The sequence below is a fragment of the Panthera uncia genome, chromosome E3 (genome assembly GCF_023721935.1).
Source record: "Panthera uncia isolate 11264 chromosome E3, Puncia_PCG_1.0, whole genome shotgun sequence".
Lineage (NCBI taxonomy): Eukaryota > Metazoa > Chordata > Mammalia > Carnivora > Felidae > Panthera > Panthera uncia.
This window is the reverse complement of record NC_064815.1, coordinates 17,298,111-17,366,392: the sequence shown is the minus strand read 5'-3', so window position 1 is coordinate 17,366,392 and position 68,282 is coordinate 17,298,111. Positions and strand designations below refer to the sequence as shown.

General features: G+C 49.4%; 5 protein-coding genes across 9 annotated transcripts in view; 3 read left to right on the top strand and 2 right to left on the bottom strand.

The window, feature by feature from the left end:
• SEPTIN1 (septin 1) overlaps window positions 1-2,768 on the top strand; it is a 4,195-nt gene extending 1,427 nt beyond the window's left edge. For both annotated transcript variants that reach the window (XM_049638630.1, XM_049638629.1), the window contains 8 exons: window positions 1-7; window positions 316-450; window positions 549-666; window positions 1,228-1,329; window positions 1,451-1,550; window positions 1,774-1,939; window positions 2,195-2,285; window positions 2,399-2,768. The exon at window positions 1-7 is cut by the window's left edge and continues 117 nt beyond it. In XM_049638630.1, coding sequence (XP_049494587.1) covers window positions 1-7; window positions 316-450; window positions 549-666; window positions 1,228-1,329; window positions 1,451-1,550; window positions 1,774-1,939; window positions 2,195-2,285; window positions 2,399-2,485 — 806 coding nt within the window. In that variant the 3' untranslated portion in view covers window positions 2,486-2,768. The remainder of the gene's footprint in view (window positions 8-315; window positions 451-548; window positions 667-1,227; window positions 1,330-1,450; window positions 1,551-1,773; window positions 1,940-2,194; window positions 2,286-2,398) is intronic.
• Window positions 2,769-2,827: 59 nt separating this feature from the next.
• On the bottom strand, window positions 2,828-5,138 carry MYL11 (myosin light chain 11). The gene is made up of 7 exons (XM_049638631.1): window positions 5,104-5,138; window positions 4,399-4,494; window positions 4,073-4,148; window positions 3,770-3,874; window positions 3,585-3,663; window positions 3,230-3,278; window positions 2,828-3,140 (listed from the first exon to the last, which is right to left on the bottom strand). Exons 1-7 carry the CDS (start codon window positions 5,104-5,106, stop codon window positions 3,036-3,038), a joined length of 513 nt encoding a protein of 170 aa, XP_049494588.1. The 5' UTR covers window positions 5,107-5,138; the 3' UTR covers window positions 2,828-3,035.
• A 3,595-nt stretch (window positions 5,139-8,733) lies between these two features.
• Window positions 8,734-19,712, top strand: TBC1D10B (TBC1 domain family member 10B). Its single transcript, XM_049638623.1, has 9 exons — window positions 8,734-10,042; window positions 13,249-13,348; window positions 13,644-13,751; window positions 13,843-13,949; window positions 16,888-17,002; window positions 17,128-17,193; window positions 17,413-17,602; window positions 17,947-18,101; window positions 18,189-19,712. The coding sequence occupies exons 1-9, from the start codon at window positions 9,114-9,116 to the stop codon at window positions 18,831-18,833; spliced, it is 2,415 nt and encodes an 804-aa protein (XP_049494580.1). The 5' UTR covers window positions 8,734-9,113; the 3' UTR covers window positions 18,834-19,712.
• Window positions 19,703-21,466, bottom strand: LOC125928071 (sesquipedalian-1-like). Of its 3 annotated transcripts, none has more exons than XM_049638626.1 (2): window positions 21,199-21,466; window positions 19,703-20,526 (listed from the first exon to the last, which is right to left on the bottom strand). In XM_049638626.1, the coding sequence occupies exon 2, from the start codon at window positions 20,500-20,502 to the stop codon at window positions 19,882-19,884; it is 621 nt and encodes a 206-aa protein (XP_049494583.1). In that variant the 5' UTR covers window positions 20,503-20,526; window positions 21,199-21,466; the 3' UTR covers window positions 19,703-19,881. The 3 variants fall into 3 exon arrangements, with proteins under 3 accessions (XP_049494583.1, XP_049494584.1, XP_049494585.1); XM_049638627.1 differs by having other exon boundaries at window positions 21,283-21,466; XM_049638628.1 differs by lacking the exon at window positions 21,199-21,466 and adding an exon at window positions 20,843-21,184.
• A 69-nt stretch (window positions 21,467-21,535) lies between these two features.
• CD2BP2 (CD2 cytoplasmic tail binding protein 2) lies at window positions 21,536-24,100 on the top strand. Of its 2 annotated transcripts, none has more exons than XM_049638624.1 (7): window positions 21,536-21,621; window positions 22,172-22,275; window positions 22,519-22,657; window positions 22,802-22,959; window positions 23,072-23,507; window positions 23,602-23,708; window positions 23,777-24,100. In XM_049638624.1, the coding sequence occupies exons 2-7, from the start codon at window positions 22,198-22,200 to the stop codon at window positions 23,888-23,890; spliced, it is 1,032 nt and encodes a 343-aa protein (XP_049494581.1). In that variant the 5' UTR covers window positions 21,536-21,621; window positions 22,172-22,197; the 3' UTR covers window positions 23,891-24,100. The 2 variants fall into 2 exon arrangements, with proteins under 2 accessions (XP_049494581.1, XP_049494582.1); XM_049638625.1 differs by having other exon boundaries at window positions 21,537-21,621; window positions 23,799-24,100.
• Window positions 24,101-68,282: the final 44,182 nt, after the last annotated feature.

Here is a 68,282-nt window from a genome sequence, read left to right as displayed (position 1 = left end):
CAGACTGGTGAGGAGCAGGGGAAGGAGCGGGGGCTAAGCTTCCCGGTATGGCTACTCTATGAAGACTAAGGGGTCAGTTACAGGGCTGGTCTGCTCTGCTCCTGCCATCCCCAAAAGGTGGGGTCTGTTTCTGGTGTCCATGCAGCCAAAGTGCCCAGTGTTTCCTGACACCCTGCCAATCTCCTCTGATGTCTTTAGTTGGAGCCAAAGAAACAAGTCCCCCTGCCCCCCCCCCCCAAGTCCTGGCTAGCCTTGGCCCCTTCCCTATGCTGTGGCCCCTCATCTCTGACTGTACTCTCTCCTCCCATACCCTAGCTGGCTGCCTGTAGTGCGCTTTATTGAGGAGCAATTTGAGCAGTATCTTAGGGATGAGAGTGGCCTGAACCGGAAGAACATTCAGGACTCCCGTGTCCACTGCTGCCTCTACTTCATCTCACCCTTTGGCCGAGGGTCTGGGGGGATACCCTGGGGGGCTGGGGTGTTTGGGGAGGGGTGGAGGAGGGTCTCAGTGGCTTAAGACTGAACCCTGACCAAATCCCTCGGTGCAGGCTCCGTCCCCTAGATGTGGCCTTTCTCCGGGCAGTGCACGAAAAGGTCAACATCATCCCAGTCATTGCCAAAGCAGATGCCCTGATGCCTAAGGAAACCCAGGCCCTCAAGCAGAGGGTAGGTCTGGTGACCTCTGACCTTTGGCCCTACATGAAACCCAAAGTCGCCATCAAACCTGAACTCAGCTTTGACTTCGTTGATCTTGGGCTAGCCTTTTGGAAGCATGATGTGTCAGGCTAGTCTGTAGGAGAAAATTCCTGAGGAAGATGGGGAGTAAGCTGACTGAAGGAGCTGTGTCTCTGGAGGCTCAGAATGGAACCCCTGGGCTGGATGCTTGGCTAAGGCCTGAGAGTGGCAGCAAAGATATGATCACTCTTGATAGCCCTCCAGCCCCAGGATAATGACCCCCACTCCAATGACTTAAGTAATCTCTACACTCAACATGGGGCTGAAACTCACAATCCCCGAGATCAAGAGTCACATGCTCCACGGACTGAGCCAGCCAGGCACCCCTTTGAGATTTTGGTTTGGGGTATCCTATATGTCCACCTCTCACCATCTCTGTCTTTCATGCCTTTCTCTCTGTCTCTGACCACCTGGGACCTGTATCTCACTGTCACCCACCAGGCAATGTCTGCTGCTCACAGCCTCTGTGTTTCTCTCTGTGTCTGCTCCCAGATCCGGGACCAGTTGAAGGAGGAGGAGATCAACATCTACCAGTTTCCCGATTGTGACTCTGATGAGGACGAAGACTTCAAGAGGCAGGATGCAGAGATGAAGGTGCAGAGGCAAAAGGAGGAAGGGGCAGAGAAGCAGGGGAGGAGGAGGTGTTGGTGGAAGCTGACAAAGAGGTTTCTGGCGAGGAGGGGCCAACGGTGATTCCCTGACTTCTGCCCTCCAGGAAAGCATCCCTTTCGCAGTCGTCGGTTCCTGCGAGGTAGTGAGGGACGGTGGGACCCGTCCAGTGAGGGGACGCCGCTACTCCTGGGGTACTGTGGAGGGTGAGTAAGGTGGGGCACGCGTTCTGAGGCCAACAGGGAGCCCAGAACGCCGCTGAGTTAACAGCACCCAACATATGAAGTTGGGACGATCTCCGGTCCCGGGGGTCTTAAGAATCAAAAGAGGGTCCTTGGACTGCAGACCCTCACCTAGAGTGGGGGCAGGACTCCGGGCAGACTAGACCCGGCCAAGAAGCTCCCTGACGCTCGTCGGTCCGCCCCTCAGTGGAGAACCCACATCACTGCGATTTCCTGAACCTGCGACGGATGCTGGTGCAGACACACCTACAGGACCTGAAGGAGGTGACCCACGATATTCTCTATGAGGGCTACCGGGCCAGCTGCCTACAAAGCCTGGCCCGGCCTGGGGCGCGTGATCGAGCCAGCCGCAGGTGAGAGCCCGAGCTCAGTCCTAGATGCTCCCAAGGCCCGGCCCTCACTACCCCGGACCCCGCCTTCACCATCCAGACCGATCCCCCAGAATCTTTCCCCACCCACTTTGCTGACGGCATTGGAAGGACAAGGCCCCGCCTCCTAGACCCCAACCTCGCCCCACGCCCTGCCTCGCGGCTGTGACCCACAACCAAGGGTCCCGTCCTTGATTCCCTGTCCTCCCCCCCCCCCCCCCCCCCCCCCCCGCCCTCTAGTAAGCTTTCCCGCCAGAGCGCTACAGAGATCCCGCTGCCCATGCTGCCTCTGGCCGAGACCGAGAAGTTGATCCGCGAGAAAGATGAAGAGGTGAGCAAGTACCTCGCTTCCCACCCCCCCTCCCCGACCAAGAACCCAAGTCCTCTGCGAAGTCCCTTTCTGGCCTCGCCCGGTCCCACCGCCTGCAATCTTGCCCCGCGTAGCTGCGCCGCATGCAGGAGATGCTGGAGAAGATGCAGGCCCAGATGCAGCAGAGCCAGACTCAGGGCGAGCAGTCGGACGCACTCTGAGGCCCCCGCCCCTGCCCTGCTTTACCTCGGCTCCGCCTTCAGTCCGTCTTTTGTCCAATCCCCGAGCCTCTGGCTGCCGGGCGCTTAATCCCAGAGCCCCAAACTGAGAAGTCCGCCCCGGCGCTGGGTTCTCGGGCTAACAGGTTCCCGCAAGGCCAGAGTTTGTAGCTCCGACTTTGGCCCCGCCCCGCCCCGCCCCGCGCTTCCCACCCCGCCCCCTGACTCCCATCTCCGCCCCTCTTCCCCCAAGTTGTGACTTCAATAAAAAGTTTCCCTGAAGCCACTCGCGTCTTCGCTTTCCCAGCGGGAATAAGTAGCGGGTGAAACCGCCCCACCCAGGCCTCCGGGCCACTCTTTACTCATTCATTTGTTGGGAGCTGCCTTGGTGCCAGGCAGTGTTTCAGCCGGGCATCCCACCTGAGCCCCTCTCCCACAAATGCACCGAAGGCGCCGCAGCTAAGAAACAAAGACCAGTTGAGTTTTATTAGGAGTCAGGGTGGGGGGTCGGACTGGCAGGAGGCATTGGCCAGCAGAGGCCTAAGAGGGTCCCCTACTCCTGGTCCTTGGCGTCGCCATGCGTGATGACGTAGCAGATGTTCTTGTAGTCTACGTTGCCTCCCACGTCGGGGGGGAACGCTGCCCACATGTTCTTGATCTGGGGAAAGATTCAGGGGCGTCTTCTACGGGTTGCGTACGCTCCCCTCACCCCTCCCTCTGCGTCTCCCGGGCCCCTCCCCAACTCACCTCTTCCTGGGAGAAGCGGTCGCACTGCGTGGTAAGCAGCTCCTCCAGGCTGGAGAGAGGTGACATATGGGGAGTTGAGACTGGGCTTCGTGGTTCCTTTCCACTCCCTCCCACCTCATCCTTGTTGTCATTCCTGGTATCATCTTCAAAACCGAAGTCACTGTAGATCCCTCACTGGTCTCCCAGTCTGGCCTCCCTGCTTTTGCTCTTCCCCTCCCGAATGTGCTATCAAAATGTACTCCTATTGCCCATTTCCACAGTTCTAATTTTTCCCTTATTCCCTCCCTTATACCTAACCCTTGGTAAGAATTTAAGGAGGCTTTCTGTGTGTGAGCAGCTGGAGAGGGTCACTTACAACTTCTTCTTGATGGTGCCCTTCCCCTCATGATCCAGGACCTTGAAGGCTCCAGTGATCACGTCCTCAGGATCAGCACCTGCAGGGTCAGAGGGCATGTGAAGCGGAAGGGTCCCTGAACGGTCTGTCCTTGAAAGGTCTGGGGAGGAGCGGTTGGGGGCTTAGACCCAAGACACTTCATTCACCTTTAAGCTTCTCTCCAAACATGGTCAGGAAGACGGTGAAGTTGATGGGACCACTGGCTTCCTTCATCATGGCATCTAGCTCCTCATTCTTCACATTGAGGCGCCCTGGAGCAGGGTGGGGGGAGCTGGAGTGGGGTCCTGGGGCCAAGGGTTGATCCTTCCCATAATTTCAGATCATCCCACCCACTTTTTGCCTGGGCAGGCTGAGGCCCAAGGTGGGGCTAGCAGGGCTGAAACCCAAGGCTTCCATATTCCCAGTACTTCCTCAGTCTTGAGTCTTTATGGGTGGGATAAGGGGCTCACCCATGGCTGCGAAGGTGTCCCGCAGATCTTCCTTGTCGATAATGCCATCACGGTTCTGGTCGATTACCGTGAAGGCCTGCGCAAGGTAGGGGCAGGGAGGGGTTAGGTCCCTTATGGCCGGGCTTCAGCATCCCTATCCCAGGCAGATCAGATTCTGGCCCCCAGCCAGCTGTCTTCTTACATGCCAAGCAGGGAGGGGAGCAAGGAATTCTAAACCCTTCCCCTCCCCCCCCCCCAAACAGGTGCACATTCCAGGGAGGGGTATGAGGGGGGAGGAACAGCAGGGGGTGCCTTTGGTCAGCCTTCAGTCTCCCTTCTCCTCTCACCTCCTTGAACTCTTGGATCTGAGTCTGGTCGAACATGGAGAAGACACTGGAGCTTCCGCCCTCTGCTGCCGCCCTTCTCCTGGCCTTCTTGGGTGCCTGGGGGGTGAGGGATGGGCAAAGGGGTCTATGGGCCAATCCCTACTCCTCTCTGGAGGCAGTGGATTAGATTCAGGGTTCTTTGGGTCATTTTTCTAAAGCAACTGTTCTGGCTCTAGGCTTCCCCTTCCTTATGACCTCTGCTGAGGGGACTTGCTTAAATCTGTATCCCTAAATTCCTGTCCTTCATCCTACCCAACAAGTGGGACTTCTCAACAAGTCCCCTTCTCTGTGCCCTGAGCCTGTCTCCTCTGAGTCCCAGACTTGTTGTGTGACCTAATCTACTCATTCACCCTGTCTGAACCTCTACTTCCTCATTTATAAAATGGGAGTTGGACTTCTTGCCTGGCTGGTCCCAGAGGGTTTGGGGAAGAGGGAGTGCAGAAAGGTGCAGAGGATGCTTTGAGAGGGACAGGTCTGTGAGTGGAGAGTCTGGGCAGATTATCCTTGGTTGGGTCCTTTAGGCCATCATTCTGTACGATCCCCATTAGTAATGCCAAGAAAGGGAGGATTCATCTTTTTTTCTCTTACTGGACTGGGAATCGGCTATGTTCGTTTCAAAAGTGAAGCTGCCCTGAGGTCTGAGGGGTCTGGGGGATTCTCACTCACCATGTCTTCGGTCTCCTGGGGGCAAGGCAGTGGCTCTGGCTGGAAAGGGGCAGAGTCAGCCTGGGGCAGTCCCTCTGGGGTTATATAGTCCTGCCCCAGGGAGCCCTCAACATTCCAAGGTAACCTTAGCCCTTTCGGTGCCCACCCCAGATACCAAAATAGCCCAGCTGAGGGCCTCTCCTTTCTTGGAGGGCCAAGCAGCAGCTGGAGCCCAGGGAGGGAGGAGGGAGTGGGTCTTGGGATGCATGTCTCACTGGGACCTGGGCAGAAAGGGATGTTCTTTTTCCCAAAAGCGGGCTGGAATGTGTCAGAGTTCAGAGAGGACCCGATCTGAGGGACAGTACTGGGGGAGAGATGAACCAGGCCCCTGTACCCCTGAGTGGGTGGGTCCAGATTTATTTATTTACTTTTGAAACATTCCTTATTTTGAAATTAATTTTTTATGGTTTTACTTATTTTTTTTAATATATATATTTTTTATTTTTAAGTAGTCTCTACACCCGATGTTGGGCTCAAATTTAACCCAGAGATCAAGAGTCGCATGCTCTACCAACTGAGCCAGCCAGGCACCCCTCCAGATTTAAACCCAGTAAAATTATTGAGCACTTACACTGTGCCAGGCACTGGGCTGTGCTTCATGGGTGCATTTTGGCAAGCACAATCCCTCAACTCCCATTGTGGAGTTCACGGTCAAGTGTATGTATGCCTGTGGGGTAGTGGCAGAGTTGAAAGGGAGACAGCTGTCTGGGAAAGCTGAAGAACAGGAAAGTCTTCTACCTCCCCTTCATGGTGGAGGGGAGGGTGTTTCAAGAAAAAAAAACAAAAACAAAAACGCCAAGCATAGAATGACCAGGGACTAGAGACTAGACAGAAAGCCTGCTCTGTGAGTTTGGGCTTCGTGCTTCAACTCCCTGGGTCTTGTTTCCACCCTCTATAAAATGGGTATTAATTCCCATCCCACAGAACTTGTGGACATGAACACCATTTGGGAACAGTTCAGTGAAATATAATCATTACAATGAATAGTTAGGCCCTGTCTTGGTGGACTTAGAATCTAGCTGTGGAGACAGGATAAACGCAGAGAATGATTCACAGCATTTGGTCAGGGGTACAGAAGTAGAGAACATAGCAGCCGTGTCTGGGGGTATGGGGATGACTTTTTGAAGGCCAGGAGAAGTGGGTCAGGTGGAAGTGGAGGGGCAGGTGTGCTAAGCAGAGAGCACAGACGGGCAAAGGCCTGGAGAAGTGAAAGATCAGGTTGCCAGAATGGTAATGGGGCTTGAGCAGAGGGTGCAAGGGGCTGGAGACCAGAGACTGGAGGGGCTTCAATGCCGGGCTGAGGGTTGAGAACTTGGGAGCCTTGGAAAGGTTTGAAACAGGAGAACATAATGGAATGTGAGTCTGTAATCATTTCTTTGGGTCCTATTATGAAAGTTGGAACCGAGCGGAGGGGAGTCAAAGACCCCAAGAGGACTGCTACTTGGTCGCCTCCGCCTGGGGGGCTGGGATGGCCAGTGGCCCCTTTCTCTATTCTGGGCAAGAACAAGTTTGGCTGACTGTATGACTTTGAGGTGCCCTCTCCTGGGGAAATAGTGGCTGAGGAAACCCCAGGAGGCCACAATTGGCGAGGACACCCATCTCCTCCTTCATCTGCTTCCTTTAGGACCCAGTGTCCTGAGGAAGATGCCTCCTTCGTCTCCCTCCTCCAGCCTCATGCCAATGCCCCTAAGACATTTTCTTTTCTGGGCACTGGGGCCCAGCCACCTGTTGTCTCTAAGAAGAGAGAAGGAGCCACCCTAAACTTAGCAGCTGCCCTCGGCCTCCTGCACTGGCCCCTCCCTACTTCAGTGGACAGCTGTCTCACCTTATAAGGTTACCATGGGGGTCTAGGCCCAGGGAGGAGCCTTATTCCTGGATTCTGGGAGGGGAGGAAAACTCCAAAGAGGGGAAAAGGGAAAGTGCTCAGGTAGCTTGGGCCAAATGAAAAGTGGGGAAGTTGAGGAGGAGATCAGGAGCTGTATATCTAATTCAGACACTGAATGAGAATACACAGGATCTGGGTCTGAGCTGGGAGTGAGTAGCCTAAGAGAACTCAGAAACCAAGGAGGACCTGGGCATTGGGAGCTAGGTCTGACTGAAATTTCAGGATGGTGGACTCTGTATGGAAATTTGGGCCCTCTAACCCTGAGGCTCGGAGGGATGTGGGTCAGAGAAAGGAGAGGCTTGTAAAGTCAGGGCTTTGTGTTTGTGGTCTAGGGTAGCAAGGGCGGGGGGGCTCAGGAGATTGGGGTCTGGTTTCTTAGAAAATGAGGAGTATAGAGAGGTGTGGCAGTGAGGGGAGAGGAGTTGATGGGATAGGTCCTGGATACCCAAAAGAATAAGAATACAGATATGGGAGTTCCTGTTACTGGGAATTCATAGTTTGGGTCTAGGATGCCTACTAGAATGCTGGGGGGCGGCACTCAGAGGATGAGGTCCAAGGAATTAGAGCCTGGATTCTGAGGAGGAGCTCAGATAGCTGGGGAGCTAGGAGAAGGACTTAAGGGCTTGGGAGGATCTAGAGAAATGGGTCGCTTAGAGGATTTGGAGGCTCTGGTTATAGTCGCCTGGGCTTTGGAGTATTGAAGTTGGTTGTGAGACCGAGATGAGAACTAGAGACGGAGTGGAGGTTGAGAGGACTTGATCAAGGCATTGGATCTGTGGTAGGGTCTCACAGACCACGAGAGTGAGGTGGCTCTGAAGCTGGATGGAGAAGGGGAGCCTAGGAGGCGCTTGACTGGCTCAGTTGGTAGAGCATGCGACTCTTGATCTCGGGGTCGTGAGTTGAAGCCGCACGTTGGGTGTGGAGCCTACTTAAAAAAGAGAGAGACAGACAGAATGGGAGCCCAGAAAGGACTCAAACAAAGCAGCGCCATGCTCTTATTGGCTAAGGGCTGCAGTAATGTCCCTGGCCCCCGCCCCCTCACAGTGCTATCCCCAACTGTCACCCCCCTTCTGCGCTTGTCTCCGGTTGTCACCGATATCCCTGGGCTGGCACCGCCTGCTGGCAGCACCCCTACACTTTGGATGCTTCCATTGGCTGAGACAGCCGTCTATCTTCCTCCCAATTGCTTAAGCGAGGGAATGCGTTTATTGGCTGACAATGCAAATTAACTGCAAATTTGGCCCGCCCCCCTCCAGCTGTCATTCTTTCGTGACCTTCTTGGGAGACTTTAAGAATTCCTCAGCCCTTCCTATTGACTGCGGATGCCGTCTGTCACTGCCCAAATAGACACCACTGTCTGTCAACTTGCCCTCCACCTACTCGCCCTTTTCATTGGCTCCCTTTTTAGTATTCCTATTGGCCAGGCTAGCCTCTTCTCGCACAGCACCCGCCTCCTTCCGCGGTCATTCACTCTTTAGCCATTTTTATTGGCCAGGGCGTTCAGCCTCGCGCTTTTCTATTAGTTACTTCTTTCGTCCCACCTCCTCCTGCCTTCACCCCCCTTCTCATTGGTCTTCCAGCCCTTCTTCTTCTCCATTTCCTCTTCCCAAATTACCCAGCCCCTTCCCACCTCCAGCCCCACCCACCCTTCCAACGATTGGCAGAAACCCAGTTCCCTCTCTCCTATTATTCGCCCAAACACTCTGACGAGGAGGGAGAAAAAAGGAGCGCGACGGCCCTGTCCGCGCGCAGGCGTGAAACGCCGAAATGCTGGCCGCTTAGCCGGCACTGAGGAGTGTGCGCAGGCGCGAGGTCGGCCGCTCGCCCGGAGCAGGAGGGAGGGGGCGGCGGCGAGAGAGCGCCAGGGGTGAGAGGGCGCGAGCGAGACCCCGGCGCCTGGCGCCCCAGGACCCTTGCCACGCCTCCGCGCGCCCGGCGGCGGCCCGCGCGCCGCCCTCCTCTGCGACGCGCGCCGGGCCGCGCCCTTCGCCTTCTCCTCTTCCTTGGCGGGCGGCGAGGAGCGGCCTGAGGGGCGGCGCCTTCTGCGTCCGCCCCGGCGGGGTGATGTGAGGGGTGGCCCGCGGCCATGGAGACGGGCCCGGCGCCCCTGGTGGCCCCGCCGCGCCGTCATGGCGCCCCCGCGGCCCCCTCGCCGCCGCCCCGCGGGTCCCGGGCCGGGCCCGTCGTGGTGGTGGCTCCGGGGCCGCCAGTGACCACGGCCACTTCGGCCCCCGTCACCCTGGTGGCCCCCGGGGAGGCGAAGCCCGCCTGGGTCCCGGGGCCCACCCAGACCTCGGCCCCGGCCTCGACCGTCACAGGCAGCACAGTGGTGGTGCTGACTCTGGAGGCCTCATCCGAAGCCCCGAGGGCGCAAGTTTCCGCTGACCCAGACCCCCTGGTGCCCGCGGCAGTGGCAGGAGCCGAGATGTCCATGGCTTTGGGCCCGGGGACAGATTCTCCGAAGACGGAGGAGGCTAGAGCCTCACCCGCCCCTGGACCAGGTACCCCCACCAGGACCCCTTCCAGAACAGTTCCTGGGGTTCTGACCGCCAAACCCCCGCTTGCCCCCAAGCCGGGAACCCCAGCTGCCTCAGGAGTGACCGCGCGGGTTGCAGCAGTGACAGCAGGACAGGTGACAAGTGGACATGAAGCTGCAGCAGCAACATCAGCATCAACTGCACAGGCTCCAGAGGACCCCTCAGGGTCTGGCACAGGCCCTTCAGGAACTTGTGAGGCTCTGGTAACTGTCGTGACGGTCACCCCAGCTCCGGAGCCTGCTGAAAACTCTCAGGACCTAGGCTCCACGTCCAGCCTGGGACCTGGCATCTCTGGGCCTCGAGGGCAGGCCCCGGACACTCTGAGCTACTTGGACTCTGTAAGCCTCATGTCTGGGACCTTGGAGTCCTTGGCAGATGATGTGAGCTCCATGGGCTCAGACTCGGAGATAAATGGGCTGGCCCTTCGCAAGACGGACAAGTATGGCTTCCTTGGGGGCAGCCAGTATTCGGGCAGTCTGTGAGTACCCAGTGGGCACCCCGTGGGGCTTCAGGGAAGCAGAGGTTGGGGAGGAGGAAATGATACACCTTGCCCAGATCCTGGCAGCTCAGCCTCCTCCAAGGCTCCAGGGGAGTGGCTCCAGCAGGAGTGAGCTACTTGGTGATCCCTGTCATGCCTAGAGCATCCTGAGGTTTTGGTGGCACTTGCATGTTAGAGTTTCAGGCCAGGTGTCAGGAGTTCTGGGTTTGAGCTTTGCTTTTAGTGTGTTGTGTGCCCTTGAGCTAGTGTTTTCCCTATTTCTGTGTCTCAGTTTCCATCTCTATATAGTGAAAGGTTGAATGAGGTGATACTTAAGGTCGTCCCAGCTCCTTGATGTGAAAAACTCCAGCTGTGGGTCAGATATTCTGGAGGGTTGGCTGGGCAGGGATTCTGGTAGAGATATTTGGTCCCTGAAAGGGAAGGAGTCTGGGAGGGATGCAGTCATCTTCCCTCCCCCATAGCCCTAGGTCTGATGGGATGATGAGCTGGGGGAGGCCTCGTCGGTAGAGGGGAGACCGTGAGGGTAAGGCTCCTCTGCGAAACAGAGAAGGGCAATCTTGTGTTTTTACTGAAGGAAGGGGTTGGGGGAGGCCTCTTCCCCATTTCCTCATCTCCCCAGCCGGGCTTACTCTTTCCTAGTTCCCTCCAGGGGCCTGAGTCACTCCTGATGTGGGGGTGTGATTGCCTCTGACTTCTTCCTTCCCTCTCTCTGGGAAGGATCCTGCCCATTGTTCATGTACCGCTTTAAGCTGTTGGTCAGTTCAACCTACAGCATCACCTGAGCACCCAGGTGCCAGGCCCTGTGCTAGGTACTAGGGATAAAATAGTTGTTTCAAGGCACTCGTTGTCAAAAGGGAGAAACAAATACTTAAACAATTGATGTCAATGTATTTTAGGTTTAGCCTAGAGATCTTCACAGGATTTTGTGAGTACTAGGGAAGGGACCTTTTGCCCACTCAGAATTCAACTGAGTCTGTTCCAAATCCTGAAGAATGCGTAGGATTTAGTCTAATCGTGTTATGTGTGTTGGGGTGGGGGGCACCTGCCTGGAGTTGGGGAAAACACTGTGGGAAGGTATTCTAGGTGTTTTATAATCCAACAAAAAACAGAAAACTTTTGATTGAGCACCAACATTCATGGTCCTAGGAAGGCAACTGAAGTTTGACCTTGGTGTTTTCCCATGCTGGAGGGATGCACTGTTGTACCCAATGTATAGGTGAAGAAACAGGATTAGAGCAGTTGAGTGAATTGCCCCACTCACACCTGGATCTGTGTGACCAGTGGCTTTCTCCTCAATATTATGCTGCCCTAAGGAACTTGGATTGAATTGGATTTCAGTGAGCCCCTCTTGTGTGCCAGGCACGTTGCTCGATTATGTTTCTCTGCTTTGTAATTTTGTCCCTCTAAAATCTATCTTCCATGCTGGAAGAACATACTTCTGAGGCCGGGCTGACTGGGGCACATGTTACCTTAAAAACTTATGGTAGCTCTCCCCTGGCCACAGGATAAAGTGCCATGTGCTTTATTCTGCAGATGGACTCCTTATTTTCTGCCTTTGCCAGTCTTTCTGGTCTTCTCTCCCACCACTTCTCATCATGCACTTAATACTGTGGTCCTGTTGAACTGATTGTAGTCTCTCCCCCTTCATACTCAGGCTGTTCCACCTGCCAGGAATGCCTTTCTCCTCCTTCTTGTCTTGGTATGTTCTACTCAGTCCCTCCTGGCTTATAATGAAGATGTCTCCTCCTCTAGGAAGCCTTTCCTGATATATCCACTGCCCCTACTCCAGTCAGTGCCTCTCCTGTGCATTTTTGTTATTGCATTTCCCACACCACATTGCAGTTATCTCCCCTGCAAGCTTGTGACCTTCTTGAGGGCAGGAAAGATATTACCTAATTCTTCCTGATCCTTAGTAGGGTTTGGAACCAACTTATGATAGAAATTAATGAGCAATGATGGGCGCCTGGGTAGCTCAGTTGGTTAAGCGTCTGACTTTGGCTCAGGTCATGATCTTGAGGTTCGTGAGTTTGAGCCCTGTGTCAGGCTCTCTGCTGACAGCTTGGAGCCTGGAGCCTGCTTCAGATTCTGTGTCTCCCTGTCTCTCTGCCCCTTCCCTGCTCACGCTCTGTCTCTCTCTCTCAAAAATACATAATAAATATTTTTAAAATATTAATGAGCAATGATTAAGTGGTTCTAAGACAAAAGAAACTAATAGTTAATGAGCCCATCCATTTGCCAGTCCTTTATATACAGTTTCTCAGTAGTTCTCTCATACCTTTGTGATGTAGATGGTGGCATCCCTTTTTGACAGATGAGGAAGAGATTCAGGTTATCACTTGCCAAGATTTCCCAATTTCTAATGGACAGAACTGGGATTTGAGCTCAGGTTGGTCTGGAAATTCAAGCGCTTTCTTCCATTCCACTCATTTCCTGGTACTGGCTCCTACAAGTAACTGTTTCAAGACTCCTGGGGTATCTTGAGTGTGAAGCTGTGACAGAACAATGGGCAAACAGTGCAAGGAAAACTTCATTTGCTTGAGAATCTCGGGTGACTTCAGGGAGGAGGTAGAGGGAATTGCAGGTGGCCCAGGGGATCTCAAGAGTCTGATAGGAGGAAACTCAGTTGCTTCTAAGGAGGCAGAGAAGTATATTTATATTTGTTCTGTATTCTGTTTTATGGATAACAATTGCTCTTACTGAGCACTTGCTATTATATAACCTCTCAAGTAGATCCTATTTTTTTCTCCACCTTACAAATGAGGAAATCGAGGCTTAGAGGAATTCTGTGACTTGCCCAAGGTCACACAGTGAGTAAGTGGTAAAGCTACAACTTGGACCCAGGTCTAATGCAAACTGTGGCTTTTAAATATTCTGTACCCTCTCCCCAAACTTGTATGTGCCATAAGCAGGATTTGAACACACCCAACATGTACAGAGATCCAACATGAGAACACCATCTCTGTACAGAGATTCCTTCCAAGGGAAGAAGTCCTTTCAGTGTGGTGAACTAGGCCCTTAGATGGCTAAGGTGGCCAGATATCCTGATATTTGGTAGCTCACAAAATGCTTTTACATCCAGTCTCTCATTTGAGCCTGGGGAGGTGGGTGGCTTGCTTCAGTTCCGCCAGCAATCCATGTTTTATACCACTGCTATTGACCCTTTCCACGCTTTCTTCATCCTGCAGAGAGAGCTCCATTCCTGTAGATGTGGCTCGGCAGCGGGAACTCAAATGGCTGGAGATGTTCAGTAACTGGGATAAGTGGCTGTCACGGCGTTTCCAGAAGGTTTGGAAGGCTGACTGGTGGGCAGGGCAATGGACAAGTTGGGAGGGGGTTAGGGAGAGCTCATATACTCCAGGGAAGCCATGATAGTATTTGTTCTCTAGGCCACATTGGGGATGGGTGGTTCTTGGGCCTGGGGGGAGGAGTAGTTTTAAAGATAGAAGGCCAGGCCAGGTCCAGTGGAGTCAAGCCAATGAGATGTGGGAGGGCTGTCCCAGGAAGCCTGAGGACTGCTGGGGAAAGCCTGGAGGCTATGCCAGCCCCTGAAGCTGTCACCCTGCCTGCCACTCTGCCTTAGGTGAAGCTGCGCTGCCGGAAGGGGATCCCCTCCTCCCTCAGAGCCAAGGCCTGGCAGTACCTGTCCAATAGCAAGGAACTCCTGGAGCAGAACCCTGGCAAGTTTGAGGTGTGTCCAGGGTATGGGGACATGTGATACTGTGTGAAGGGTATCATCAGTCCCCCTAGATCCTGAGATAATCCCTGATGTCCCACTGCAGGAGCTGGAACGGGCTCCTGGGGACCCCAAGTGGCTGGATGTGATTGAGAAGGACCTGCACCGCCAATTCCCTTTCCATGAGATGTTTGCCGCTCGAGGAGGGCATGGGTAAGATGGCCTGATCATGTGGGTCAGTCTGTAGAAGGCTCCAGGTGGATACAGGGCTGGGTTGAAAGCTGTTCTTGCCCTCCAGGGCTTCTAGGAAAGTGGTCCTTAATGTATTGAGTGTCAAGCCATATTGAGGGAACTGTCCTGGGAAGGAGATTCTGACTCGGGGCTGGGGGGTTGTTGGAGGGGAGATGGAGAGGCACAACAAGGACTTATTGAAGAGGTTGCATTTGAGTTGGGTTTTGAAGGTTAGATGGGAGCAGAGCCAGGGGCAGGTTTTTCCTGGCTGGGGGTTTATATAAGCTGTCTCTGGGATGTGGGGTTGAGTGGAGCTGAGGCTGGAAAAGCAGTTTCGGGTCAGATCACCAGAGGGCCTTAAAAATTGTTCTGAGGCACTTGTACTTTTGTTCTATATGCTAGACTTCCCCAAGATGTATATATATCACTCCTTAGTAATATGCCAGATGGTATTAGGTGACTCTCAGATGCACATTTTTCATCAGTTGGTTCATCTTTTCAGCAAATATTTAACTGAACACCTGCTATCTGCCAGGAACTGGTCTAGTCACAGATGATAGCAGTTAACAAGACAAAAACTCTTGCCCTTATGGGGCTTATTACATTTTAGTGAGGATAGAGAAGGAAAGTATGTTGTATGTGAAAGGGTGGTAAGTATTAAAGAGGAGTTTAAAGCAAGAAAGGGTAATAGAGAATGTGAATGGAGATGTGGTTATAATGATCTGACTTGTGTTTTAAAAGGATCATTCTGGCTGCTGTGCTGAGAATAGTATAAGGAGACAAGGACGGAAGCAGAGAGACTTGTTAGAAGACTATTTCCATAATCCAGGAGAGAGAGGATGATAGATATATCAGAATGGTAGCCGTGGAACTATGGGGAAAAGTGGTTGGGTTCTGTCTATATTTTGAAAGTAGAGCCAGAAGGATTTGCCAATAGATTAGATGTGGACTGTGTGAGAGACAGAGAGAGAGAGAGAGAGAGAGAGAGAGAGAGAGAGATTGGAATTAAGGCCGACTCTGAAGGTTTTGGGCCTGAGAAACTAGACAAATGGAGTTGTTCATATATTGGTGTGGATGAGAAAAGGAGGTTAGAGGGGTATGTTAAGAGCTCAGTTTAGGAATGTGAAGTTTGAAATGCTAATTGGACATCCAGATGGAGATGTCAAGAAAGTTGGATCTACGACCTGTATAAGTCTGGGATTTGGGGAGAAGTTTAAACTGGAGGTAAGCTGGAGATTGAGAGTTATTGGCCTCTAGATGGGACTAAATTTCACCTGTGGGATTGGACGAGCTCATCAAGGCAGCAAGTGTAGATACAAAAGGAAACTCAGAGATTGAGCCCTGCAGCTGTAACATTTCAAGAATGGGAAGATAAGAACGAACCAGCACAGGAAGGAGAAACTAGAGAGGTAGAAGGAGAACCAGGGCAGTGTGATTTCTGGAAGCAAATCGAAGAGGGGTTTTGGGACCAGTTGTATGGAATGCTGCTGATGGGTCAAGTAAAGTCAAGTCTGCAAATTGACCTCTGGACTCAGCACAGTAGAGGTCATTAGTGACCTTGATAAAGGCAGTTTGCACAGGGCAGTAGTATAGAGCCTGACTGGAGAATGGGAGGAAAGAGATTAAAGACAGCAAGTCTTTATTCTGAAGTTTTGCTGACTAGGTAAAGAAAGAAATGATGTAATATTTGGAGGGGAAGGGGGGTAGTCAAGAGACTTTTTTTGTAACATAGAGGAAATAACAGATACTGGTATGCCACTGGGAATGATCTAGTAGGGAGAGAAAAACTGATGATGCAGGAGAGGTGGGAGGCTTGCTGGAGTGATGGACTGTGTAGGTGAGAGGGGATGGGACGCAGTACCCAAGTGGAAAAGCTGTGTTTGGCCAGGACCACAGACAGTTCACCCACAGCAACAGGGAGAAAGCAGGGACACAGATGCAGGTAGATGGGTAAAAATAGCATGGGAGCTTGTGGGAGTTACATGTTTAATAGGTATTAGGTAAAATAACTAGTACATCAAACCTGTCATTTCATGGATGCTATTGCAAAGTGGAGAAAAAATATTAAGTAAATAGTACTGGGTAAAACACAGGTAAAACACAAGATCACACTTCAATGACTGAATTTGGGGATGTAAGAGGTTATTACTTTTTACTTTTTTCTGGGTAAGAAATGAAAGTCTGAGCTCCGGAATGGCTGTGGAGGTAGAGAGAAGGAACAGGCATGAATGAAACTCAACATGTAGTGTTGATAAGACTTGATTAGCCACGGGGAGTGATGTAGGGCTCTCTTTTCCAACGTGGGGCTAAGTGAATGGAATTCTCAGACACAGCGATGGGCACCCTCAAGAGGACAGGTCTAGGGCAGAGATTTTATTCTTTGGGATACAGAGACACGAGAAAGGTCTGAGGCACAGCTGGCTTCTCAGGCCTTCACCAAGAACCAGGGGCCAATGGACATGCTGGCAGAGAACTGATGAAATCCACTGAGGCAGATAGGGCAGGCCCTGCTCTGGGGTGATCAAAGAATTCAGACAGTGCTACGGGAGATCTGATGCTGTGGACAGTGGAAGCTTTCTGAAGAAGGTGACCTTGAAGGTCTATGGGGTGGTGGCAGATGAAGGATGGAGAGAGAGCACATCCTGTGCTGGGGAACGGGTACGGAGCACATAGGATGTGGAGGCAAGGGTGGAAGGCTGGAGCCTGGAATGCTTTGATGATGGTCTCGGTCATTGGCTTAACCTTGATAGCAGTGCTAGGAAGGTCGGTGGAGGTGCGTGGTGGTGAACCTCTGAGGTTAATCTGGAACTGGATCTAGGAGGGGTCTGGGCTGGGGCTGGTTGTGGGGGGCAGGCTTAGTTTGGGGCAGAGAGCCCCCAACTCCTGTGATTGCCCTCATGGTCTTTCCCAATACCCACAGGCAACAGGACCTGTATCGAATCCTGAAGGCTTACACTATCTACCGGCCCGATGAGGGCTACTGCCAGGCCCAGGCCCCAGTGGCCGCCGTGCTGCTCATGCACATGCCTGCTGAGGTCAGCATACGCTGGTCCTGGTTGGGGAGGGACTGGGAGGACCTTGGCCTACAGTGGTGATGGGGGAGCTCTCTGCTCCCTGTTTCTCAGGCCCCTCCCTCCTTCCTTGTTCTCGCTCTTCTCAGCAAGCTTTTTGGTGCCTGGTGCAGATCTGTGACAAGTACCTCCCCGGTTACTACAGTGCAGGGCTGGTGAGTGTCTGGGGGCTGGGTGCACCTAAGGTGGTGACTTTCTCCTGAGGCTGCAGGGAGGTCCTTGTCCTGCCTCCTCCCTCTCCCCCCCCCTCCCTTTTGTCCTTTTGTCCCTCTGCTCTGGGCCTCTCCCACTGAGGTGAGGATCCCCCCACTAGGGACAGTCCTACCCCACGGGAGCCACAGTAGGCCTCTTCTCATGGCTCATCCCACTTCCAGGAGGCCATTCAGCTGGATGGAGAAATCTTTTTTGCGCTGTTGCGCCGGGCCTCCCCGCTGGCACACCGGCACCTGCGGCGGCAACGCATTGACCCCGTGCTCTACATGACAGAATGGTTCATGTGCATCTTTGCCCGCACCCTGCCCTGGGCTTCAGTGCTGCGTGTCTGGGATATGTTCTTCTGTGAAGGTACTTCTGTAGCCGTTCAGGCCATGAGGGGGCCGGGGTTTCCATGGTGGCTGCCAGAGAGTGGCCTGCTGCCCGAAGTTACCTCTGGGACCTAGGCTTCCCTGTAAGCAGTCTGGGGGCTGGAGAAACTGGGGCCTAGTCTTGGCTCTGCTATCAGTCCAGAACCTACTGTTTCTCTCAGGAACTCGAAACCCATGGCAGCTCATTTCCCTTCGTGGGACCTCAGTTTCCTCATCTGTACGGTTGGCAGTAGACAGGGATGGGGCCTGTTGAGTCCCTTCTGACTGGGACACACTGAGGTCCTGGCCCTGATCACCCGCGCTCTCTTCTTTCTGACCTTGCAGGCGTCAAGATCATCTTCCGCGTGGCCCTGGTGCTGCTGCGTCACACGTTGGGCTCAGTGGAGAAGCTGCGCTCCTGCCAAGGCATGTATGAGACCATGGAGCAGCTGCGCAACCTGCCCCAGCAGTGCATGCAGGAGGACTTCCTGGTGCACGAGGTAGGCCGTGGCCTTAGCACACCCACACCTGCTTCAGCCCATCCCCATCCTCACCTTCACTCCGGTACCCGTTTCTTCTCCGTCTAGGTGACCAACCTCCCAGTGACAGAAGCACTGATTGAGCGAGAGAACACAGCCCAGCTCAAGAAGTGGCGAGAAACCCGGGGGGAGCTGCAGTATCGGCCCTCTCGGCGACTACATGGCTCCCGGGCCATCCATGAGGAGCGTCGGCGGCAGCAGCCACCCCTGGGCCCCTCCTCCAGCCTTCTTAGCCTCCCTGGCCTCAAGAGCCGAGGCTCCCGGGCAGCTGGAGGGGCCCCCTCCCCACCCCCTCCTGCCCGCAGGGCCAGTGCTGGGCCTGCCCCAGGACCTGTGGTCACCGCTGAGGGACTGCATCCATCCCTTCCTTCGCCTACCGGCAACAGCACCCCACTGGGTCCCACCAAGGAGACTCGGAGGCAGGAGAAGGAGCGGCAGAAACAGGAAAAGGAACGTGAGAAGGAGCGGCAGAAACAGGAGAAAGAACGGGAGAAGCAGGAGAAGGAGCGGCAGAAATGGGAAAAAGAGCAGGAGAAGGAGCAACAGAAGCAGGAGAAGGAACGGCAGAAGCAGGAAAAGAAGGCCCAAGGCAGGAAGCTCTCACTGCGTCGAAAGGCAGATGGACCCCCAGGCCCCCAGGATGGTGGGGACAGGTCCTCCGCATCTGAGGCCCGGCAGGATGCTTACTTCTGACCTCTGTCCCCGGGGCTGGACTGCATGGCCTCCCTTGTTTTCCCCTCAGTCAGGAGCAGGCCTGGCCTGGGGTGCTGCCCCGAGCTTCCTGGGCAGACTGTCCTTCTGGGGAAAGTGGTTTGATTTCCCATCTCCTTGCCAGCTGCTGATCCCTACACAGCTGGGAGAGTGACAGTGCATAGGGCAGCTGCCTTTCCTCGGGGCAGGTGTGATCAAGTCTGGAGCCCCTTCACCTCCAGTTAGGTCCTGCTGGGGTCTCTGGCACTCCTGCCCCGATTTCCTTTGGGGTTCTTTCCCAGGTGCAGTCCTGATTGGCCTTTTGTCACCTCAGGGGTGACTTGGCAATGGGAATCAGCAGTTTTCAGATTCTTACGCTCCAGTTGCTCCCCTTATCCATGAGTGGAGCTGGGTTCCTTTTTCCCTTCTTCAGCCCTGCTGGTCTCCCCCACTTCCTGGCTGGGGACCACGGCTCTCCTTGCTCTACTTCTGGACATCTCTGTTGTAATTATGTACAGAGCAGCTGGTCGGCCCAGGGTGGGGGTGCTTGCTCTGTCTTCTATCCTTTGGTTCTCCTTCCATAATGTTCTTGCACTCGTTTATTTAAGGGGACATGCACTGGCACAGGAAATGTTCCCCCTTTCCCCACCTACCATTCTCCTTGTTCTCTTTCACCCACCCTCCTCTGTGTTCTCAGGCCTCTCCTGCTTTGTCTTACCAGGGCCCCTGCCTTCCACCTTGTTTCCCCTCCAGCCCCTATCTGGGTAAGGGGTCTTCCCCTGAGCTCCAGGGGGTGGAACCCAATGTTTACATTCTCTTGTCTCTGCTCCCACCCTGTGCGGCGCTTCGAGGAATCAGAAAAGAACCTGCTGTTGTACCTGGGCCTGTCTCCTGCCTTGTTATTTGATAAAGGGAGTTAGAATAAGAACTAGGTGGGGTGGGGTGGGGAGGAAACAATGGAGCAGGCCAGGATCTGGGTGTCTGCTGAAGCACTCAGCTGGTCTTGGCAGGGAGGGACCTTTTGGCCTTTGGTCCATCTTTCAGTCACTCATCAACAACTGTTGAGCTCCTGCTCCCCCTTTGCCTGGGATCTGCTGCCTCTGTTGTCACTGGACTGGAGTCCTCTACGCACCACCTGCAGCACCCGGATCTCTTTCCCAAAGTGCTCGTGCAACTCCTGGAAGCTGGAGGGGGGACTGAGGGTGGCTAGGAAGCCACAGTCCTCTGGGGGTGAGCTGGGTTCTTGGCCAGCTGCCTGGCACAGCTCCCGGTACTGGGCTTCCAGTGGGGGTAGTAGCGCCACCAGCCGCCTCCAGCTCACCCCAGCCAGTGCCCACAGCCACGCTGCCAGCTCTCCCTGGTTTTCTGCTGCCAGCTTGTAGGTCCGCCCACCTTCTGTGCCCTCAACCCCGGGGGTCAAGATGGTAAAGGCATAGGGTTCTGTGGCCCCGAGGCGTGGCTCCACCTGGCAGTTTTCTAAGAGGATGAGGCCCAGGGGTGTGCGGTCTGCCTGGTGCTCCAGGTAGAAGAGGAGGTTTCCCCGGAGGACAAACCAGCGGCGTTGATAGCTGATACTTCGGGCTCCCTTCTTTAGCAAGATGCCCTCCCGGTCTGGAGCCTGTGTTCTGTATCCGTGGAAGAAACTGAGCACGGACTTTTGGTGCAGTTTCATGGTAGTTCAATCTGGGAGTTAATCCTGGGGGGCAGGAGAGAGGAGGGGTGGTCTCCTTATTATCATGGGTACCCAATGCTGCCCTCCTGGGGCTCCAGTAGGTTCTTCCTGGGCATAGCCTTAGTGTAGTGGGATTCAGGACTGTTCTGAAGAGCTAGAGGTCTTGTCCCCACAGCACAGGGACCCATACCCACCCCCCCATCCCCCCCTTTAGCTCTCCCCCTTGGGCCAGCTTACAGATTCTGGGCTGGGGCCGCTGGGACCCTACTTGCCAGCAGTGGGGCTTTATCCTGAGGCTGTGGTCTGAGAGAGAGGCATTGTTGCCTCTTTCCAGGCCTACCTGAGATCGGGGCACAAGAGGCTTCTAGCCTGGATTCTGGACACAGGAACCACTGTCACCTGTACGGTGATGGCTCTTCCCACCTCTGAAACCAGGAACTCAACCAGGGGACAGGCGTGGGGTAAATGACTTCCCCTGGGTCCTAAAGAGAGCTGGGTTCGGAAAGTGCCCCCAAAGCCAGCTGGGGGCTCCAGGCGGGCCATCGTGGGAACTCGGTCTCTCCTCAGGGAGAAGAGCAAGGCCGCACCTCGGACTAGGAGAGGACAGAACTAGACGCTGACTGGGAAAGCAGAATTCCTATGGAGACGGTGAGGGGCACAAAGCCCTTGGCCAACCCTGGAAAAAGGTGACTCAACTCTGTAAAGGGAACCGGGCCGAAACCCACTGTCCCACTTCGCCCCTCCATGATGCTGGGCGCCCCTTTAAGTAGTGTGCTTTACTTTCTCCTCAGAGTCTCTAACTGCTGTAGGAGGGAATCTAAACCGCATCCGGCCATCCCTATCGTCTGATCAGGGTCTAGGCGTTCATTTGTGGCCTGTTCTCGCCGTTGTCGCCCCCAAACTGCTCGCGTCACCCTGGGGAGGGCGGGGTTGTCTTCCCCGCTCTCGGCCTGCTTCCGCCCGCTTTGCCAGTTAGTCATCTAATCGGAGTGAAGCCACTTCCGGCCTTCTCTGGCGCCTTCCGCAGTTCTCTTCCGGGTGATGGCGCCCGGCGCCCCGGATGTAGCCCTGGGGAAAGTCTCTCTTTTTCTTCCCCCACGGCCTCCCGTGGATCCTGAGGTGAGCGCGAGCCGGTGGGGCTGCTCGAATCCCCGCGGCTCTGCCGCCTCTCTTTGTACACTTAGGCTTGTACACTTAGCCCGGGACAGTTGGGGGTCACCCCGCGGAGCTGGGAGTTCAGCGCGGGGCGGAGGGGGTGGCCAGGACGCCAGGTCCTGGGTCCGTCCAGGCCCCGCGGGCTCTGAGGGAGCTGGGGGTGGAGGAGAGGGTGTCAGCCCGCGGATCCCCGTCGCACCCAGGACTGCGGGGGCTAGGGATTGGCGGGGTATGTGGGGGAGCCTGCCTTTTTTCGTCAAGGGTGGGGGTTGCCCGTGGGGAGCCCCTCTGCGCCACCGCCCCTCCGCCCCCGCTCCAGCAACTCTTTTGGATGCCGAACCAAGTCCGGGGGGCCTCCTGGCGGCCAGCTTCCCTCTCGGCCCCTCATTCTGTGCTCCCTCTCCTCCCGAGCTGGATCTAGTGCGTACCGGGTGATTATTTGTTGTGCTGGGGCTCTTCCGCGGTGAGTAGCCTCGCCCACTTCCCTTAATCTGCATCCTTTCTCTCGGCTCAGCCCAGGGAAGGCTCCTCAGTCCAGTCATGCCAAAGAGGAAAGTGACCTTCCAAGGTGTGGGAGAGGAGGATGATGAGGATGAAATCAGTGTTCCCAAGAAGAAGGTGAGGGGGCCAGACTCCTGCATTCTTAGGAGGAGTGAGGGGAGAGAAAGAACTAGAAGCCAGAAGAGAAAGAAGGGGGCGGGGGGCAAAGAAAGCAGAGAGGGGGCTAGCTTTTCCATGTTCTCTGGGAAGTGGGTTTGGAGAATTTCCCGTTGGGGAAGGTTTTGAAGAAAACTCTACCTGGAGTATTTTGAGGAATAGCCAGTAACCTGCGTCTCTCAACTTGCTGGCCCTTCCTCACAGCCAGTGGATCCTGTGGCTGGGGCAGGGGGTCCTGGGAGCCGCTTCAAAGGCAAACACTCTTTGGACAGTGATGAGGAGGATGATGATGAAGAGGAGGGGTCCAGCAAATATGATATCTTGGCTTCGGAGGATGTGGAAGGTGAGCTAAACCCAAGAATTGGTTCTGCTGGAGGAACAGATAGAGCTTTTGGGGATGGGGGGGTGGCAAGGGCGCGCACGTGCGTGTGTGTGTGCGCGCACGCGCGCGTGCACCCAGCACGGGATGCCTGTGTCTTTCATGCAGGTCAGGAAGCAGCCACGCTCCCCAGTGAGGGAGGTGTGCGGATCACACCCTTCAACCTGCAGGAGGAGATGGAGGAAGGCCACTTTGATGCTGATGGCAACTACTTCCTGAACCGGGATGCTCAGATCCGAGACAGCTGGCTAGACAACATTGACTGGGTGTGGCCCAGGGGCTGACGTGGTGGGGGCCTGGAGGCAGCCAGTGCTGGGCTTGGGCCCTGCTCACGGTTTGTAGGAGATAACCACCCCCACCCCTGTTTTCACATCACAGGTGAAAATCAGGGAGCGGCCACCCGATCAGCGCCCACCGTCCGACTCAGAGGAAGAGGACAGCCTGGGCCAGACACCAATGAGTGCCCAAGCCCTTCTGGAGGGCCTTCTGGAGCTGCTGTTGCCAAGAGAGACCGTAGCTGGTGCACTGAGGCGTCTGGGGGCCAGAGGAGGAGGCAAAGGGGGCAGCAAAGGGGGTGGGCGGCCCAGTTCCCCCCAGCGCTTGGATCGGCTCTCTGGGTTGGCCGACCAGATGGTGGCCCGGGGCAACCTTGGCGTGTATCAGGAGACAAGGGAACGATTAGCCATGCGGCTGAAGGGGTTGGGGTCCCGGACCCAGGGACCCCCTGAGCCCACACCCCCACCCTCTCTGGACATGTTTGCTGAAGAAGTGGCAGAGGGGGAGCTGGAGACCCCAACTCCTACGCAGAAGGGAGGTAGGACTGGAGGGCAGAGGAGGAGTGCTGGGGGCAGGGGCAGGGGCAGGGGCCAGGGAACTTGAGGCCCAGATGGCCTTGTCTGTTGTTTTAGAAGCAGAGTTGCCAGGAGATGGTCTGGTGGACGTGATGTGGGAATATAAGTGGGAGAACACAGGGGATGCTGAGCTGTATGGGCCCTTCACCAGCACCCAGATGCAGGTAAGCCCCTTTCTACTTCTTTCTGCCATTTCTCTCCTCCCCCACCGCCCATACCAGTCCTTTCCCAGCTCTTGCTCTCTTTTCCTGCAGACCTGGGTGAACGAAGGCTACTTCGCAGATGGTGTTTATTGCCGGAAGCTGGACCCTCCTGGTGGACAGTTCTACAACTCCAAACGCATTGACTTTGACCTCTATACCTGAGCCTGCTGAGGGCCCGGTTTGGTGGCCCCTTCTTTCCTGAACTCTCTGGAGGAGGCCCCAGCTGCCTCAGGCAGTGAGGACTTGAGGGGCCGCTTTTCAGTCAATTTCCCTTTCCCAATAAAAGCCTTTGGTTACATATTAGGGCCTTGGCTGTGCTGATGGCCAGAAGCCAAGGACCCCTTTGGACTCGCCTCATGAGTGTTTTCTCATGAAGTTCCTTCTTGGGAGTTTCTGGTTACTTGAACCACTTCACCTTTGTTTGTCACTCTGGGGGCAGAACCAGGGCTGTCAGGTGGCGTCTGGAGTTTCCTCACCATCTAAAAATCCCTTTCACTCACATGCTGTCCTCCGGTATCCTCAGAGGGGGCTCCTATTTTGCAGTTCTTAGGTCTTTGGCCTTCAGAACCTCAGAGTCTCTGTCTTTGTAGCCAGTGTAAGGTAGAGCACCAGAAGTGGAGATTTTAGGCCTTGGGGGTTGGGACATCTGTTTGGGGGGAGTAGGAAGCCTGGTATCCACTGACTCCACTGTATTAGGCTTCGTAGGGGAAGTGCATACTCAGTGTTGGCACTTGAAAGCCCCTTCAAGGCCACCTGGGCCAACCCCTGAACTGGCACAAAGAGGGCCAGTGCCTCCCTGGAGCTCACACAGCAAATCAGAGAGCTGGCCCAGCCCCAGTGGGCTGCTTTTCCCAGACCTTTCTTCGCACCCTTGAAGTCCTGTGAGGTTTACATTTCCTGAGCTCCCAGTGTGCATGGGCAAGTGCGGTGAAGGAGCTGAGATAACTGGGTTAGTCCTCTTCCAGGAATTCAGATTCTGGGGGGTGTGGTTGGGAGGGAGACTGGTAGAATTGTATTGTCTAGACCTAGCACCTCCCACCTCTCGCCAGTGCTGCCTTCTGCCTCTTTCTTGTACCAAACTAGGTTGAACCCTCCACTTTTCTACCTTGGTTGTCCATTGGAGTCTCAGGGGAGCTGTAAAATTACTCCTCAAATTCTAAATGAATTAGTCTAGATAGTGGCTCAGTGGGTGGGGCTTTTTGAAAGCTCCCAGGTGTTTTCCAACGTGTGGACAGGTGGAGAGCCACTGGGCATGACTCAGGACTGAGGTTACACCCGGAGGGGCCACTTCCCAGGTCCTGCTGTGGTGGCAGAGCTGAGCATGTGTGGCCAGGGTTCTGCTGGTCTGAAACAGGATTGCTGAGTGCCAGGACCCCAGGTGGAAGGATCCAGGCTTGGAAGTAGGAAAGACGGCAGGTTGGGGATACTTGATGCTCTAGTGAGGCCTCCAACTTCTGTATTAATTGGGTCCATGCCGGTGCCAGCCCAGACTTAGTGGTCACTGATTCCAAAATGCCTTCAGTTGTAAGAAGTGTTTATGTGTCATTAAGAAAACCCTGCCAATTGCATTTGTAAGATGTCCTTGATTAAACGGTGCATCTGGATTTCAGAAGTGAAAAGCAATACAGCTGGTCACCTTTATAACCCCCATGACTGACTGACTCATGGGAGGGATTTACTGTTGGGCGAATAGATGAAAGCCAAGGGGGCGGTTCCCTTGGATGTACCGCTGGCACCTCGGGCTCCACACATCCAGATGTCACCCCATCTACCCCTCACAGTGTCCTCCTGTGATCACCTTCCTGATGTCAGGCTGTGTGGGCAGAATAATGGTCCCCGGCTATGTCCATGTCCTCGACAAAATCTGAATATGGGACCCTACGTGGCAAAAGAGACTTTGCAGATGTGATTAAACTAATGACTGACGTGGGCAGGGGGGGGCGTGCTATCCTGGATTATAGAGGTGGGTGGGCCCAATGTCATCACAAAGGTCCTATAAAGTAAAAGAGCGGAGGGTCAAACACAGCTGCTGGCTTCGAAGACGTAAGACCAGGCCATATGCCAAGGAATGCAGTGGCCTGTAGAAGCTGGAGAAGGCAAGAGAACAGTCCTTCCTGAGCTGCTACCAAAAAACAAAACAAAACAAAAAAAAAACAAAACAGCCCCACTGAGGATTTGAACCCAGTGAAAAGCATTGTGGATTTCTGACCTCCAGAATCCAAATAAAGTTGTGTTATTTCAAGCCACAAAGTTTGTGGTTATTTGTTACAGCCCTGATAGGAAACTAACACATACCCCACCTAGCTGAATGCCTCTCCCCTTCCACGAGCATCACTGGAGTTCTCTTCCCTTTGGCTGTGGCCCTGCTGCAAGCCCCTATCAGCACTTCACTCCTTTGCCTTTCCTAAAACTGTTAGGTGTGTACATAAAATTACTATTTTTTACCAAGAGCTTTACTGAGATGTAATGCACCCATTTGAAGTGTACACAGTTCAGGAGGTTTTTCTTTTTAGAACATTCACAGGGCTGTGCAGCCATCACCACAATTTTAGAACATTTCTGTCAACCGTAGAAGAAACCGCCCCTCTTACTCCCCACCCTCCTCATCCTCCAGTCCCTGGTAACCACTAATCTACTTCCCGTCTCTGTAGAGTTGCCTATTCTGGCCATTTCGTACAAAGGGACTCCTACAATTTGTGGTCTTTTGTGTCTTCTGTATCTACTTAGCCAGTTTTTGAGATTAAGCCATGTAATATGCAATAGTAATCTTTTTTATTGTTGACTATTCCACCATATGAAGGTATGGTATATTACCATTAACTAAACCTCACACTTTCTTTGGGTTTTACTAATTTTTCTCTTCTGTCCCTTGTCTGTTCCAGAATATCTTCTGGGATACCACTTCACGTTCAATGATCATGTCTCCTTAACCTCTGGTCTGACAATTCCTCAGAGTTGTTTTTGCTGACTTTTGACAGTTTTGAGGAGAATTGGTTAGGTATTTTGTAAAATATTCCTCAAATTTGGGTGCTTTTTTTGGTCTGGGATTTTTCTCGTGATTGGGTTTGAGTTATGGTTTTGGGGAGGGAGACCATGGAGGTGAAGTCCCTAACCTTTTACTGGAAACTTATAATGGCTTCATTTCCTTCGAGATAAAGTTCAAAAGCTTGAAGGTGACTGAGAAGGTCTTCCAGGGCCTGGCTCGATGCAGCCTCTCCAGCTCCACATCTGCCTTTGCTTTCCTTCTCCATTTTCTTCCCTGATTCCAGGCTCCAGCCTTATCCCAGAACAGGGCAATTTGATTTCTCCAGGCCTGGCCAGTGATGCCTTTCTCTTCTCTATCTGGGAAAGACCAATTAATAGATCTGTTGTACTTAATTCTAGGTCTCCTTTTTTTTTTTTTTTATGTTTATTTTCTTAATTTGAGAGAGAGAGAGAGAGAGCGCGCGTGCGCGCGCGCGCACACACACACACACACACACACACACACACACACAAGCGGGGGAGGGGCAGAGAGCAAGAGGGAGCCACAGAAACCAAAGCAGGCTCCAGGCTCTAAGCTGTCAGCACAGAGCCCGATGTGGGGCTCGATCTCGTGAACCACGAGATCATGACCTGAGCCGAAGTTGGACACTTGACCAACTGAGCCACGCAGGCACCCCTAGGCCTCCTTTTCCTACAGGCTTCCTAATAATCCACTCCCCAGTTGGTTATTGTTTCTTCCACTGTGCCCAATAGCACAGATGTCTGGCCCCATACCCAGAGCAGTTTTTGCTGGCCTGTCTCCACCAGTTGGTCTGAGACAGGAGTTCAGTGCTGATGAATGACTAGGGGATGAGCCAAGTCTTTCCCGGTGGGACTGTTTGTCAAACCTTGCTGTCCCAGAAGGGGTGAGGTGTGACCTGGATGGGCAGTGTACAGGTGTCTAGACCCAATAGTCTCTCAGGGAGCAGGGCTGAAGGATCAGTAGGGTCATTTTTACTGAGGCCATGGGCAAATTTACAGGGCGGCTCAAGGTCAAAGCTGCAGAAGTCATCCCTGTATCTGGGACACCAGAGCCTTTTGTCTGTGGCAGGCCATTTTCCAGAAGACTAGCAAGAGTGGGAGAAGGCGAGTCCAGGCTCAGGCTGTGACACCCTCCCCTGGGCATCTGGTGGGGTCCTGGGGGACACAAGGATGGTGGAGGACTTCAAAAAGCAGTTAAAATTGGCAAAGAGTCAGGCTCCACAAAGCCCACGGAGTTTGGGGGTCCCTTAATGCCTTTGACACATCTGTCACCCCTTCCAGACCCACCTGGCTAGTTTGATGCCTCTTTGCAGGGCCACTAATGCCAGGCTCCCAGGCAGTGGGGAGGCCTGAGACTGAGCGGCTTGCCTTCCATTCTGCTCCCAGCCAGGGCCAAGTCGAAGCCCTGGAGATGCCCAGCTCTTCCTGACACTGAGACCCAAGGGGAGTTTCTTTCAAGGGCGGATTTGGAAGCGGATGTTTTGCATGAGGCCCAAGGGTGGATGATGTTTCTTCCGAACTCCACATGGAGGCCAGGCTTGCCCCTTGGTCCTTTCTGGCCATTCCCCGGGTTCAAGGGCATGCCGTTCTGTGGTCGGTTCAAGTGGCCACCAGACCTCCTTTTGCCCCCTCCGGGGGGCCATCCCAGCACACATCTCCCTCTGGCCAAGTGGGGTCTGCTCACCCTGTCCCCACCAGTCTCCCTGTTCTCCAGGAAGCTTGTCTGGCTCAGCCTGCCCTGTAGATAAGACCCCACCTATCTGTGGAGACACCACACGTGACAAGCCTGTACAACCCACTGTAGATGCTGGCGCTGCCTGAGACTTGCTTGGGTAGCCTCTGGTTTTCCTGTTCTGATGCTGTTGTTCTTGCCCTCGTTTTCTTGTCTCCACTGACTACCCTACGCATCTCTGCCCCACAGCTCCAGGGGCGTCAGCTCCACACCCTGTTTTGGACACATTTCTCTGTCTCAACTCTTCAACTTGCTTAAATACAATGTTGGCTTTTCCCAGGCTTAAAACGTGGTACTAAACCTATCTGTATTTGAAAGGGCATCTGGCATTTCTTTTCTTTTTCTTTTTCTTTTCATTTCTAATGTTTATTTATTTATTTGGGGGGGGGGGGAAGCACAGACAGAGAGGGAGAGAGAGAATCCCAAAGCAGGCCCCACGCCAACGTCAGCCACAAGATCACAACCTCGGTTGAAATCAAGAGTCAGATGCTCAACCGACTGAGCCACCCAGGTGCCCCTGGCATTTCTTAAGTATTTAAATAAGTTAGGAATATTATGTGTAGTCTTTCTGACTACCTACTATTCAGTTACGAATGTCCTCCATTTTGCTGATGAGAAAAGCGAGGCTCACAGAGGTGAAGTGATCTATCTCATGCTGCACAGCCTGAAAGTGGTAAAGCCGGCCTTTGAACCCAGGTGTGTGTGATCCTGAAGTCCAGCCAGAATATTTGGTGAAATGTCTGCTCCTATTTTTTTTTTAAGATGTTATTTTTTTTTTTATTTAAAAAAAATTTTTTTTTTAACATTTTATTTATTTTTGAGACCGGGAGAGACAGAGCATGAACAGGGGAGGGTCAGAGAGAGGGAGACACAGAATCTGAAACAGGCTCCAGGCTCTGAGCTGTCAGCACAGAGCCCGACGCGGGGCTCGAACTCACGGACCGTGAGATCATGACCTGAGCCGAAGTCAGCCGCTTAACCGACTGAGCCACCCAGGAGCCCCTAAGATGTTATTTTTAAGTAATCTCTATACTCAACCTGGGGCTCGAACTTACAACCCCAAGATCAAGAGTCACCTGCTCCACTGATTGAGACAGCCAGGTGCCCCTGTTCCTATTTTTTGTCTATGATAAAATTGGGTTATTTGTCTTATTGAGTTTGTAGCAGTTACATATCCCAGATACAAGTCTTTTGTCAGATATATCTTTTGCAAATATTCCTCTTGGTCTGTGGCTTGTTTTTAACTTCTTTTTAATCAGTATCTTTTGAAGAGTGGAAATTTTAAATTTTGATGAAGTTCAATTTTGGATTTTTTGCCCTTACAGTTTGTGCCTTTTTGTGTCCCATCTAAGAAATCTTCATCAAACTCAGAGTCACCAACATTTTCTGATTCTTCTAGAAGTCTTATAGTTTCAGTTCTAACATTTAGGTCTATGATATCTTTGTGTTAACTTTTGTATACACTTCACTTTTTTTGTGTATGGCTAGCCAGTCACGTGAGCACGTTTGTTGAGATTTTCCTTTCCACTGTTGAAAAATTGCCTTGCCCCCTTTCCAGAACATCAATTGTCCACATATATGTTCATCTATTTCTGAATTACATATTTTGTTCCATTGATTTCTATGTTTATCTCTATACTAATACTATACTGTCTTTTTTTTTTTCTCATTTTTTAAAAAAAGTAATCTTTAAGCCAGCCCATCAAGGGGCTTGAACTCATGACCCTGCTATGAAGAGTTGCACATCCCATTGACTAAGCCATCCAGGTGCCCCTCAGTACCATACTGTCTTGATAACTGTAGCTTTTTTTTTTTTTGCCTTTTTTTTAAAGTTTATTTATTTATTTTGAGAGAGAGAGAGAGAATGCACGTGTGCTCATGCTGGCAGAGAGAGAGAGAATCCCGAACAGGCTCTGCACTACACTGTCAGTGCGGAGCCTGTTGCAGGGCTCGATCTCACAACCCTGGGATCATCACCTGAGCTGAAATGAAGAGTTGGATGCTTAACCGACTGAGCCACCCAGGTGTCCCGGTAACTGTAACTTTAGGGTGAATCTTGACATCAAGTAGTGAACATCCTCTACCTTTTTTCTCTTTAAAGATTGTTTTGGCTAGTCTATGTCCTTGACATTTCTTTTTCTTTCTTTCTTTTTTCTTTTTTTAAATGTTTTATTCATTTTTGAAAGACAGAGTGTGAGTGGGGGGGAGGGGGCAGAGAGAGAGGGAGACACAGAATCTGAAGCAGGTTCCAAGCTCCAAGCTGTCAGCACAGAGCCCAATGTGGGGCTCGAAATCACAAACTGCGAGATCATGACCTGAGCTGAAGTCAGACGCTTAATCGACCGAGCCACCCAGGTGCCCCTGTCGTTGGCATTTCTAAATAAATTTTTGAATCAGCTTGTCAATTTCCCAAAAAACCTGGTTGGGATTTGAAGGGAATAATGTTAAATCTATGTAGAATTGATATTATTTCTTCATTAAATGTTTGGTGGAATTTACCAAAGGAGCCATCTGTATCTGGAATTTTCTTTGTGGGAAATTTTTTTTCCCCTGAATTTTTCCAGGTATTATCTACAGTTTATGGGGATCCTGAAGGAATTCAATTGGTTTTATCAAGTTCACCAGCAAAGCAACAATGCGAAACCTGAGAGTGAATCCTTTCGGCTTCCAAATATTTTGAAAGCTGGCTCCTGAAAAATAACAACAAAACCATTGTATGGGGATGCTTGGCTGGTTCAGTGGGTGGAGCGTGCAACTCTTGATCTCAGGGTCATGACTTCAAACCCCATGTCGGATGTAGAGTTTAGTTAAAAATAAATAAATAAAATCTAAAAGAAAAAAAAGTTGTATGATGAGAAAGTATTTCTAGGATTGAAAGAGAAAAACCTTGTCTCTCAGTACCTAGAAGTCTGTGCTGGTTCCAAAGAGAATGTTTTTATTTTAGGCACAGAGCTCCAATTAATGTTATGGGAAGATTTAACTACAAATTCAATTTCGTTAATTATATGTGAGGCTATTTAAGTTTTCCGTTTCTTCTTGAGTGTGCTTTGACAGTTTGTTAGTTTTAAGGAATTTTTCCATTTCATCCATGTGATTGAATTTGCTGGCACAAAGTTGTTCGTGGAATTACTTCCTTAATTTCATTTTTGGTCTGTTGCACTTTGAATATGTCATTCTACTCACTGACTTCTGGCCTCCATTGTTTCGGATGAAAAGTTTGTGTAGATCAGTGTTGATGCTCTCTGCACATGATGAGTCTTTTTTCATTGCTGCTTTTATTATTTTCTCTTTGTCTTTCCTTAAAAAGAATTTTTTTAAACATTTATTCATTTTTTTGATAGAGAGAGAGACAGAGTGTGAATGGGGGAGGGGCAGAGAAAGAGGGAGACAGAATCAGAAGCGGGCTCCAGGCTCTGAACTGACAGCACAGAGCCCGCCGTAGGGCTCGAACTCACGGACCGGACCGTGAGATCATGACCTGAGCCACCAGGCGCCCCCTTTCTGTCTTTCAATGGTTGGCTATGATGGTTCTAACTGTGAATCCCTTTCCATTGATCCTACCTCGTATTCATTGAGCTTCTTGGATGTGTAGATTAATTTTTCAACAAATTTGGAAGTTCTGGGCCATTGTTTCCCTTTTTTTCCCTCCTTTTCCCTGATGCAGTACTCTATGAGTTCCTGTGGTGACATACTCTGTGACAAAATGTTTAAAATTTTGGTGTCGTAGTCAGTGTCCCAGGTTTGAATTCCAGCTCTGCCAGTTATTAGTTGTGTAAACCCAGACAAGTCACTTCGTTGCCTTGAGTCTTTATTAAAATTTTTTTTTTAATGTTTATTTATTTTTGAGAGGGAGACAGAGTGTGAGCAGGGGAGGGGCAGAGAGAGAGGAAGACACAGATTCTGAAGCAGGCTCCAGGCTTTGTCCGAGCTGTCAGCACAGAGCCCAACGTGGGGCTCGAACCCACCCACCGCGAGATCACGACCTGAGCCGAAGTCGGATGCTTAACCAACTGAGCCACCCAAGCACCCCACAGTCTTATTTTATGTTTACCACCTTATTATAAAGGATATGATAAGGGATACAGATGACAACACGAACGGCCAGATGAAGAAGTACATAGAGTGGGGTCCTGGAGCTTGGGGTCCCAAGTTCAGGAGCTTCTCTTTCTATGAAAGTGGGGTGTGTTACCATCCCAGTATGTGGCCTCTGGTGCGACTCAGCTTGGAAGCTCTGTGATTCTTTCTTCAAATCTTTCTGCTCTTTTCTCTCTTTTCCTTTCCTACTGGGACCCCTGTTATGTTTATGTTCGTACACCTGATGTTGTTCCATAGATCTCTGCGTAAAGATTCATTTTTTTCTTGCCTTTTGAAGCAAGAATCTGAGTTCTTCAGATTGGATAGTTTCTGTTGATCTTTCTTCATGGACATAGATTCTGTCATCTGTCATGTCAAATCTGTTGTTGAGCCCCTGTAGTGATTTTTAAGATTTTATTTTTAAGTAATCTCTGCACCCAACATGGGGCTTCAACTTACAGACCTGAGACCAAGAGTCACACTCTGCACTGACTGAGCCAGTCAGGTGCTCCTCTAGTTGTGCATTTCAAGTCTGGAGTTTATTGCCATTTTAACCTTTTGTTTTGTTTTGTTTTGTTTTTTTTTTTTGGTTTTTTTTTTTTTTTTGAGAGAGAGAGAGAGAGCACGAGCTGGGGAGGGGCAGAGAGAAGGAGAGAGAGAATCCTAAGCAGGCTTCATGGTGTCAGTGCAGAGCCCGACTTGGGTCTCCATCTCATGAAACGCAGGATCATGACCTGAGCCAAGATCAAGAATTAGACGCTTTAAAAAAAATTAAGCTTATTTATTTATTTTGAGAGAGAGAGAGAGGCAGAAAGAGAGGAAGAGAGAGAGAGAATCCCAAGCCGGTTTCGAACGGTGAGCACGGAACCCGATGTGAGGCTCCAATCCGTGGAACCACAAGGTCATGACCTGAGTTGAAATCAAGAGTTGGACGTTTAACCTGTGGTCGGGTCCCCTCCCTAAGGAGCGAGAAAAAGAGAGAGAAAACTTCAAGGTAACCTGGCTATGTGCCTACGTGACAACATCCCTCATGACCTTGTAAACAGACTACTTAATCAGACTACATGTTTGTGTGTGTTATCATATATGGGAGACAAAGAAATAGAAAATGTATAAAAAAAAAAACTATGCCATGTGACATGCGGTGCTCAGTTCTTCGGGTATGAACCCAACTGAGCGGTGCCGGCATGAATAAAGTTGCTTCCTGGAAATTAAAAAGCCTCGGTGTCTCTGTGCGAGAATCTTGCTACATTGCTTGGGGGCTCACATCGAGGATTTGGAGATGGTGCGTTTCTACCTCTTTTGCCACTGGGTACAGCCTCAGAGCGCCAGGAGAAGCCACCTCGCCTGGTGCCAGCGGACCCCTTCACCCGTAGGAGATTAGCCTATCCCGGGGTGCCGGGGTGCCGGGGCGAGGACCCCGTGTAGGCTAACAAAACCTGTGAGGCCCAGGAACCAGCTCAACGAGTGCCGCCCGTCAGACTGGTAAGAACCCGGGTTCGTTTTGGCAGACCTGCCCCTAAGAGGCAGAGGGGAGCCTGATCACCTCCCAGAGTTGCCCTAGTAACTCTCCACAAGGGTTGATGAATGCAGCTGTAACTCAAAGGTGCTGAATGTAGGGCGGTGGGTTGGAGTCTTTGTGTGGATGTGTGTGAATGAGACTACAACGGGAAGGTTCCGACCTGACCAAGGGCCGAAGCGGGTGTTGAGTCCTGGTCCGAGGTTCTGTGGTGAGGCTTAAGGCGGTGTCAGACTTCTTAGGGAGTCTGATCCTGGTCGGGGATTGAAACTGAACCCGCCAATGCTAAGAGGTGCCTGAAATACCTTCGAGAGGAGAGCGGGCGGGAAACGGACAAAGTGAGTGTGCATCCTCTCCAAACTAGTCCCCCTCCTTCCTTTTTTTCCCCCCCTCGTGTGCGTGAAAGTCGTCTGTTAGGGGCAGGAAATGGGTGGAAAGCAGAGTAAAGTGCCTCTCCTAGAGTTTATGTTGAGAAACTGCAAAAAGGGATATTCAGGAAATTATGGTGTGAAATTAACTCATGAAAAGCTCCAGGCATTCTGTGAGATTGATTGGCCATCATTTGGGGTGGGCTGGCCCTCCCAGGGTTCACTTGATAAGGAACTAGTTGGCGAGTGTTCAGGGTCATCGCCCGGGGGATCCAGGCCACCCTGACCAATTTCCTTACATTGATTGTTGGCAAGACCTGGTCCTATCCCGGCTACCTTGGCTAAAAAGTCTCTATTGAGAGACCTGTAAAGTTATGATGGTTCACATCATGGCTTCCTCCAAATGCTGGCCAGAGATTAAAAAGCCCATACTGTTGGGAGAACCTGAAGAAACACCATATGTCCCACTGCACCCCTTACTGCCACCTGTGCCCCCAGCAGCCCTAACTGCAGAAACCTCATCAGAGTCTGCCCCCAGCCCCGAGGCCTCACCACCCCCAGCACCAACCAGCCCCCCTGAATGTGACCGACTTCCCCTGGACCACCAGTCTTAACCCTGTATATGACTCCTGAACGACGACTAGAGAATCAGACTGGTGGAGGCAGCCCCTCCCTGCAGCCACACCGGAGAGCCCTACAGATGCCACTGAGGGAAACCAGGGGACCCATCTATTATGATCAGGAAGGCCAGATCCAAGGAGGCCAACGTGTTTTTATGTACCCACCCTGTATCACTATGGATCTCCTAAAATGGAAGCACCATACCCCCTCTTATACAAAGCCCCAGGCCATGATGGACCTAATGCAGTCCATAATTCAAACCCACAAACCTACCTGAACGGACTGCCGCCAACTTCTTCTGACCCTCTTCAACACTGAGGACGGTCGCCGAATTACTCAGGCAGCCCTAAAATGGTTAGAGGAGAATGCCCCGGCTGGGACACTAGACCACCAGGCCTACGCTCGGGCTCACTTCCCTGGGGAGGGACCCAGGGACCCAAATGACTCAAGTATAGGTAGAGGGATTGCAAGGACTGAATGATATCAAGAAGCCCCTCTAAATGGCAAAAAGAAGGTGGGGCGGGGGTGGGTGGGGGAAGGCCATAAATATGAGTAAAACATCAGAAGTGCTCCAGGGACCCGAGGAAAGCCCGAGCCAGTTTTATGAGAGACTATGTGAGGCATTTCGTCTCTACACTCCCTTCGATCCAGAAGCACCTGCCAACCAGCAGATGATTAATGCGGCTTTCGTAGCTCAGGCCCAGGGGGACATTCAGGGCAAGCTGCGAAAACCAGAAGGCTTCACTGGCATGAATATCTGTCAGTTGCTAGAAGTAGCAACCCAGTTGTTTGTTAACCGTGACCAGGCAGCACGGAAGGAAGAACGCGGAAGGATGCAAAAACAGGCAGACTTGTTAGCTGCCCCTTGGTGGAGCACTTGAAACACCCCCGGAAGAGTTCCCCACAGGGAAGAGGGCCAAGGCCAGAAAGGGGAGCAGCAGGGAGGAGGCTCTTGCCCCGGACCAAAATCAGGGTGGAATCAGTGTGCTTCCTGCTGTCAGGAGGGCCACTGGAACAGCGAGTGCCCCCAGCGACCTGGTAATTCTCAGCAAGGCCCCAGGCAGAAAAAAAAAAGGCCCCTGTGGTCTAGGGCTGGTACCAACCAGCATCATGGCCTCATGGGGCCCCCGAAGATGATTTTGTGAGGATAGCCGCCATAGAGGACTACGAGGAGGACTAGGACAGACCGGGCTCTATTTGGTTAGGCCCCCAGGAGCCCATGGTCCGAATGAATGTGGGGGGCCGACCCATTGACTTTATGGTAGATACTGGAGCAGAACACTCAGTAGTGACCCGACCCATGGGCCCCCTCTCACAGAGAGCCACCATCGTGGGGGCCACAGGCAGTCCGACATGCCGTCCCTTCCTGTTGCCTCGGCAATGCAATTTACGTGGCCATGAAGTCATCATGAATTCCTGTACCTCCCTGACTGCCCCGTGGCTCTAATGGGCCGTGACCTATTGGGAAAAGCTGCAGGCCCAGTTAGCTTTCAGCCCTCGGGGACAGACTGCTCTGACCCTACTGAAACCAGATGTAAAGATTTTGACTCTCACGATTCCCCAAGGGAAGGAGTGGCGTCTCTGTAGTCTCAAGGCAAAACCACAACCGGTGCCCGAGCTTCCCTTTAAGGTCCCAGGATCGTGGGCTGAAGACAACCCACCAGGAGTCAGTCCAAAACATATCTCCAGTGGTTGTGGAATTAAAGTCCGGGCGTAGCCCACCTGCCAGAGACGATACTTCATCCCTCGCAAGGCACAGGTCAGGATCCAAAAACACTTGGAGAGACTTTTATTATTTTTTTTTAAAATTTTTATTAAAAAAAATTTTTTTTAAAGTTTATTTATTTTTGAGACAGAGAGAGACAGAACATGAACGGGGGAGGGGCAGAGAGAGAGGGAGACACAGAATCCGAAACAGGCTCCAGGCTCTGAGCTGTCGGCACAGAGCCCGACGCGGGGCTCGAACTGAACTCACGGACCGCGAGATCATGACCTGAGCCGAAGCCGGACGTTTAACCGACTGAGCCACCCAGGCGCCCCACCTGGAGAGACTTTTAAAGTATGGGATCCTCCAGCCGTGCCAGTGGCCTTGGAACATGCCCCTCTTGCCTGTCCATAAGCCTGACATAGACAACTACCGGCCGGTTCAGGATCTGTGAGCAGTAAACCAGGTAACTGTCACCATACACCCGGTGGTCCCAAACCCCTATACACTTTGGGGGCTCATTCCTGCTGAAGCCACCTGCTTCACCTGTCGGGACCTTCAGGATGCCTTTTTCTGCATCTGTCTGGCCCCCAGAGCTAATTGATCTTTGCCTTCCACTGGGAGGATCCTGAAAATGGTGACAAGGGCCAATTAACTTGGATCAGGTTGCCTCAGGGGTTCAAAAACTCCCCAGCCATTTTTGGCACTGCATTAGCCTCTGACTTAAAAGCCTTCCCAGGGGATCAGTACGGCTGTGTCCTGCTTCAGTACGTGGATACTTTGGTGCCGGCTGGGAGGTCCCGGAAGGGTTGCATGGAAGGGACTCAGCAGCTCCTTACCCTCCCATGGAAAACCGGTTACAAGTTCTCCAGGAGAAAGGCCCAGTTCTGTCAGGAAAAGGTTAAGTATCTCGGCTTCCACCTGTCCCACGGGCAGCGCCAACTCAGCCCAGAGAAGAAGCAGGCCTTTTGTTCAATCCCGGCCCGACAACCCGACGCCAGGTTCGAGAGTTTCTCGGGGCTGCAGGTTTCTGTAGAATCTGGATACCTAACTTTTCAGTCCTGGCAAAACCCCTCTATAAGACTACAAAGCAGGGAGAGAGAGAACCCCTGAGGTGGGAATCAGTACAGCAAAAGGCCTTCGAGGAAATAAAGCGAGCCGTTACTAATGCGCCTGGGTTAGGGCTCCCAGACACGACCAAGCCTTTCTTTCCGTATGTCCATGAGCACAGTGGTATTGCAGTGGGAGTCCTAACTCAGATGTTGGGATCATGGCATCACCCGGTGGCATATCTCTCCAAGCAACTTGACTCTGTGGCCCAAGGTTGGTCCCCCTGCCTATGGGCGCTGGCAGCCACAGCCCTCTTAGTGTGGAATTGACAGTCCGGTTGCCACATTCAGTATTGACGTTAATGGAGTACAAGGGACAATACTGGCTAACCAACGCCAGGATGGTCAGATATCAGGGAATGTGATGTGAGAACCCGGAAGTACTGCGGGCCCTGAACTCTGCAACCCTATTTCCTGCTGGGCCAGGCCAGCCAGACCATGAGTGTATTGAAGTCATGGATGAGGTGTTCTCCAGCCGACCAGACTTGAGGGATCAGCCCCTCAAAGACCCCAACACTGAATATTTCACTGATGGTAGCAGTTTTGTAAAGAGGGGAGAGCGTCTTGCAGGTTATTCCGTGGTGACCCTGAACTCTGTCATTGAAGCGGAGCCCCTGCCGAAGGGGACTTCGGCACAAAAGGCAGAGCTCATTGGTCTAACCCGAGCCCTCCAACTGGCAGCAGGGATACGTGTTAATATATACACAGACTCTAAATATGCCTTCACCACCCTCCACGTACCTGGGGCCTTATACAAGGAGAAGGGTCTGACAAACTCGGGAGAAAAGGACATAAAATATGGTAAGGAAGTCCTTGAACTCTTAGACGCTCTGTGGGCCCCTAAAAGTGTGGCAGTCATGCATCGCCAGGGACACCAAAGGGGAGACACCACGGCTGCATGGGGAAGCCGTAGGGCAGACTGAGAGGCAAAGCAAAATCAGCAGCTTTAACCACTGCACTGTTCCCCAACCCGCTGGCAGAATGGGACCCTAATTACTCACATCATGAAAGTACTTGGTTTAAGACTGAAAATGGAAACTACTCCCCCCCCCCCCCCCCCCCCAGGCGGATGGTGAAAATTTGAAGACAGCGGAGTAGCAATTCCTGAGACCCTGGCGCCAGCCTTTGTTAAACAGTTCCATCAGGAAACTCACATTGGCAGGACAGCCTTTGAAACAGCCTTAAGCCGGTATTTCTACCTCCCTCCACTCTCCAGCATAGCCCAGGTGCTTTGTGAGCAGTGTGAAACCCGCGCCCGGAATAACCCACATCAGGGACCCCAGGCCGCTCCTGGGGTGCAGAGTGTCGGGGCAGCCCCATTTGAAAATGTGACGGTGGACTTCACTGAGCTCCCCCGGGATCCGGGTTGTAAATACCTGTTGGTCTTTGTGTGCACTTTCTCAGGTTGGGAGGAAGCTTTCCCTACTTGAACAGGAAAGGCACACGGGGTGGCCCGACTTCTTCTAAAGGAAATTATCCCACGATTTGGGATCCCTGTCACTATGGGTTCAGATAACGGGCCAGCACTCGTGGCTGAGGTGGTGCAGCTGGTGGCAAAGGACTTAAGATCTCCTGGAAGTTACACACGGCATACCGACCCCAGAGCTCCGGGAAGGTGGAACGAATGAACCCAACCCTGAAGCTACAATTAAGTACGCTGTGCCAAGAAACCCACCTGCACTGGGACCAGGTGTTGCCAATAGCCTGGTTAAGAATCAGGCGCAGCCCCACGAAGCAAACAGGGCTTTCCCCCTTATGAAATCCTTTATGGGCACCCTCCCTCAATTATCAAGGGCATAGCGGGGATTTAAAGGAAATGGGCAGGCTAACCCTGAGGCGGCAGGTGCGGGCGCTGGGCTCTACTCTAAGCACCCTACACCGATGGGTTAAAGAGCGATGGCCTGTGAGTCTGACCACAGATCGTCACTCCTTTGAGCCAGGAGATGCTGTATGGGTAAAGGAGTGGAAAGTCCAGCCACTCAAACCCCTTTGGAGGGGCCCGTTCACTGTCATTGTGTCCACCCCTACTGCAGTAAAAGTAGCCAAGGTGGGTCCCCGGATTCACCACGGCAGAGTGAAGCCGGACTCCCGGGACTGATCCATCCACGCCGTGCAAGCTGACCACCCGGAAGAAGCAATCTGCAACGCCGGGGATTCCAGCGGGGGACCGCTGCCCTGCTTTAGTCACTCCGGAAGCTGACCAATCTACACACAGCAGAAGCTTGAGGAATCGCCGGTCCGGTGAAATAAATAGATTGTCCTTGTTTTCTTTTTCTTTTTTTTTTTTTTTCAACGTTTTTTATTTATTTTTGGGACAGAGAGAGACAGAGCATGAACGGGGGAGGGGCAGAGAGAGAGGGAGACACAGAATCGGAAACAGGCTCCAGGCTCCGAGCCATCAGCCCAGAGCCTGACGCGGGGCTCGAACTCACAGACCGCGAGATCGTGACCCGAGCTGAAGTCAGACGCTTAACCGACTGCGCCACCCAGGCGCCCCTGTCCTTGTTTTCTATGTCTGTCTTCTTACCGTGATGCACTGCCACCCCTTGTCTCTCACTGTTATTGTAATTTTTGCCCTACTTCTTGCTATCGGATTGGCGAAGGTTGCCCCAGCAGGCTGAAAATGTGGCAAGAGGTTGCTGTCAGCACTCACTTTCCTCTTGTGGGCAGGATGCTTTGTTGGCATTTGTTGCTTTCAATCTGGACCCTGTTTGTGAATCTAGATCTCTCATCGTGTGACCCATGTATTCGCATAACCAGGTCAGGCCAGGGAGTCACCTGGACCTTACCATACCATACCATACCCAGTTCTCATGCCAGGCAAAGACCCTGGCGCCCTGCATACACAATAAGACCCCCTATTCCATCTGCCAATGGGGGAGTCAATACACTTGCTTTGTGTCAATACCCCAATGCTCCCCAGATGAAGACTGCTTAGAAGTCCGATCTTACCAGGAAGTGGGAGGGTCTTGATCAGCTGGACACAGATCACTAACCCCAAGCGTCTGGTGTCAATATTGTTTGATGAATGTGCAGTTATAGGTATTGGCCCGGAGGCATCTGTTGTATGAGAAAAGCGGGCACTTGTCATGGAGGGCCCGAGGACTCTTGATATACCATGTGGAGGCTTGGATTGGGAGCGAAAATACTGACTCAGTGACAAATGCACGTGTGAGGAAAACGGTGTATGTGCCTGTACACCTGAGTTTTTATGCCCCAGTTGGAGCTGTGTTTCATGGGCTACTTGGGGGAAAAAAAAAGGCACAACAGCGCGCCTTCAGGAGGGAGCTGCTACATCAGGTTGTCAATCAAAAGCCTGTAACCCTGTTAATTTCACCATCATTAACCCAGGAGACCATATGTGGCAATGGGGCGCCCGAATTGGCGTCTGAGTCTATGGGTGTGGCAGACACCCAGGGACTGTGCTGTATTTCAAGAGGGTCACTACCACCCATCCAACCACGTCCCGTCACTCCTTCTCTGAAGAAATAAGTAGTCCCCCTCCCATTTCAGTCCCAGCAAGGAACTTGTTTCTAGTCCTGGTAGAGACTATAGCCCAGACCCTAAAGATCTCTTCATGCCATGTATGTGGGGGAACCAACCTGGGGATCAATGGCCATGGGAGGCCAGGGAATTAGATCCCCCCGAGCCTTATAATGGAACAAAATACCCCAGTTCCACTACCGGGGTTTGGCTCCTCAAAACCTCAATCATTGGGAAGAACTGTCTTGCCTGATGGGGGAAAAAGTTCACCATCCCTGTTGGAAGCTTAACATGCCTAGGCCAAAGGTTTTATAATTCAACCACCTGGGAAACCCAACGGTGGGGGTCCCCCGGTCACATTGAGCCAGACCCTCACCCCTTGTTTAACTTGTCTCATCTCCGAGAGGCTTGGGACAACATTGATGCAGCCATCGAATGGCAGGCCCCAGGTGGGCTATATGGGGTATGTGGGAAAAGAGCCTCTATGGTACTTCCTTCAGGCTGGTCAGGGTCATGTGTGCTGGGGACTATCCGTCCATCTTTCTTCCTACTTCCATTGCAGGAGGAGAACATCTGAGAGTTCACATGTACGGAGATAGGCTCGAAGAAAGCGAAGTACCTTGCAAATTGGCAAATGGAAAGATGATGAGTGGCCTCCTGAGCATATAATCCAATATTATGGCCCTGCCACCGGGGCAGAGGATGGGTCCGGGGGCTATCGCACTCCCATTTACATGCTAAACCGCATAATTAGACTGCAAGCAGTTGTAGAAATTATAACCAATGACGGGGCACCTGGGGGGCTCAGTCAGTTAAATGTCCAACTTCGGCTCTGGTCATGATCTCGCGGTTCATGGATTCGAGGCCCACGTCTGGCTCTGTGCTGACAGCTTAGAGCCCGGAGCCTGCTTTGCATTCTGTGTTTCCCTCTCTCTGCCTCCTCCTCCCCTCATACTCTGTGTCTCTCTCAACAACTGGTGCCCACAGACAGATGATGAGGAAAAAGTCATGGAGGAGATCACAGATCGAATGAGAAAGGTTGCTCATGTCCCCCGTCCAGACCTGGAAAGGTGAAAACCCCAGGGAAAGGTGAAAATCAACTCTCGGAGGATGCAAAACCTTCATGGGAATGATCCTCCTAATTTTGGGAGGGTGCTGGATCTTACCCTGCTTCGTCCCCTTGGTTGTACGGTCCGTCTCCAGTCTCATTGAGGCCATGGTTGAAAGAAAGACGGCCACTCGTGTAATGATGTTCTGGAAATACAAACCTCTAAACCAAGATGATGCTCTTTGACCCAAAATGGAGGGGTCCGAGCATCAAAGCGGGGAATGTGGTAGGGTCCCCTCCTCAAGGAGGGAGAAAAAAGGGAGAGAAAGCTTCAGAGTAACCTGGCTATGTGCCTACGTGACGCCATCACTCATGACCTTGTAAACTGAGACTACTTGATGAGACTGCATGTTTGTGTGTGTTATACCATATATGGGAGACAAAGAAATAGAAAATGTATAAAAAACTATGCCACGTGGCGTTCGGTGCTCAGTTCTTTCGTGTACGAACCCAACTAAGGGGTGCCGGCAGGAATAAAATTGCTTCCTGGAAATTAAAAAGCCTCGGTGTCACAGCTCTCTGTGCGAGAATCCTGCTACAAACCAACTGAGCCACCCAGGCACTCCTCAAGAGTCAGACACTGAACCCACGAAGCCACCCACGCACCCCTAACAATTTTTAAGTGTATAATCCAGCAGCATTAAGTACGTGGACAGTGTTGTATATCTGCTATTATTATCCATTTCCAGATTTTTTTTTTTTTTTTTTTTTTGGGACAGAGAGACAGAGCATGAACGGGGGAGGGGCAGAGCGAGAGGGAGACACAGAATCGGAAACAGGCTCCAGGCTCCGAGCCATCAGCCCAGAGCCCGACGCGGGGCTCGAACTAACGGACCGCGAGATCGTGACCTGGCTGAAGTCGGACGCTTAACCGACTGCGCCACCCAGGCGCCCCCAGATGTTCTTTATGATACATTGTCTCAACAGAAACTCTGTACCTATTAAATGACAACGTACCATTCCTCCCTTCCCCCAGCTCCTGATAGCCTCTGCTTTTTCTGTCTCTATGAATTTGTATATTCTAGGTGCCTCATATAAATGGAGTCATACAATATTTTTCCTTTTGTGTCTAGCTTCTTTCACTTAGCATAATGTTTTGAAGGTTCATCCATGCATATTGTAGTAGGTATCAGAACTTCATTCCCCACCCCCTTTTTTTGGAGGGGGGTGGGAAGAGAGAGAGAGAGAATCTTAAGCAGACCCCACTCCCAGTGTGGAGCCCATGCGGGACTTGATCTCATGAACCATGAAATCATGACCTGAGCCAAAATCAGGAGTTGGGTGCTTAGCCAACTGAACCACCCAGTGCCCCAGAACTTCATTCCTTTAAAAAACATAATTTCTGGGGCACCTAGGTGACTCGATCGGTTAAGCATCCAACTTTAGCTCAGGTCACGACCTCACGGGTCATGGGTTCGAGCCCCACGTCGGGCTCTGCACTGATTTGCAGAGCCTGCTTGCGATTCTCTCTCCCTCTGTGGCCATCCCTGACTCGCACTTTCTCTCACTCTCAAATAAAATAAATAAACTTAAAACATGAAAATAAATTTAAAAACATAATTTCGGTGCACCTGGGCGGCTCAGTTGGTTAAGGACAGACTCTTGATTTCAGCCCAGGTCATGAGCTCATGGTTCATGAGTTCGAGCCCCATGTCGGGCTCTGCGCTGACAGCATGGAGCCCGCTTGGGATTTTCTCTCTCTGCTCCTCCTCTGCTCACTGCCTTCTTCTTTCTCTCTGTCAAAATAAATGAACATTAAAAAAATAATAAAATAAATAATTTCTATCCTCTTACCAAGATGATCTATTTTGTCACAATTTCCTTTGAGTTTTTTAAAAATTTTAGTTCTTTGACCATATTTATCATATTTATAATAGCTGCTTTCAAAGTCTTTGCTAAATGCTAAATGGCTTTATCTTCAAAGATGCTGAATGCATCTGGGGACACTCAGAGGCGGGGGGGGGGGGGGGGTCGGGGTTAGTTGGGGGAGTTTGGGGGGGGGGGCTCTACTTGTTTTCCCAGAGTTTAGACTGCATTCTGATGCCCCCTACAGGTCGGTGTTGTCATTGGTTTTTGTTTGTTTTTCTTTGTTTAATAATTTGCTTCTGCTTGATCTGTGAAATCTGCCTCACCCATGGTGGATATCCACTGATGTCTCTGCCCCATTTAAAATAGTTCTTGCTTTGGGGTGCCTGGGTGGTTCAGTCAGTTAAGCGTCCGACTTAGGCTCAGGTCACAATCTCGTGGTCGGTGAGTTCCAGCCCCGCTTCAGGCTCTCTGAGGACAGCTTGGAGCCTGGAGCCTGCTTCGGATTCTCCCTCTCTCCCTGCCCCTCCCCCACTCGCGCGCTCTCTCTCTCTCTCTCTCTCTCTCTCTCTCTCAAAAATAAATAAACATTGAAAATTGTTAAAATAATTCTTGCTTTTATTTTTAAGCCTGGATTCCCAGAAATACCCTGTCTGTGTAGCTTAATGGTCAGCTAATTATTGGACGGCAGTTGTACTCAGTCACGCTGAGCCAGTGAGAATTCTTTCCTCTGCCAGTGGATCTATGGGTGGGTAGGAGAGTACAAAGTTCAGGCTGTTTTCAAGTTGACCATAGCTTTGCTTTCCCCTGGGCCCTTCTGGGCCTTCTCTGTGCATACAGCCCCAGGGTTTTAGCCAAGAATGTACGGGTAACGGGTAACGTGGGCTCTCCCTGCTGCAAATGTACACAGCTTTAGCTGGGAAGAGGCTCCCTTCAACCACAACCACAACATCAGGCTAATAGAGCCCTTGCTCTCCCCACTCGCTTGTCACCGAACTGGCCGCTTCCTCTGGCGACATCCCTGGACATGAACATCATCCATGTGTCCTAATCAAATAAACCCCCTTCAGCAGTGGAACTGCCAGCCCTCAAGGCCCATCCCCACCCCGGCAGAACTTCTGCACCTCCCGAGCTGCCAATGGAGAAAGAGAGAGAGAGAGAGAGAGAGCAGCCCCAGTCGAGAACACCACCGACTCCCTCTGTTCTAACTCAAAGTTGAGCGGGGTTCTCAGGTTGTGGTAGGCCTTTGGTGGATCTCAGGGAAGCGACTGTTTTGTTTACCTTGTGCGGCTTTATAGGTGAGTTGGGGGAGAGGATTTGCTGACCTCCTCACTCAACCATAGGTGGAAATCTCCTCTTTTAAATACTTTGAACTTTGTCCTGGGAAAGAGTTCTATTACTTGGCCAAGAAGTTAGGAGGGTTTGAATGCCTTGGAAACACTTGGAGCCTTCCAAGGCTTGCCTTTACGTGTTAAGCGGGACCAGAATAACCTTCGGCCTGGGGTTAACTTGGCCCCACTGCTGAGGCTATGCCCTTCTGAGTCCTCTACTAGATGTCTGTGCGTTTGGTGATCTTTTCACGACGGCTGGTGGGACCATGAGCCACTTCCACCGTGTGCGAGCCCCGGGGATTGTTTGCTTAGTACTCAGATGAAGCCTTGTGGCAACCGAGCTCTGCTGGTATCTAGAATTCTCTCCTCCCATCTCTCCGGCCTGTGGATCCTCCCTATAGAACTCTGTCTCCTCACTTCAGGGAGACTGCTGGAGTCTATTTGGATCCCCTCTTCTTGCGCTCTAGGACTCTCCAACCTGCACTGCCAGCTGTCCAGTGACCGAAAGTTCTTTCTTCTTGTTTAAGGTAGGCAGGTGTACCTGGCACTTTTTACTTCATTCTGGTCAGAAGCCCCGGTCAGGCTTTTTGATTACACGATGCTGTGCCCCAACCCCATCCCATCTTGTGCCCCAATATCAGTGGCAGTAGAGACAGTGAGCAGACTCCGGTTTTCCACAAATGTACCCGAAGTCCTCCAGGGAGGTCAGCAGAGGGCACTATTCTCTGTCTTCAAGAGCAGTGTGGGCGAGAGGCAGGCTAGGGAGAGCAGGGTGCCAGAAAGAGCCTGGCTGTCAATGTCCCAGGGCTTCCTGTGAACCTATTGCCACCAGCTAATCTGGGATCCATGAGGAGGCTGGACACGTGACATCGACCTGGAGCCCACTAGAGATGTCCAAACTTCCAAATTTATGAAACACTAATGATGTGCACTTAGACTCGAGGCTAAGTTTTATTTACTTATTTTTAAAGGTTTGTTTATTTATTTTGAGAGAGCTTGAGTGGGGAAGGGCAGAGATCAAGGGAGAGAATGAGAAGCCCAAGCAGGCTCCATAGAGCCTGACATGGGGCTCGAACTCATGAACCGTGAAATCATGACCTGAGCTAAAATCAGGAGTTGGATGCTTAACCAACTGAGCCACCCAGGTGACCCTAGGCTAAGTTTTATATACACGATGCCTACATGATATACATGCTATTTACGTGATATCATGGGATGAGGGATACTATTGTTCTCCAGGTGTAAACCTTTCAGTACCTGGAAAGTGAGGCCTTCTGGAGTTTCCTAAAGGAGAAGCCAGAGTGACTGGCATGGGGAATACTGGAGGGATGTCTTGGACCGGCGGCTCTTTACAAAACTATTTCATATTGGGGCGCCTGGGTGGCTCAGTCGGTTAAGCGGCCGACTTCGGCTCGGATCACGATCTCGAGGTGAGTTCGAGCCCTGCATCGGGCTCTGTGCTGACAGCTTGGAGCCCAGAGCCTGTTTCAGATTCTGTGTCTCCCTCTCTCTCTGACCCTCCCCCATTCATGCTCTGTCTCTCTCTGTCTCAAAAATAAATAAACGTTAAAAAAAAAAAAGAACTATTTCATATCTTAACAACACCAGTGTGTGCCAAACGAACTTGACTCCTGTGGGGACGTCAGGAAGATTGTGGGCTATGCAAGTTCTAGCACGGGCAGTAGGCGGGAAGGCACCAGCATGATCCTGCATGGGGTGTCATTACTGACAAGACTGCGTGTGGGGGCACCTGGGTGGGTCAGTCGGTTAAGTGTCTGACTTCGGCTCGGGTCATGATCTCACGGTTTGTAAGTTCGAGCCCCACATTGGGCTCTGTGCTGACAGCTCGGAGCCTGGAGCCTGCTTCGGATTCTGTGTGGGTCTCTCTCTCTCTCTGCCCCTCCTCCACTTGTGCTCGGTCTCTGTCTCTCAAAAATAAATAAATGTAAAAGAAAAAAAAAAAAAAAGACTGCGTGTGGACCCCGGGGCTATAATAGAACAGGACGCCTGGCCGGTTTGCTCTCACCTTTCCCAGCAAGGGTCTCCAGGCCTGTGTTTGCTTTTCTCACCACTTCCCAAGCCCCCATACTCTGGCCACATTGAGCTCCTTCCAGCAATTTCCACATCCAAGGCTCTTTGTTGCCTCCAGGCCTTTACTAAAGCTTTTCCCACTTTCTTGACATCTCTTCCCTCTTCTCTCTGCCTGGACAACTTCTACTATTTAATCTTCAGGCAACACATAGGCAACTCTTCCTCTAGGAAGCCTTTCTCCCTTCCTTTTTTTTTTTAAGATTTTATTTTATTTTATTATTATTATTATTATTATTATTTTAAGTAATCTCTACACTCAAGATGGGGCTCAAACTCACAACTCTGAGATCAGGAGTCTCACGCTCCACCGACTTGAGACAGCCAGGTACCCCCAGGAAGACTTTCTTGACCTCCAGATTTGAGTAGAGGCTCCTGTCATGTGGCCCATGGGTCCTTGTGTTCCTCCCTCATAACCCTTATCGATGGCTGCAGTAGGTTCCGTGAGAACTGGGGGCCCGTGTGTCCCCAGCACTGACTGCCATGCTTGGAACACATAGTAGGTGCTCAATAAGTATTCTTTGAGGGCGCCTGGGTGGCTCAGTTGGTTAAGCGACTGACTTCAGCTCAGGTTATGATCTCACAGTTTGTGGGTTCAAGCCCTGCATAGGGCTGTCTGCTGTCAGTGCGGAGCCCTCTTCAGACTCTCTGTCCCTCTCCTCTGCTCACGTTCTCTCTCTCAAAAATAAGTAACATTTAAAAAAATAGTATTCTTTGAAAAGGGCTTGGAAGGGTGGTTTGAGGTGGAGACCACACTTACATAGAGCCCCACAGTCTCAACAGCCCCAAGGAGGGAATTGAAGACTGGGGTCCAAGGGATCATGCCAAACTGAGATTTGGGATACAAGGGATCTTGACAAGCCTCTTCCTGGCCCAAATGCCATGAGCTCTGAGCCCAGCCTGTTTCCAAACTGTTTTTCTTTATACCCCTTTATCCCATACTCCAGCCCAGCCAGCCCTGGCCCCTTTCTGCCTCTGCTGTGCTCAAGCTTCTTTCCCACTCTGGAACACCCACTCCAGGCTCTCCCATGGAGCCCTCCCACATCCTGTTCTTCTACCCTGTCCTGTGAGGACTTATTTGACCTTTTCTTAGGCTCATGGAGCATGGTTTTGCCCCTCAGTGGAAACAAGGCAGCCTACTGACTCACACTAGGTTATTTTTGTGAAAACCACTGTCCTGGGTAACATATGTCTCTAAACACGGTGTGTGTGTGTGCGTGTGTGTGTATGTGATATGAACTAAGCTCTTCTTTTTTTTTATTCAAGTATAATGAACATACAGTGCTATATTAGTTTCAGGTGCACAACACAGTGCTTCCACAATTCTGTACATGACTTGGTGCTCATGGCAGTAAGTGCACTCTTAATCCCCTCCACCTGTTTCACCCATCCCCCACCCACCTCCCCTCTAGTAAACCATCTGTTTGTTCCCTGTAGTTAAGAGTCTGTTTTTCTGTTTGTCTCTTTTTCCTTGGTTCATTTGTTTTGTTTCTTAAATTCCACTTATGAGTGAAAGAAATCATGGTATTTGTCTTTCTCGGACTTATTTCTCTTAGCATAATACCCTCCAGATCCATCCATGTTGCCACCAATGTCAAGATTTCATTCTTTTTTATGGCTGAGTATAAAAAAAAATGAAACCTTGCCATTGGCAGCAAGGTAAATATACATATCTTCTTTATCCACTCATCTATCTATAGACATTTGGGCTACTTACATATCTTGACTATTATCAGTCATACTGCGGTAAACATAGGGGTACATATGTCTTTTTGAATTAGTGTTTTCATTTTCTTTGGGTAAATACCCAAGAGTGGAATTACTGGATCATATGGTAATTCTATTTTTAATTTCTTGAGTAACCTCCATACTATTTTCTGAACTAACTCCTTAAAGGAGCTGTTTTAGACAGCAAACTCCTCTTTTTTTAAGCCTTGTTTTATTTCAGAATTATGGTTTTTGAGGCACCTGGGTGGCTCAGTTGGTTGAGCATCTGACTCTTGATTTCGGCTCAGGTCACGGTCCCAGGGTTGTGGGATTGAGCCCCGTGTCGGGCTCCGCACTGAGTATGGAGCCTGCTTGAGTTCCCTCTCTCCTCCCTCTGCCCCTCACCCTGTTCAAGTGCTCGCTCACTCTCTAAAAATAAAATAAAATAAAATAAAATAGAATTAAATTAAATTAAATTAAATTAAAAAATGGTTTGTTTTTCTATCAAAATAGTAATACATATAATTTTAAGAATTCAAATAGCCTTCCAAGGCTTGAAAAGCAATTCCTTGCACTCTCCCCCGCAAATCTCCCTCCTGTACAACTACTCTAGACTCTCTTGAGCTGTTTCTACTGGTATTTACCTCCATGTTTCTTTCTTTCTTTTTTTTTTTTTAAGGTTTTATTTTTTCAGTAATCTCTACACCCAATGTGGAGCTTGAACTCATAACCTTGAGATCAAGAGTTGCCTGTTCCACAGACTGAATTAGCCAGGGGCCCCCATACCTCCATGTTTTCTAATAAGATACTGGCTTTTATTTCATTGCTTTTAGACCTTGTGTCTTTTTCTTATAATTACTTTATGGAGCTAAAGTCACATACCATATAATTCACACATTTAAGGTGTATCCTCGATGATTATTTCCCACATCCACGGAGTTGTTCAGCCATTGCCATGATAATTTTAGAGCATTTCCATCCCTGCAAAAAAGAAACCCTGTACCCCATTTCTCTCCTACTTCTCCAGCCCCTGGCAACCACCAGTCTACTCCTGTTTTTATGGATTTGCCTTTTCAGGACATTTCAAATGAATGAATTATACAATATATGGTCGTTTGTGCCTGGCTTCTTTCACTTGCTATGATGTTTTCGTGGTTTATACATGCTGTAGCAGGTATCAGCATTTCATTCCTTTTATAGTTTTATTTATTTATTTATTTATTTATTTATTTATTTATTTATTATAAGTGGGCTTCACACCCATTGCGGAGCCCAACGCAGGGTTTGAACTCACAACCCTGAGATCAAGACCTGAGCAGAGATCAGGAGTGGAACACTTAACTGACTGAGCTACCCAGGGACCCCTTATCCCTTCTAAAGCTGAATAATGTCCCATTGCATGGCAACGCTACATTTTGTTTATTCATTCATAAGTTGATGGCCACGTAGATTGTTTCCACTTTTTTGCAGTGATGAATAATGCTGCTTTGTGAACAAGTTTTCATATGTGTATAAGTTTTTATGTTTTCAGTTCTCATGGGCACATGGCTAGGAGTGGAATTTTGGGGTCATATATGGTTATGACCACATGGTTAAGCATGTTTTACCATTTTGAGGCGCTGCACCATTATAGGTTCATCTCTGCAGTGTATGAGGGTTAAATATTATGCCTTGAATATCTGTTAGAATGGTTGAGGGTCAATGACAGTTAAAACTGGATTCGCAAATATGTAAACCGGATAAAAATGCCTTAGTTTTGACAGATGTGGGGCATGTACCAGTCAGTCCCAGCAGGGGACAGAATCCAATTCCAATGGTTTTAGACCAGTGCCATCCAATGGAACCTTCTGTAATGACTGCAATGTCTCTATCTGCGCTCAGCAAAATGGTGGCCACTAGCCACATTCGCTATTGAACCTTGGAATGTGGCTAGTGCAATGGAGGAGGCACATTCTAAATTGTATTTAATTTTAAGTCATTTGAATTCAGAATTTTTTTTACATTTATTTATTTTTGAGAGAGACAGAGCACAAGTGGGGGGCAGGCAGAGAGAGAAGGAGACATAGAATCCGAAGCAGGCTCCAGGTCTGAGCTGTCAGCACAGAGCCCGATGCGGGGCTCGAACTCACGGACTGTGAGATCATGACCTGAGCCAAAGTTGGACGCTTAACCGACTGAGCCAGCCAGGCACCCCTTAAGTCATTTGAATTCAAATACCTACATGTGTCTAGTGGCTATCATATTGGACAACACAGTTCTAGAGGCTTTAACATTAGGACTCTATGTAGAGGTGGGGATAGTTAGAAGAACCTACAAGGAATGTGGAAACACTCGGGGCTTAGCCACAGTGGAGAGATGCTACTATGATCAGGGCTCTCTGGGAAGGGGAGGAAATCATGAAAGTTGGAGATACAGAGGAGGAGGTAAAATTCTGATCACCAATTGCAGCGTGTGCACGCGTGGGTGTGTGCGTGCATGTGTGTGTGGTTTGGGGAGCTCTGTGCCAGAAATGGGGACAGAGACCAAATATATATTCTTTATAATAAGTCCCAATATCACAGGGGTCCACCTGACAGATGCTAGACATGGGTTGGTGATGAAGCCAGTGCCAGAGATGTAACTCAGGTTAGGAAGGAATCTGGGAAGAAACATCCTGCCTTTGCTCTGCCTCTCCCTCTGATCTCCAGCCCATCCTACCTTTAGCCAAACCCGAGTGGAAGCCAGAGCGCAAAAGGACCTCTGAGGCATGGAGCAGAGCAGAGGCTGGATCTGGGGGTGGAAGGCACATGACAGCCAGCCTGGGGTAACAAGCCCCAAAGCTTCCACCCCTTATAAGCTGCATGTCCTTAGGCAAATCGCTTGAGCTCTCTGGGCCCCTATGATCCTCTCTGTGATTGGAGCAGTACCCATCTCACATGTCAATGCTGGGCCTTCGTCTCTTAATCAACACTCACTTTTAAGGTGAACTCGTCCAGACTCATGGCTTTAAACGCCATGCAAATGCTGATGTTCATCAAATTTACATCTTCAGGGTAAGCCTTTTCTATGAGGTTTGGAACTTTCTACCCCCCCTTGGGTGTCTAATGGGCTTCTCAAACTTAACCTGTTCCCAGATAAACTCTTTATCTTCTCCTCCAAACCTGCTCCACCCTAGGCTTCCCATATCAGAAGATGCAATTCCATGCCTACAGTTTGTCGGGCCAAAAAACCCTGGTGTTGTCCTTGATCATCTCTCGTGCACCCGCATATCCATTATGTTAAAAATGACCCTGTTGCTTGTACCTCAAAAGACGTTCGGCAACTGACCACTTATCTCCACACCCCCCATCATCCTGGTTTGGACCTGGTGGTCTCTCTCCTGGTCAGTGCAGGAGCCTCCTCACTGGCCCCCTGCTCCCATGGTGTCCCCCTCCACACCCTGCAGCAGCCAGAGGGGGCCTTTTCAAAGATGGAGCCTATCAACAGGTCTCCTTTGACTCAGAGCAAAAGTCCTTAAGATCACCTCACGGAGGGGAGGGGGGCTTGTTGGCTCAGTCTGTCAAGCGGCTGGCTCTTGGTTTCATCTCATGTTTCATGAGTTTGAGCCTGGCATTGGTGCGCAGCCTACCTGGGATTCTCTCTGCTTCTCCCCTGCTCATGCCTGTGTGCCCTCTCTATCTCTCTTCTCAAAACAAGTAAACAAACTTAAAAGAAAAAGAGATCACCTCACAGGATATGGCCCTGTTTCCTCTCTGACCTCCCCCTCCTACCCTCGATCTGTGGTATGCCCTGCTCAAGCCACACTGGCCTCCCCTGGGTCCTCAGAGGACACCAAGCATGACCCAGTTTTGAAAAAGGCCTCCGACTTGGCATTGTCCTCCCCTGGAATTCCCTTCCCCAGGGATCACATGGTTGGGGCCCCCACTGCCCACAGGTCTCTGCCCCGATGTCACCCTGACACCTCTCTGTCTGAGAAAGAGGCTTTCCTATAGAATAGCACCCCTTTACTGCTTTATGTTCCTCCATAATACCTAATAGTATGGATTTTTCTAGAGTCTGACTCACCTCAGGAGAAGGTCACCTCCAGGAAGACACATGAGTGGCACTTTATTTGGTTCATTACTATATCCTATGCCCGACACATGGTTAGTATTCAACAAATATTTGTGAAATAAATGAACAAATATTGTGACGTAGATCCTTTATTTCCATTTTAAAGGGCAGGAAGACTGAGGCCCGGGGAAGGTGCCTGGTGCACAGTTTTGACTGGTGGAGTCGCCTGCGAGCTAGTTTGTCTGACTCCAAGACCCGGGCCCTTACTACTGATGCGTTGTCCATCGGCCATTACAACCATGACATCAACTGGCAATTGAAGTATGTTCTCACATGAAAACTATTTTTATTTTTTTTTAAATTTAATTAATTTGAGAAAGAGAGAGAGAGAGTGCGAGTGGGAGAGGGGCAGAAGAAAGGGAGAAAATCCCAAGCAGGCTCCATGCTGTCAGCGCAGAGCCTGATGTGGGGCTCAAACCCACAAACCGTGAGATCGTGACCTGAGTCAAAGTCAAGAGTCCGACACTCAACCAGCTGAGCCACCCAGGCACCCCAAAAACTAATTTTAGAAGTGAGTACTAGGAAAACACTGGACTTCTCTGAGGAACTAACTACTGTCTTTCCTCCTTTTTGATTAAGCCCTCTCATCATGTAAATTGTCCCTTCTTGGGTTAGTCCCAGGAAGCTCCCAGTCAAATGTGAAGTTGGTCCCTCTATGAGCCTTTTACTAGGCTTGGGTTTTTTTTCTCATTAACCTCATCGTGTATATTCTTTTTTTTAATTAAAGCAAATGTGACATACAATTTTATATTAGTTTGAGGTATGCAGCATAATTTGTATCGATATGATATGTCAGTCAATATTTGTATATATTGTGAAACCACCACAATATGTCCACTTAAGATCTATTGTGACACGTAGCTACAAACATTTTTTTCTTATGATGAGAACTTCCAGTATTTACTCTCTAATCAACTTTCTTCTTTTTTTTTAATGTTTTAATTTTATTTTTGAGAGAGACAGAGACAGAGTGCGAGTGGGAGAGGGACAGAGAGAGAGAGAGACACAGAATCCGAAGCAGGCTCCAGGCTCTGAGCTGTCAGCACAGAGCCCGACATGGGGCTTGAACCCACAAACCTTGAGATCATGACCTGAGCTGAAGTCAGACACTTAACCGACTGAGCCACTCAGACGCCCCTCTAACCAACTTTCAAATAAACAATACGGCATTATGAACTATAGTCATCAAGCTGTACATTATATCCTAGGACTTATTTTATAACTGGAAGGCTGTACCTTTTGACCCCCTGCACCCATTTTGCCTGCTCCCGCCTGTCCCCACCTCTGGCAACCACCCATCTGGTCTCTGTATCAATGAATTCATTGTTTTGTTTTGTTTTAGAGTCCACCTATACGTGAGACCGTATAGTATTTGTCTTTCTCTGCCTGACTTATTTCACTTAGCATAATGCCCTCAAGGTCCAACCATGTGGCCACAAATGGTAAGATTTCCTTCTTTTTTATGGCTAAATAATATTCCTGTGTGTGTGGATGTGTGTGTGTGTGTGTGTGTGTGTGTGTGTGTGTTACACATATAGCACTTTTTTCCCCCATTCATCCATTGATGGACAGACACTTAGGTTGGTTCCATGTCTTGCCTATTGTAAATAACGCTCCAATAAACATGGCATTGAAGATATCTTTTAAAATTAGTGTCTTCATTTCCTTCAGCTCAATACCCAGAAGTAGAGTTGGTGAATCACATGATAACTCATCAGTTTTTAGGTTTTTGAGAAATCTCCGTACTGTTTTTCATAGTGGCTTCACCAATTTACATTTCCACCAATGGCACACAAGTGTTCTCTTTTCTTCACATCCTTACAAACATTTGTTAATTCTTGTTTTTGTTTTTGTTTTTTATCGTAGCCATTCTAACAGGTGCAAGGTGATATCTCATTGTGGTTTTGACTTGTATTGTATTTCCTTGATGATTAGTGATGTTGAACACATTTTTATGAATCTGTTGGCCATCTGTATGCGTTCTTTGGGAAAATGTCCATTCAGATCCTCTGTCCATTTTTTTAAGTAGGCTCCACACCCAATGTGGGGCTTGAACTCATGACCCTGAGATCAAGAGTTGCTTGCTCTACAGACTGAGCCACTGAGAAGTGGTCCTCCTCTGCTCATTTTTAATTGAATTATTTTTGTTATTGAGTTGTATGAGTTCTTTATTTTTTTAAATTTAAAAAATTTTTTAAATGTTTATTTTTGAGAGCAAGAGAGAGAAGGAGGGACAGAGAGAGGCCAGGTCAGAGAGAGAGGGGTCAGCAGATCCGAAGCAGGCTCCATGCTGACAACAGACAGCCTGATGCAGGGCTTAAACCCATGAACCATGAGATCATGATCTGAGCCGAAGTCAGATGCTTAACTCACTGAGCCACCCAGTTCTGCTTTTTGATGTGGTTCCAGTTGTTTATGTTTGCTTTTGTTGTCAAATCCAAAATAACTTCACCAAGACCCACATCAAGGAGCTTACCCTCTCTATTTTCTTCTAACAATTTTACGATTTTGGGTCTTATGTTCAAATCTTTCATCCATTTGGATTGATTTTATTATTTTTTAATTAAAAGTTTTTTAAATGTTTATTTTTGAGAGATAGAGAGAGACACACACACACACAGAGTGCAAGCAGGGGAGGGGCAGAAAGAAAGGGAGACACAGAATCCAAAGCAGGCTCCAGGCTCTGAGCTGTCAGCACAGAGCCCAACGCAGAGCTCAAACCCACAAGCTGTTGAGACCATGACTTGAGCTGAAGTCAGAATGGACTCAGCCACCCAGGTGCCCCTTGAGTTTATTTTTGTGTATGGTATAAGATCAGGGTCTACTTTCTTTCTTTCTTGGAGAGAATCCTTTTTTTAATGTTTATTTATTTATTTTGAGAGAGAGAAAGAGAGAGAGAGCACCCACACACATGAGTGGGGAAGGGGCAGAGAGAGATGGAAAGAGAGAATCCCAAGCAGGCTTCATTCTGTCAGCACAGGGCCAGAAGTGGGGCTCGATCTCACAAACCATGAGATCATAATCTGAGCCGAAATCAAGAGTTGGACGCTCAACTGACTGAACCACCTGGGTGCCCCTATTTTTCCTTTTTAATGTGGCCGTCCAGTTTTCCCAATACCATTCATTGAAGAGACTATCCTTTCCTCATTTGTATATTCTGGCTTCTTTGTCATAAGTGAATTGACCATATGTGTGTGGGTTTACTTCTAGATTCTCTATTCTGTTCAGCTGGTCTGTGTCTCTGTTTTTCTGCCAATATCATATAATTTTGATTACTACAGCTTTGTTTGAAATCAGGAAGCATGACGCAATACCTTCAGCTTTGTTCTTCTATCTCAAGGTTGCTTTAGCAATTTGGGGTCTTTTGTGGTTCCATACAAATTTTAGGATTCTTTGTTCTAATTCAGTGAAAAAGGCCACTGAAATTGTTTCAATGTGATTATTGAATCTGTTGATTGCTTTGGGTAGTATGGACATTTTAACAATATTAATTCTTCCAATCCATGAACATGGACTGTTTTTCCATTTATTTTTTTTACTAAAAAATTTTTAATGCTTATTTTTGAGAGAGGGAGAGAGACAGAGTGTGGGCAGGGGAGGGGCAGGGAGAGGGAGACGCAGAATCTGAAGCAGGCTCCAGGCTCTGAGCTGTCAACACAGAGCCTGATGTGGGGCTCGAACCCGTGAGCATTAGATCATGACCTGAGCCAAAGTCGGATGTTTAACTGACTGAGCCACCCAGGCGCCCCTGTTTTTCATTTATTTGTGTCATCTTCAATTTCCTTCATCAATGTCTTATAGTTTTCGGTGTAGAGGTCTTTCACCTGCTTTGTTAAATTTATTCCTATGCATTTAATTCTTTTTGATGCAATTGTACATAGGATTGTTTTCTTAATTTCTGATTCTGATAATTCATTGTTAGTGTATAGAAGTACAACTGATTTAGGGTGTCTGGGTGGTTCAGTTCGTGAGCATCAGACTCTTGATTTCAGCTCAGGTCATGATCTTGCAGTTTGTGGGATTGAGTCCCACGTCCGGTTCTGAGCTGACTGTGTGGAACCTGCTTGGGATTCTTTCTCTTGCTCTCTCTCTCTTTCTCTCTCTCTTTCTCTTCTCTCTGCCCTCCCCCACTCATGCACATGCTCTTTCTCTCAAAATAAATACTAAAAAAAAGAAACACAACTGAGTTTTGTTATTGATTTTGTATCCTGCAGCTTTACTGAATTCATTTATGAGTTCTAACAGCTTTTTGGTGGTCTTTAGTATTTTCTTTTTTAAAATTTAAAAATTTTATTTATTTTGAGAGAGAGAGAGAGAGAGAGGGGGGAAGGGGAAGAGAGAGGTGGGGAGAGAGAGAATCCCAAGTAAGCTCCACACCTGACGTGGAGCCCAATGCAGGGCTTGATCTCATGACCATGAGATCATAACCTGAGACAAAATCAATAGCCAGATGCCCAAACGACTGAACCACCCAGGTGCCTGTGGTATTTTCTACATATAATATCATGTCATCTGCAAATAGAGGGTTTTAGGAATAAATCCCACTTGAGGATGGTGTATGATCCTTTTATTGTATTATTGAATTCAGTTTGCTAATATTTTGTTGTGAATTTTTTTGTCTATGTTCATCAGGGATATTGGCCTCTAATTTTCTTTTCTTGTAGTGTCCTTGTCTGATTTTGGTATTGGGGTAATTCTGGCCTTGTAAAATGAGTTTGGAAGTATTCTTTCCACTTCTATTTTTCAGAAGAGCTTGAGAATGATTGGTATTAATTCTTCTTTAAATGCTTGGTTGAATTCAGGAGTGAAGGCATCTGATCCTGGACTTTGGTTTGTTGGGAGGTTTTTGATTACTGATTCAATCTCCTTCTGGTGATCAGTCTGTTCAGGTTTTTTATTTCTTCACCATTCAATCTTGGTAGTTTTTATATTTCTAGGAATTTATCCCTTTTCTCTAGGTTTTCCAATTTGTTGGCATGTAATTGTTCATAGTAGTCTCTCAAGAGCTTTTGTACTTCTGTAGTATCAGTTGTAATGTCTCCTTTTCATTTCTGATTTCATCTATGTGCTTTGGACTCAACTGCCTCCTATTCCTTAGGAGAGATGTAAGTCATACGTGGCGTCTTTGGGATTGTGAAATGTCTGGGCATGAGTCTTCTTTTATTGGGCAGGCATTTCAGTCTGTAGCAAAAAGAATAAATTGTGGGTCACCTGGGTGGCTCAGTCAGTTAAGGATCTGACTCTTGATCTCAGCTCAGGTCATAATCTCACAGTTGTGAGATCAAACCCTGTGTCAGGCTCCATGCTGAGGGAGGAGCCTGCTTAAGATTTTCTCTCCCTCTGCCCTTCTCCCTCGCTTGTTCTCCCCCAACCCCCCCCCCAAAAGAATAAATGGAGTCAAAAGGAATAAAATACATAGGAGTAAATTTAACCAGTCTTTTATTGGAATGGGCATTTGAGTCTGAAGATGCATTTTTTCAGCTAAATGAGTATCTTATGTTATTTCTCGAATAATTACCCCTTTCCTTTTTTTTTTTTTCTTTTGGTTCTCTCTTCCTGGTGTGGTTGGCTTGAACCTCTTGGATTGACCGACTGTGTCTCTGTGGCGAGCACTACTCATTGTCTACCAAAATCCAGTCATCCCCTCTCCCACTGGGAACACGGCTGAACTACATTTCCCAGCCTTCCTTGCAGTTAGATATGATCATCCAACTGAGTTTTCACCAACAGAATATTTTGAAATTGATGTTTAAGACTTCTAGGCATAAGTCTAAGAAGGTGGGCAAAGCATGCCTCCTCCATACTCTCTTTTCATCAAGACAGGAGATTTATCTCTGCAACAGTGGACGGCAGAAAAATGCTAGGAAGGAGTCTGGTCCCTGAATGATGCGAGGTACAGAGCTGTGTCACCAACCACCACCACTTAACTTGGACTTGTTTCATTAAAGATAAATAATCTACTTTGTTCTTTTGGCTACCCTACTGGATCTCTTTGTTAGAGCACATAGATTTACCTGAAATAATGTGGCCTTACATGTTGTCTCTCATATTTTCTCCTCCACCTTCTACTTTTGGGGGGGGGGGTTATTTTCTAGGATAGTTTCTTTTTTTTAATTTTTTTTTTATTTTAGAGAGAGAGAGTGAGAGTGTGAGTGAGGGAGAGGGGCAGAGGGAGAGAGAGAGAGAGAGAGAGAGAGAGAGAGAGAGAATCTTAAGCAGGGTCCATGTTCAGCATGGAGCCTGATGGGGGGCTTGATCCTACAACCCTGGGATCACGACCTGAGCTGAAATCAAGAGTCGATGCTCAGGGCGCCTGGGTGGCTCAGTCAGTTGAGCGTCCGACTTCCGCTCAGGTCATAATCTCGCAGTTTGAGTTCGAGCCCTGTGTTGGGCTCTGTGCTGACAGCTTGGGGCCTAGAGCCTGCTTCCGATTCTGTGTCTTTCTCTCTGCTCCTTCCCTGCTCACACTCTGTCTCTCTCTCAAAAATAAATAAAGATGAAAAAAATAAAAATAAAAAAAGTCGGAAGCTCAACAGACCAAACCACCCAGGCATCCCGGGATAGTTCTTGATTGTATTGTATGTATGTATGTATGCATGTATTTATTAAAAGCAAGAAGGGATTTACTGGCACAGGCCAGAAGAATACGGGACATAACACCAAGGAGTTTTTATTTTTAAGTAATCTCTACACCCAGTATGGAGCTTGAACTCACAACCAAAATCAAGAGTCACATACTCTACTGACTGAGTCAGTCAGGTGCCCTTCTTGATCTTATATTCTAGCACTTTTATAATTCAGTATCACAGTTTTAATTTCTTTTTTTTTAATTTATGTTTATTTATTTCTGAGAGAGTGAGAATGCAAGCTGGGGAGGGGCAGAGAGAGAGAGGGAGACACAGAATCTGAAGCAGGCTCCAGGCTCTGAGCTGTTAGCACAGAGCCCAATGTGGGGCTCGAACTCACAGACCATGAGATCATGACCTGAGCCGAAATTGGACACCTATCCGACTGAGCCACCCAGGCGCCCCTCACAGTTTTAATTTCTAAGAATTCAGTCTTGTACTCTATTTATTTTTCATAGCATCCTGTTCTTATTTTAAGGAAGCAATATCTTCTCAAAATTCTCCAAGAATATCAGATCTTCCTTCCTTCCTTCCTTCCTTCCTTCCTTTCAACTTCTGTTTCCTCAAAGGTTATTTTTCATTTTGTTTATATACTTATGATGCTCTTAACTACAAAAAACTGAAGATCCAACTACTAGGAAGACCACAGAAAGGGACAGGTGGTATTCAGGGCTCACTGACCTACCTCTTACAATGCCTCAGGGATCCCATGCTGTCTCCCTGCCCTGCCACTCACAACACTGTCATCATCCTAGTGTTGGTTCCTTTCAGAGCTGTTGGATGTGTCCTTAATCATGTCTAGAGGGAGAGAGAAGTCAGTGCCCTGGTTTTCTTTTAAAAGTAAGGAAGAGCTTTCTGGGGCACGTGGATGGCTCATTCTGTTGAGCATCTGACTCTTGGTTTCAGCTCAGGTCATGATCTCACCGTTTGTGGGATCAAGCCCCGTGTTGGGCTCTGTGTGCTGACAGCATGGAGCCTACCTGGGATCCCCTCTCTCTTTCTCTCTTTCTCTGTCTCTGTCTCTCTCTCTCTCAAAATAAATACATAAACATTTAAACAAAAGTTAAAAAAAAAAAAAAGGAAGGAAGGAAGGAAAAACTTCCCAAGAAGCTTCCCTTCTTTCAGTTTAGTGGGCTAGAATCGGGTTACATTTCCCTTTCCAATCATGGGCAAAGGTGAGGGTAGTTCCTGTAGATTAATCAGACTTTCTTTTTTTATTCTTTTTTTATTTTTTATAAAATTTTTTAACGTTTATTTATTTATTTATTTATTATTTTTTTTATAATTTTTTTTCAACGTTTTTTTATTTATTTTTGGGACAGAGAGAGACAGAGCATGAACGGGGGAGGGGCAGAGAGAGAGGGAGACACAGAATCGGAAACAGGCTCCAGGCTCCGAGCCATCAGCCCAGAGCCTGACGCGGGGCTCGAACTCACGGACCGCGAGATCGTGACCCGGCTGAAGTCGGACGCTTAACCGACTGTGCCACCCAGGCGCCCCAAACGTTTATTTATTTTTGAGACAGAGAGAGACAGAGCATGAACAGGGGAGGGGCAGAGAGAGAGGGAGACACAGAATCGGAAGCAAGCCCCAGGCTCTGAGCCATCAGCCCAGAGCCCGACGCGGGGCTCGAACTCACAGACCGCGAGATCGTGACCTGAGCTGAAGTCGGATGCTTAACCGACTGAGTCACCCTGGCGCCCCAGACTTTCTTTTTTTAGATATTAATTAGGGGCGCCTAGGCGGCTCAGTCAGTTAAGTGTCTGACTTCAGCTCAAGCCATGATCTCATTACGGTTTATGAGTTCGAGCCCTGTGCCGGCTCTGTGCTAACAGCTCAGAGCCTGGAGTCTGCTTTGGATTCTGTGCCTCCCTCTCTCTCTGCCCCTCTCCCACTCGTGCTCTGTCTCTGTCTCTCTCTCTCTCAAAAAAAATAAACATTAAAATATTTAAAATCTTAGTTAATTTATTTCTTTTTAAGTAATCTCTACACCCAACATGGGGCTCAAACTTGTAACCCTGAGATCAAGAGTTGCACAGTCTACCAACTGAGCCATTCAAGAGCCTCTAATCAGACTTTCTTTGGGAGCTGAAGGAGGGGTCAGTACCCCTGATGTGCACGGAGAGTGGGCTTCTGAACAAATTGGGGTTCTGTTAGGAAGGAGGGAGGCAGAATGGTTGCTGAGGCTGTTTCATTTTGGTGCTTTCTTTTCACCTTGCAGCGCTTCTTTGAATATCTGGTATTTCTTTAAAGTCCTTTCAGCATTCAGAGTAAGCTAATAAAACACTAATTGGGGCCTTGCTTACTGGAGTAGGGCTTTCTAACGCAGAGGCTGAATTTTCAAATCCTCCTCCCCCCCTTTTTTTTTTTGAGAAAAACTCTTGGATTAGCATCAAACTATTCATCAGCAAAATCAAGTATCCAGATCCTAGAAGAAAAGAAGATAATGCTTCTAGGTTCTAAGGAAATAATTTTTAGCCTGGCATTCTTAACCGACTGAGCCACCTAGGTGCCCCTAGCCTAGCATTCTATATCAGCAGGTGTAAGAATGAAATAAAGACCTATGAAGGTGAAAGATTAATCAGAAAGTTTACCTTCTTCTTAAGAAGTCCCCTTTATTAGAAAATGACTTGAGGATATGCTCCAGCAAAAATGAGGGGCTAAACCTAGAAAGAGGAGGATGTGGGGTGCAGGAAATAGGGGACCCCACCTGGGAGCACAATACCACTGGTTCTAGGATAAAGCTGTGTAGCAATAGGGAGGAGCAGGGGGGCAAGGAAGCCTCTTGGAACAAGGAATTATGAGAAGCAATTAGAAACTCTGGGAAAAATTAAAAGATGTATGAGTTAGGGGAGATAATCACAGTAAAGTGTTGGTTGCGCACTGAACAAAATTATGTAATCTTTAAAAGGAAAGACAACTGATAGTTTTTCACTGTTAGACTCAAATTCTGGACGAGCCAGTGAGATGAGGCAAATATTCTACTGAGACGATGTAAATAGTCTACTGAGACGATGCATATATTCTGCTGAGGTGCTATCCAGTAAGGTAACCACGAGCTACATACGGTTTTTGAGTATGTGAAATGTAGCTGGTTAGTTGCAATGGAGGACATGAATTTTAAATCTTATTTAATTTTAATTGATCGAAATGCAGATAGCCCCATGTGGCTAGTGACTGCTACATGGGACAGTATAGCTCTAGACCATGCAAAGAAGAGAATGCAAGTATAATCTACCCAGATCTTTATAAATAGTTTTGTTTTTTTTTTTTTTAATTTCAGAGAGGGAGGAAGAGGGGCAGAGGGAGAGAGAGACTCTGAAGCAGGCTCCGCCCTGGAGCCCACCGTGGGGCTCAATCCCACGACCTTGGGATGACAACCTGAGCCAAAATCAAGAGTCGGAAGCTCAACCGACTGAGCCACCTGCCCCCTACCCAGAGCGTTATCAAAGTAAATGTACGCGTAACAGAAACTGGGCAGAAGAGAGCTAAAGGCAGGGAAGCCACAAAGTGACAACGGAGGATTTGTTACAGCCAACGTGGACACCGCGTACAGGCGGTTAGAGGCTCTGGTGGTGTTCCGAGCCCCGTCCGCGCTCATTTAATCCTCAGGACAAGGCCGTCTGCCAGATGCTGTTGTTGTTAGCCTCTTCTCGTGGCTGAGCAGCCTCAGACACGGGAAGGCCACATCTGTTGCCCAGAGTCTCACACTCTCAGTCAGGAGCTGAGCCCGGATCTGACTCAGGACATCTGGTCCCAGAGTCTACTCCCTGAACCACTGTGCCTCTGAGCTTAACTGATACCCCCAATGACCATGGCCAGCTGTTATTTAAAGTAACAAAAAGCAGGGGCAGCTGGGTGGCTCGGTCAGTTGAGCGTCCGACTTCGGCTCAGAGCATGATCTCACAGTCTGTGGGTTCGAGCCCTGCGTCAGGCTCTGTGCTGACAGCTCGGAGCCTGGAGCCTGCTTCGGGTTCTGTGTCTCCCTCTCTCTCTCTCTGCCCCTCTTCTGCTCATGCTCTGTCTCTCTCTGTCTCAAAAAAAAAAAAAAAAACAAAAAACTAAAACTAAAAAACATTTTTAAAAAATTAAAAAAAAATAAAGTAACAAAAAACAACTTTAGTTACAGTTACAAAGGGCCTAAAGAGAAGGATGTAGGAAACCTGGGAAGTGAGACAGGGCCAGTGGGTCAAATGTTCATCTATTAAGCTGGAAGCCCGTAGATTCAGGCAAAACGGATACATTAAGAAATAGTTGAATTAGCATGCTGTTTAGGGATATGTACCCATCAGAAGAACTGAGACCAGAATAAGTTAAAAGCATTAAAAAAAATTTTTTTTTTCCAGGACCATGACTTGGCAAGGAAAGGGGAGGAGGATTGCCATTCGTGATAAATCCTCTGTACTTATAATATCATTACTTGGATAAAAATTAAAAAAAAATTTTTTTAATGTTTATTTGTTTTGAGAGAGAGAATGTGAGCAGGGGATGGGTAGAGCGAGAGGGAGACACAGAATCTGAAACAGGCTCCAGGCTCTGAGCTGTCAGCACAGAGCCTGATGCGGGGCTCAAACCCACGAACCTTGAAATCATGACCTGAGCCGAAGTCAGATGCTTGAAGAACTGAGCCACCCAAGTGCCCCTTGTATAAAAATTTAAAAAGCAGTTGTGTTCAGTGAATAAATTAGTACGTAAACCTCTCTCTGGCTAAATGGAAATTCCTTGGAGGACAGGGATGTCTGCCTGTCCCGTTCCTGGACAGGGTGATAGATGGGAAGAAAGGGCCCCAGGCCCCAAAGCAAGTCCAAATCCTGTAGCCCTGGAGTCTGATGTGGAAGATCAGAATGGCACTTAACTCGTTTCTTATTACGTCAGCTATTAGGCATTAGGTTCTGATGAAGGGCCCCACACGATCTAATTTAATCCCCCCAAGAACTTTGAAAAATAGTATTATTTTCCCTATTGTATTGTATTTATTTTTTAAAATGTATTTACTTACTTATTTATTCATTTTTTATTGACATTCAAGTTAGTTAGCATGTAGTGCAATTATGACTTCAGGAATAGATTCCTGTGATTCATCATCCCCTGTGGATAACACCCAGTGCTCATCCCAACAAGTGTCTCCTTAACGCCCCTTCCCCATTTAGCCCATCCCCCCACCCCAACCCCTCCAGCAACCCTCAGTTTGTTCTCTATATTTAAGAGTCTCTTATGTTTTGTCCTGCTCCTTGTTTTTATATTATTTTTGCTTCCCTTCCCTTATGTTCATCTGTTTTGTATCTTAAATTCCACATATGAGTGAAGTCATATGACATTGGTCTTTCTCTGACTGGCTAATTTCGCTCAGCATAATACCCTCCAGTTCCATCCACGTAGTTGCAAATGGCAAGATTTCATTCTTTTTTGATTGCCGACTAATACTCCATTGTATATAGATTCCACATCTTCTTTATCCATTCATCTGTCGATGACATTTGGGCTCTTTCCATACTTTGGCTGTTGTCGATAGCACTTCTATGAACATTGGGGTACATGTGCCCCTTCAAAACAGCACACCCGTATCCCTAGCAGTACAATTGCTGGGTCTTAGGGTAGTTCTGTTTTTAGTTTTTTGAGGAACCTTCATACTGTTTTCCCAGCTTGCATTCCCACCAACAGTGCAAAAGAGATCCTCTTTCTCTGCATCCTCGTCAACATCTGTTGTTGCCTGAGTTAATGTTAGCCATCTGACAGGTGCGAGGTGGTATCTCATTGTGGTTTCAATTTGTGTTTCCCTGATGAAGAGTGATGTTGGGCATTTCTTCACGTGTCAGTTGGCCATCTGCATGTCTTCTTTGGAGAAGTGTCTATCCGTGTCTTTTGCCCATTTCTTCACTGGATTATTTGTTTTTTGGGAGTTGAGTTTGGGAAGTTCTTTATAGATTTTGGATACTAACTCTTTATCTGATACGTCATTTGCAAATATCTTCTCCCATTCCGTTGGTTGCCTTTTAGTTTTGCTGATTGGCTGTGCAGAAGGTTTCTATTTTGATGAGGTCCCAATAGTTCATTTCTGCTTTTGTTTCCCATGCCTCCAGACACGTGTTGAGTGAGAAGTTGCTGCGGGAAAGATCAAAGAGGTTTTTGCCTGCTTTCTCCTCGAGGATTTTGATGGCTTCCTGTCTTACATTTAGGTCTTTCATCCATTTTGAGTTGACTTTTGTGTCTGGTGTAAGAAAGCGGTCCAGGTTCATTTTTCCATGTGTCGCTGTCCAGTTTTCCCAGCCCCACTTGCTGAAGAGACTGTCTTTATTTCATTGGATATTCTTTCCTGCTTGGTCAAAGATTAGTTGGCCGTATGTTTCTGGGTCCATTTCTGGGTTCTCTATTCTGTGCCATTGATCTCAGTATCTGTTTTTGTGCCAACACCATACTGCCTTGATGATTACAGATTTGTAATACAGCTTGAAGTCCGGGATTCTGATGCCTCCAGCTTTGGTTTTCTTTTTCAGGGTTGCTTTGGCTATTCAGGGTCTTTTCTGGTTCCATACAAGTTTTATTATTGTTTTAATGTTTATTTATTTTTGAAAGAGACAGAGAGAGCTAGCACAAGCGGAAGAGGGGCAGAGAGACAGAATCCAAATCAGGCTCCAGGCTCTGAGCTACCAGCACAGAGCCCGATGTGGGGCTTGAACTCACAGACCACAAGATCATGACCTGAGCCGAAGTCAGACACTTAGCCGACTGAGCCACCCAGGTGCCCCTGGTTCCATATAAATTTTAGGATTGTTTGTTCTAGCTCTGTGAAGAATGCTTGTGCTATTTTGATAGGGATTGTATTGAATATGTAGATTGCTTTGGGTAGTATCGACATTTTAACAATATTTGTTTTCCAGTCCAGGAGCATGGAACTTTTTCCATTTTCTCGTGTCTTCTTCAATTTCTTTCATAAGCTTTCTGTATAGTTTTCAATGTGTAGCTTTTCACCTCTTTGGTTGGGTTTATTCCTGGGTATTTTATGGGTGTTGGTGCAATTGTAAATGGTTATTAGCCCTATTTTACAGATGAAGAAACTGTATGGAACCTTTTTCCATTGTTTCGTGTCTTCTTCAATTTCTTTCATAAGCTTTCTGTATAGTTTTCAATGTGTAGCTTTTCACCTCTTTGGTTGGGTTTATTCCTAGGTATTTAATGGGTCTTGGTGCAATTATAGAATGTTATCCCTATTTTACAGATGAAGAAACTGAGGCAGAGGGGATGAAATCACCGACCCTAGGCCGCACACAGAGGAGGCAATGCAGCTCAGTGCCAGTGTCCCGTCCGCTCTTCTGTGGCTCCCCTGGCGCCTAGCTTAGGAGCAGGGAGGGGCAGGCTCTCTGGTGCCAGCTCCTATCTGCTGTGGTGTCTGGCTGCAAACGGCCCCTCAGAGCCCTGCAGAAGGTCGGAACTGCAAGCCCAAACACTGGTGAGGAAGGGGCTGGGAGGGAAGAGCTTATCTTCATAGAACACAAGTTGCTCGAGTCACTTGGAAGCCTGAAACCCTCTGATGACCCGGGATGACCTCCTGGATGTCTGCGGGCTGGGCGGGGGTGGTCGCAGATCCAGACCCTTCGAATGCCCGCAACCCCCACCCCTACCTCACCCCGTTCTGCCCTGCAGGACACCCTCTCTTTCTCTGGGCTGGAGAACTTTGCATCACCCTAGCGCCTACTGTGTACGAAGCACCTTCCAGGGTCTGCCGGGACAGCAGACAGAAACACCTTGCACCGTCACAGAGCTCACGTGCTGGTAGGGCCAGCCAGCCAGAAACAAGATAGGGAAGTAGAAGATACAGCATTCGAGAAGGTGAGAAGTGCTGTGGAGAGAAACGTGTGGGGGGCGGAAATGGGGGGGTGCAGACCAGGGGGTGGGCACAATTTGAATAGGGTGGCCAGACAGAGCCAGAAGCTATTATTTGAGCAAAAACTTGTGAGGAAAAAAAAACAACCAACCAACCATAGCAACAAAATAAGCAAACAAAACAAAAACCCCAATCTATGAAAAAAGGAGCCATCTAGATATCTGGGTGAAGAGCCTTCCAGGTGGGGCCATGACAGCACCAAGGCCCCAAGGCTCACATTTTTCAGAAACAAATGGAGGCCTTGGTGGTAGGAGCAGGGGGAATAAGGGCAGGAGAGG

Bases quoted from the DNA above. Each gene is read 5' to 3' on its own strand.
- MYL11 (XM_049638631.1), bottom strand. The intron at 3,875-4,072 runs GTGAGCCCCTTA...ACCCTGCTCCAG, and splicing joins GGACACCTTCGCAGCCATGG to GGCGCCTCAATGTGAAGAAT. The intron at 3,141-3,229 runs GTGAGTTGGGGA...ATCTTTCCCCAG, and splicing joins ACCGCTTCTCCCAGGAAGAG to ATCAAGAACATGTGGGCAGC.
- LOC125928071 (XM_049638626.1), bottom strand. From the start codon at position 20,502: ATGAAACTGCACCAAAAGTCCGTGCTCAGTTTCTTCCACGGATACAGA.
- TBC1D10B (XM_049638623.1), top strand. From the start codon at position 9,114: ATGGAGACGGGCCCGGCGCCCCTGGTGGCCCCGCCGCGCCGTCATGGC. The intron at 10,043-13,248 runs GTGAGTACCCAG...TTCATCCTGCAG, and splicing joins AGCCAGTATTCGGGCAGTCT to AGAGAGCTCCATTCCTGTAG. The intron at 17,194-17,412 runs GTGAGTGTCTGG...TCCCACTTCCAG, and splicing joins GTTACTACAGTGCAGGGCTG to GAGGCCATTCAGCTGGATGG.
- CD2BP2 (XM_049638624.1), top strand. From the start codon at position 22,198: ATGCCAAAGAGGAAAGTGACCTTCCAAGGTGTGGGAGAGGAGGATGAT. The intron at 22,960-23,071 runs GTGTGGCCCAGG...TTCACATCACAG, and splicing joins GGCTAGACAACATTGACTGG to GTGAAAATCAGGGAGCGGCC. The intron at 23,508-23,601 runs GTAGGACTGGAG...CTGTTGTTTTAG, and splicing joins AACTCCTACGCAGAAGGGAG to AAGCAGAGTTGCCAGGAGAT.